Source organism: Brachypodium distachyon, chromosome 3 (assembly GCF_000005505.3).
Source record: "Brachypodium distachyon strain Bd21 chromosome 3, Brachypodium_distachyon_v3.0, whole genome shotgun sequence".
NCBI lineage: Eukaryota > Viridiplantae > Streptophyta > Magnoliopsida > Poales > Poaceae > Brachypodium > Brachypodium distachyon.
In genome coordinates this window covers 36,508,445-36,575,742 of record NC_016133.3, presented here as the reverse complement: position 1 = coordinate 36,575,742, position 67,298 = coordinate 36,508,445, and the positions used below count along the sequence as shown (strand labels likewise).

At 46.6% G+C, this 67,298-nt stretch overlaps 10 protein-coding genes across 16 annotated transcripts in view; 4 read left to right on the top strand and 6 right to left on the bottom strand.

The window, feature by feature from the left end:
• Window positions 1-76, bottom strand: part of LOC104584196 (VQ motif-containing protein 8, chloroplastic) — a 1,097-nt gene extending 1,021 nt beyond the window's left edge. The window contains exon 1 of the mRNA XM_024462149.1: window positions 1-76. This exon is cut by the window's left edge and continues 1,021 nt beyond it. Within this exon, the coding sequence (XP_024317917.1) occupies window positions 1-60 (60 nt within the window). The 5' untranslated portion in view covers window positions 61-76.
• Window positions 77-15,723: 15,647 nt separating this feature from the next.
• On the top strand, window positions 15,724-17,966 carry LOC104583701. The gene is made up of 3 exons (XM_010236751.3): window positions 15,724-16,016; window positions 16,317-16,438; window positions 17,201-17,966. Exons 1-3 carry the CDS (start codon window positions 15,811-15,813, stop codon window positions 17,581-17,583), a joined length of 711 nt encoding a protein of 236 aa, XP_010235053.1. The 5' UTR covers window positions 15,724-15,810; the 3' UTR covers window positions 17,584-17,966.
• Window positions 17,967-19,256: 1,290 nt separating this feature from the next.
• On the bottom strand, window positions 19,257-25,264 carry LOC100840138 (homeobox-leucine zipper protein ROC3). Of its 2 annotated transcripts, XM_010236750.3 has the most exons (11): window positions 25,031-25,264; window positions 24,548-24,724; window positions 24,182-24,441; window positions 23,748-24,057; window positions 22,968-23,576; window positions 22,765-22,872; window positions 22,445-22,675; window positions 22,121-22,295; window positions 21,368-21,636; window positions 21,151-21,246; window positions 19,257-20,363 (listed from the first exon to the last, which is right to left on the bottom strand). In XM_010236750.3, the coding sequence occupies exons 2-11, from the start codon at window positions 24,710-24,712 to the stop codon at window positions 19,920-19,922; spliced, it is 2,667 nt and encodes an 888-aa protein (XP_010235052.1). In that variant the 5' UTR covers window positions 24,713-24,724; window positions 25,031-25,264; the 3' UTR covers window positions 19,257-19,919. The 2 variants fall into 2 exon arrangements, with proteins under 2 accessions (XP_010235052.1, XP_024318297.1); XM_024462529.1 differs by lacking the exon at window positions 25,031-25,264 and having other exon boundaries at window positions 24,548-24,978.
• A 2,128-nt stretch (window positions 25,265-27,392) lies between these two features.
• On the top strand, window positions 27,393-29,633 carry LOC100840444 (probable plastid-lipid-associated protein 3, chloroplastic). The gene is made up of 3 exons (XM_010236749.3): window positions 27,393-28,015; window positions 28,421-28,616; window positions 29,118-29,633. The coding sequence occupies exons 1-3, from the start codon at window positions 27,471-27,473 to the stop codon at window positions 29,430-29,432; spliced, it is 1,056 nt and encodes a 351-aa protein (XP_010235051.1). The 5' UTR covers window positions 27,393-27,470; the 3' UTR covers window positions 29,433-29,633.
• Window positions 29,634-29,888: 255 nt separating this feature from the next.
• LOC100825524 lies at window positions 29,889-40,566 on the bottom strand. 6 transcript variants are annotated; one of them, XM_014901427.2, is made up of 19 exons: window positions 40,161-40,562; window positions 39,879-40,053; window positions 39,292-39,600; window positions 39,105-39,194; window positions 38,153-38,599; window positions 37,967-38,074; window positions 37,586-37,716; window positions 37,381-37,513; window positions 36,940-37,303; window positions 36,331-36,803; window positions 36,033-36,212; window positions 35,795-35,953; window positions 35,429-35,503; window positions 34,590-34,734; window positions 33,835-34,028; window positions 33,073-33,285; window positions 31,096-31,894; window positions 30,723-30,794; window positions 29,889-30,360 (listed from the first exon to the last, which is right to left on the bottom strand). In XM_014901427.2, exons 1-17 carry the CDS (start codon window positions 40,355-40,357, stop codon window positions 31,256-31,258), a joined length of 4,032 nt encoding a protein of 1,343 aa, XP_014756913.1. In that variant the 5' UTR covers window positions 40,358-40,562; the 3' UTR covers window positions 29,889-30,360; window positions 30,723-30,794; window positions 31,096-31,255. The 6 variants fall into 6 exon arrangements, with proteins under 6 accessions (XP_014756913.1, XP_024318296.1, XP_010235050.2 ...); XM_024462528.1 differs by lacking the exon at window positions 30,723-30,794 and having other exon boundaries at window positions 38,153-38,552; window positions 39,105-39,187; window positions 40,161-40,563; XM_010236748.3 differs by lacking the exon at window positions 30,723-30,794.
• Window positions 40,567-44,613: 4,047 nt separating this feature from the next.
• Window positions 44,614-46,097, bottom strand: LOC100825219 (probable calcium-binding protein CML11). The gene has a single exon (XM_003572081.4). It carries the CDS (start codon window positions 45,886-45,888, stop codon window positions 45,298-45,300), a length of 591 nt encoding a protein of 196 aa, XP_003572129.3. The 5' UTR covers window positions 45,889-46,097; the 3' UTR covers window positions 44,614-45,297.
• Window positions 46,098-47,621: 1,524 nt separating this feature from the next.
• On the top strand, window positions 47,622-48,661 carry LOC100824920. The gene is made up of 3 exons (XM_010236745.3): window positions 47,622-47,942; window positions 48,039-48,086; window positions 48,177-48,661. The coding sequence occupies exons 1-3, from the start codon at window positions 47,735-47,737 to the stop codon at window positions 48,266-48,268; spliced, it is 348 nt and encodes a 115-aa protein (XP_010235047.1). The 5' UTR covers window positions 47,622-47,734; the 3' UTR covers window positions 48,269-48,661.
• Window positions 48,662-51,277: 2,616 nt separating this feature from the next.
• On the bottom strand, window positions 51,278-52,266 carry LOC100839840 (protein SAMBA). The gene is made up of 3 exons (XM_003574344.4): window positions 52,086-52,266; window positions 51,886-51,996; window positions 51,278-51,719 (listed from the first exon to the last, which is right to left on the bottom strand). Exons 1-3 carry the CDS (start codon window positions 52,207-52,209, stop codon window positions 51,646-51,648), a joined length of 309 nt encoding a protein of 102 aa, XP_003574392.1. The 5' UTR covers window positions 52,210-52,266; the 3' UTR covers window positions 51,278-51,645.
• Window positions 52,267-52,344: 78 nt separating this feature from the next.
• On the top strand, window positions 52,345-54,330 carry LOC100839536 (NADH dehydrogenase [ubiquinone] 1 beta subcomplex subunit 10-B). The gene is made up of 3 exons (XM_003574343.4): window positions 52,345-52,753; window positions 52,846-52,913; window positions 54,005-54,330. The coding sequence occupies exons 1-2, from the start codon at window positions 52,468-52,470 to the stop codon at window positions 52,875-52,877; spliced, it is 318 nt and encodes a 105-aa protein (XP_003574391.1). The 5' UTR covers window positions 52,345-52,467; the 3' UTR covers window positions 52,878-52,913; window positions 54,005-54,330.
• A 1,731-nt stretch (window positions 54,331-56,061) lies between these two features.
• Window positions 56,062-57,663, bottom strand: LOC100824610 (inositol-tetrakisphosphate 1-kinase 1). The gene has a single exon (XM_010236744.3). The coding sequence runs from the start codon at window positions 57,583-57,585 to the stop codon at window positions 56,539-56,541; it is 1,047 nt and encodes a 348-aa protein (XP_010235046.1). The 5' UTR covers window positions 57,586-57,663; the 3' UTR covers window positions 56,062-56,538.
• Between the last annotated feature and the right edge of the window lie 9,635 nt (window positions 57,664-67,298).

Sequence of the window (67,298 nt, the reverse complement as noted above, 5' to 3'; positions counted from 1 at the left end):
GTGGGAGTCCCGGTGGACCTTCTTGGCCGGAGCAGCCCGCCGGGGCGACGTGGGGCTCATCGATCTGCCCGGGGGCAGTTTTGTTAGGTACGTAGCGAGCGAGTGGTCGCGCGGGCGCGGTGGGGGCATAAATAGGCCGAGCCGAGGACTGGCGTCCGCGCGTACACGTCGGGATATTTCGGTTGTTCATTTTGGTGCGGATCGATCTGCAGCAATCCCATGCCCGCGCGCCACGGGCCACCGTGTCCATGAACGGCCGTGAGCACTCTCAAGGCCAGGAAGGGGAGACACCCATCCAGTAACTAACTAACGTTTTTTTCGCTCAAAAACTGACTGGACCGACACGTACAGATGTAGTGCTATTATCAAACTTTTATCCTTTTCTGTTAGCGGAATATCAAACTTTTATCTAACCAGTTCTTTTTTTCTTTTTGAGACGGTTAATGGGCCTGAACACGATCTCCGTGGGCCGTGAGCGCGTATCGTGCGCACCTGGGCTTTCATGGGCCCAACCTCACGGATCGGACTTGTATTCCGTGTCGAATCCGGGAAACCCAGCCACCAGACGACGGCCACTCTGGATATAAATAACGAGTCGCGTTTCCGGTCCTGTCATGTAATCTTCATCTGTCGATAGCTCGGGTAATTTCGAGAGAGTAAATTAAAAAAAACCACCGCACATTAGAGATTAGGGTTTCAATTCGGTATCAGTCTACATTTTTTTACTAAAACCATCAGATTGCGCTAAGTGTTCGGTTGCTAGCGGATAACTTCAAAACTGACGAGACAGGCCACCTGTCCGGCCGACATGGCTTGCCAGCGTGGACTCATTTTCTCTTTTCACTCTGTGCGTTCTTTCCCTTCTCCCCAATTCATGTCGCCGCGACGCCGCCCCCTTCTTTGGGTCCGTCGAGAGGGCTGCGAGCTCTCCATCCCACCCGAAAGATTGAGCTCGGCGGCTGCAGCATACACAATTGATGGGGATCGGCCTCATGGTCTCCACCCACCATCCTCGAGCTCGATGAGCAGCCGCCGCCAGCGCAAGATCGAATGGCGTTGGGGAAGACGAGGCGCTAGAGGGAGCTCTGGGATCCGCCAGCACAAGATCGAATGTTTGCGATTGCAATTTGCAATCCGGCTGGCAATTTAGCATTGATTGATTTGATTGATGCCTAGCTCCTCTGGCAACCAAATCTACGGAGCAGCTGCGTGAGTTTGCTCTCAAAGGGCGCCCAGATGAAATCCACGAAGATGCCGCGTGGTTGCCGCTGTGGCGGCGGAACAGCTCCGGATCCGCGGCCGACTCGAGGAGGCGACGCAGCAGCGCGGGCACGAGTAGCCGCGCAAGCGAGTCCCTGGCCACCATGACCCAGGAGCCGTTGAGCAGGAGCGAGGCGTCGTCCCGCGACAGCCGTGCGAAGCCGCAGGTGGCCGCGAGCGAGGGCGGCCGCGACCAGGTCCGACCCCATCGGCGTCGGTCCAGGACACGCGGTGCAGGAAGATGATGGTGGCGTGCGCGCGCAGAGGCGACAACGCGCGCGAGACCAGAGGGGAGAGACGACTCGGTGAAGTCAACTAGCTTACCAACTGACGTGGCGGCAGCTAGGAACGACATGTGGGCCCGTCTCGTCAGTTTCGGGGTTATTCGCTAGCAACCGAACGCTTAACGAAATCCGGTGGTTTTTAGTAAAAAAAATGTAGACGATACCGAATTGAAACCCTAATGTGGTGGGTTTTTTAATCTACTCAATTTCGATACGAAGGACAGAGAGATGAGGTCCATGGCGGCGGAAGGCATCTACCGAGAGCACCCGCAGATCCTGGTGGCCGTACATTCCGAGCTAGCCAGTTCTCTCCGCTCGATGAACGACCGGGACCGTGAACGCCTTCTTCCAGCTGGACCACGCGGACCGCGCCGAGGCCCGCGCCGCCGCCATCGCCGTCGACCTTGCCGAGGACGCGGCCGACTTCCATCGCGGCGTCGCCCTCTTCGCCGGCTACGAAGAGGATCAGGCGCTCGCCGAGACGATGAGGGGCCAGGCCGCGTGGTCGGACGCCAACCGCGCGGAGGCGGAGGAGGTCGCCGCCGACGCGCGGAGCGCTGCGGGATAGGTACCGGAGGATAATCGCCACCGCGGAGACGGCGGACATAATTACCCTGGCCGCGCTGGAGTACATCGCGCACGTGTCCGAGGGAGCGGACGACGGCGGGCGGCTGAACCCTTCCTCCCCGGAGGAGGCCGCGCGGCCCGAGGCCGTCGACGCGGCCGCGAGGGATCACCTGGGCCTGGGCCGCTTCGCGGAGGAGTTCGTTAGGCGGACCCAAAGGCTCAGGCGAGCCGCGGAGGCGTTGGGCTTGGACGGCTTGCAGGAGGAGAAGGAAATGGCGGAGGCGTTGAGGGAGCGCGCGCGGCGTCGATGGAGGCGCGGTGCGCGGACCGGAGGCGCTGGTGGCGAAGATGATGTCTTGATTGTCTTCGGTGTACTGGAGGCTGCAGAGGATTCTTCGCCGTCCAGGGCAAGATAGCTGGGCACAACAAGCGTCCACGGCCACAATACCTGCTGCCAAATAATATCTCCTGATTTTTATTTCAAATCCTGATTAAGGATGTTGTGAAACCCCAGGTTTCTAAAACTCAAATTACATATTTCTAACACCATATATCACAAAAATAATACAAAGTCTTTATTACAAACAAGTATTTCAAAAATTTCAAAGAAGTCATTTTCAATTTTACATTTCAGCCCTTGGACAATTTCTTAGCAGCCAAGAAATCCTTTTGTGGGCCCAAGTGCATGGATGCCATTTGTCACTTTGTGCTTGCCATTTGGCACATTCCAGCACATACGTGTGCGCCATGCATCCATTTTCTCCAACACCTGTCATCATGGTACACAGTACAATATGCCCTATAAATAGGGAGTACTTTTTTCTATTGTGACCTTTTCACCACCTTTCCACCGAACACTTTCCTTCACCTGGCTCCATTGCTGCTGCATGCTGTTGTGTGCTGCTGCTTCTTCATGTTGTGTGCTACTGCTGTGTATTGAAGGTAAAATATAAGGTCACTTTAATTTGCCTTTGCATGCTCTTGAATGAAATTGTTGGCACATTACTGTGGATTAAAATGCATGTCTGAGTAGTACATTAAGTGATTAGGAGTAAAACACAATGCTTAAGAGAAAATAATACCCTCACCCTGCTACTGTTTAGAACTAGATCACATAATCACTTTGCTAGATTAATCACTATTTTGTTTGCTCTTGTGTGCATCTGCTTGTTCATTAGAATTTAGCACTTAGATACATGGCAGTACATTGTTAGGATCTATTTCACCCTAGTTTATCAGCATCTTTTTGTTCTCATGCACATGGTGTTGAGTTACTAAATCAAATCCTCTGCATGTTAACATGTATTATCTTTTTCAAAAACGAATAGAACATAGTCAGCTCAAGTAAATCAAGCAACACTCACATATTAATTTTCCTTAATTGACCACCTAATACTGCAAGCAACCACGAAGAGTAGAACTTGCTGTCAAGGAGAGAGAGGGACTTAACTTGTCTGTTAGGAGAACTTAGCAGTAGGCCGCGCACGCCGGACCGCCGGTCCCAACGCCGGCGAGCTGGGGAGGAGGAAGTGTAGCCCCAGCTTCGCCGTCGCCGGTGACGGCGCCTTGAAGCCATCGCACCTCCTTGTTGGTATTGTAGCTTAGCGTGTAGACGACCAGTAGGTGGAGGAGCACCGTGGTAGCAGGGAGACGACATGGTGGACCTCGCCGGAGCCGAGGTAGACGGCGCCGGCCATGGCAGCCCAAGAAATGGGTTTACAAATTTGGGACGAGTAGATGTCGACTGGTAGAAATTAAGTTGGGGATCTAGTAGAGGAAGGAGAGAAGAACCCGGAGCTGGCCTCGTAGTCGACAGACATGGCCGGAGTAGGGAGATCGAACTGGTGGCGGCGTACTGCGCTCGCTCGGGAGAGAACGGGGAAAGAGAGGCAGGGAACGAGAGAAAAAAATGAGGAGGAGGAGAATAGATGCGGTCAATGAAGTTTGTCTGCGCAGTGCTTTATTTATTTTTTATTTTTTTTCTTTTGCCTTCACAAATCGATGACACGCTGGGTGGATTAGTACTACTTGCTGCTGGTTTCTTCTCTCACACACACATGTTTATTCCTCTCATCTGTTTGGCTTAGATATAGAATAGGAAAACTAGTGTAAGTTGTTGCACGTATGTTTTTTATTTTTATTTTCCCTTATTACTTTGTTGGTTAGAAACTGTTGTTAAACATGTGTATGAATTAAATATTAGGAGTTGACTCCAGACAAGTAGGATACCCGGACGGTATTTCTGAGTTGACCGGAGCGGTACCAGGCAAGTCGCATCCCTTGAACATGTCTTCGAAAATGATTTATGAAACTCGGCTTATTTCGAAATTCTTGCATGCCACCCAAAAATAAGATTTATAAATAAATATGTAAGTGGATCCGGTGGATCCACTAGTATGGTCAGTATTAGGTGGCCGACCCGGACAGGGTTACGGCTTAAGTGTAATTCAGTGGGTAGGGAGCTCAGGGTTCGGAGCAACCCGGATAGGGTTGGTGGAAAGTCAGAGCTCTTCTACATAGGGAAACCATATAAGGACAAACCAACTGGCGCTTACTTCAAAAGCGGCGCAGACCGTACTGACCATAGACCTGGAATGGGACAGGCTGAGCCGAACCACGCCAAGTAGCTGCCTCTGCCCGGGTGAGAAGGTGACCGTACCCGGGTAGGTGCAGACACCCTAGGACGGGACCTACCGGTCAGGGGTCTCGACCCGCGGGCCTACGTAAGGCAAGGTGGCGAAGCAGAGGTAGTGTACGGGCTGGTTCTGGTTTCTTGGTCTAGTCGTGTGCATATGATTAGTGCGCCGACGAGGATTGACCAAGTGATGCTATGGGAAAAGTAGTACACCTCTTATCGAAGTTATATTTTATATCACTCCTAGCTTCCGGGTTTGGAAGCGTGTCTTGTGGGTTTTCCTCTAACATAGGATGTAAGATCCCACGTCGATCGGCCGCCCGTAGATTTTTCAAATAAAATATGGTTTTCAACAAAACACTAAAAGAAATAACTTATTTTTGAATATAATTATTTTTGGTCTGACGGCTTGATGGTCGTCTAGGTTAGCTCATGCATAATGATTTCCGGCGACTTGCGGGGTACGTATTTTCATACGTACTCAGCCGTGCTTCATATGTTGTTTTCAGAACCAATGATAATGGTGAGCCCCGACGAGGTAGAGGCCGGTACTTATGATGAGTCCGGTCCTTACTATGAATATGCTGAAGTGGAGTATGAGTATGAGGATGCCGCTGGCGAAGATGATGTTGCGTAGACCACCGGGAAGGTAGTTGAAGATGGCCTAATAATGTCTAGATTAGAGGCACCTCTTGCCGTAGTGAGACTTGGAGACACTTTGAGTATCCTTGTAATAAGACACCGTCTGCGAACGGTGAAGGTTTCTATTGTACATGGTACTGTTTTCCTCAAGTTGATCTTGGCGCAACTCTGTACGTGATGATTCTTCCGTTACGCTGACGTTGTCAGAGGTAACGGGGCGTCACAGAAAAGTTGGTATCAGAGCGCGCTCGAGGAAGCAGACATGTACTTAAGTAGAGACTGTCGGAGCCTTAAGGAAGAATAATTTCCCTTCTCATCTAAATAACTAAAAGTTTTCTCGTCTTGAACTAATTTGACTATTCTTAAAAAATTTAAAAAAATTTAAAAAAAATCCGACGTTTGTTCTGTAGCAAGTGCACGTCCTGACCGACCTGACCAAAGTAATTAGTAAATAAAATAAGGATTATATATTAGTGCTGGACCAGAACGTATGGCAAACAAATAAAGTGAACAAGCATGCGTGATGAATAGATTTGTGCTACTTAGAGTATAGTGTACTGCATGGTATTGATCGCTTGCTACCTAGGTCCAATACTGTACCTTTTTGCATCTCTTAATTGCTTGCTTACTGTTTTGGAATAGACGGACTAAAAATGTATTGAATAATTAACTGAATTTTTATCTAACCAACGTAGGATGAAGGGTACAGTGCCGGGTACGGGTTTTGAGTACGGGGTTTTGCTCGCTACTTGGTTCAGCTTTTTTACAGTTTGTGTATTCGTCTTGCACCGTACTACACTGTGGTTCAGGACCCTTGTGACGGTGAGTACTTAGTCACTCTGCATCTTCCTCCCGAGGAGGGGCTGGTAGGTGTCGTTCCGCCGGTCTACAGTGTTGCGCGTTACGACTTCGTGTCGACACTCCAGGGAGCAGCACGAGATGCTGGTTTGCACGTCTTCCACGCGTACCACGCTGCACTAGCTCGGATTGGCGTGGGAGAGTGGCCCCACTGCCTAGAGGAGTCTGGGAGTTCGTCTACAGCCCCACCGCCCACCTTCGTGCCCCCGCAGCTCGTGTCCACCTCCATGTTGCCTCCACTTCCACCACTTGTCCCCACGTTCGTACCACCACCACCACCTCCGAGTGCTCTTCCTCCTCTGTACCCGACAGTTCCACCCAGTACTTCAGACTTCTCAGCTCCACCCAGGGTACTTAGAGGTTCTTCCTCTCGAGCCGTGTCGCGTCCACCTACACCCTACAGACGCCCACCTTCACCTCAGAGTTCAGTACGAGAGTTGTTGAGCCAGCTTGACACCCTACAACAGCGTTGCTCCCGCCTTGAGCGGGAGAACCGGACTTGACTGCAGCGTTGAGGGACTACACCCACCCGGGTATGGCCCTCAACCCACTTGTGGTTGAGAGCTCTCCTTCTGTCACTCCAGGCCGTGTTGGGTACTCGATTGACCAGCAGTCCCTTGCCACTGACGAGCCGTCCTCACAAGTCGGCGCTACTCTGAGTTCCACCACAGCTCCACCACTCCTAGACCCCACTCCTCGCACACCACTGGGTTCTCCACCTGTCATCCCTGCTCCACCGTCTCCCGACTACACCCCTGCTTCCCCCGAGTACACACCCACTTCTCCCGACTACACACCCGCCTCTCCCGACTACAATCCAGGTCTTGCAGACGCCGTCCTCACTTACTCCGACTTAGCCGAGCTTGACACTAGTCTTGTGTCCTCTCAGTTCACCCCTTCAGACTTCCTTCGTGTCCCTTCCGACATCACTCCCTCAGAGCACCCCCTTAGCTCTGTTCCCGACTCCACCGCTCACGAGTCCGACGCTGCAGCACCGAGATCTCCGCCACCCGCACCGAGTGTGTTCCAGTCTGCACCGACTACCGGCCTCGACCCCGACTTACTCTTCACCCATTGTGCGAGTCCCCTTGTTAGGGAGGACTGACTTACTAGCATAGCTAGACGTGTGTATATACCCTCTGGCAAGGGTGTAGCAGCATACTAGCTAGACTGTTACTCCTCCCAGATTTGACGCCACTACTTACTAGATGCTTACGCAGGCACGTACAGGCTGTCCTTTTGTTTATCTACCTGTGGAAAGGTCTTGTAGCCGTACAGCCGTAGTTAGATAGGTCAGATCCGACGGACAGATAGGTCGGCAGGTATACTTTTGTTCCGGGTACACGTGTAGATAAACGTGATAAACTGTTGATTACAATATGGAGTTAGGCATGGTGCTGCTACCTTATTTTGCGATATATCAGATGGATGTATGGATGATATTATGGATGATGGACTGATATGCTACTAGTTTATTACCACCTCGTATGATGCATGTATATCTATCACCTGCTTTTATATTTTTATGTATCATCCACCTGTGTATATGTATGTGCTGATGCCCCACCATGCTACTTCCAGTTCAACGATTCATGTGATGTATATTGCCTGATCTCTTGTAAGTATCGTTATTACTTTATCCTCTATTCACATTCATCTTTTGTATGCCCTGTAACTGTATGTCTGTATGATGGTCTTGTATATGTGTGCATATGCTACTAAGTGTTAAGCGACAAATGCATGTCTCAGGTTTTAATTGGATTTTATTTATTTCTTCGATCGACCGCTGTAATTACCATAATATAGCTAGTGCGTATATCTCTAAATAGAAAAAGTGCTTGTCTGCTTTGTGCCATGCACGCACCACACAAAAATAAATAAATGCATGTGTCAATTAAAAATTTCTTCCCTCGTAGCCGACCATTAACCTGAGCCCTTTTCTAGCAGATTGGTAGCCATGGAACCCGGTAACGAACCACGAGAGAGAGTTGTAAACCAGACCGGGACAGAGTCCGAGTTACCAACAAACGATGGGGGTATAGGAACTAGTGCGATGTTACCTGCAGCCCCACCATTCCCTCCGCATGTTCCGGGATCGAATCAATTTGCTCAAATGCTTCGGTGGATGGAGCAGTCTCGTCGAGACTCTCTAGAGCAACAAAAAAAGTTCTTGGAAAACCTATTTGGTACCATTAGGAATCAGATGACTGGAAATACAGGCCGAGGGATCTCAATTGGAGAATTTCAAAAGACCAGACCACCAACATTTTCAACCACTGCTGACCCATTAGAAGCAGACGATTGGTTAGTGGATATAGAGCAGAAACTTATGACTGTGGGCTGCACAGACCAAGAGAAGGTCCGTTATGCTTCCCATCAGTTATTTGGTCCTGCCGCCACATGGTGGAAAAATGTGCAAAATATTGTGTCAGCCGACCACGTGTTTACTTGGGATGAATTTAAGAGGAGGTTTCGAGAAACCTATATCCCAGAAAGTTTAATGAGCATTAAAAGAAAGGAATTTTTGAACCTTAAGCAAGGACAGAAGACCGTCGCGGATTATTTAAGCCAGTTCAACTCTTTATCCCGCTATGCACCAGAGGACACTAATACAGAGGCTAAGAAGGTGTACCAGTTCATCGAAGGACTTAACCCATCCATACAAGTAATCTTAGCCTCTGTAAAGGTGACTGAGTTCCAAGGTCTAGTTGATCGGGCCCTCCTTATTGAGAGTCGGCAAACAGCCACGGGAGAAGAAGAGCGGAGAAAGAAAGCTAGGATGGACCCAAGGTTCATGAAAGGAGGCGACAACCGCCCTACAGGCCCGACACGGAATCCCATAAGGGGACAAAACCAGCCTGCCTTCCGCCAACTCCCTAGACTGGTTATTCGATCCCCTAGGCCCCCTATAAAATGCCATATCTGCAATGGACCACACATGGCCCGGGACTGTCCAAAAGCCAGCATCGTATGTTTTGGATGTGGACAAAAGGGTCACTACAAGAACCAATGCCCAAACAAAGGCCAACAACAGTCTGGCACGAGTGGTGTTGCCCAGGCTCAATCTCAACCCCAACGCCAGGCTAACGCAACACAAGTTCATGGGACTAGAGCCGTAGCAGGCCGTGGACGTGGTCGTGGAGGACTAGCACGTGGACCAGTTCTTGTGACGCACCTTGATGCCGCACAAGTGGAGTCAGCCATCGATGTGATCACGGGTAACCTACTGATCCCTCCTGCTGTAGGCCTAGTACTTTTTGATCCCGGGGCAACACATTCTTTTAGCTCACGGCAATTTGTCGAGACACATGGCTTGGAACAAACCGCCCTAACCAGACCAATAGAAGTCAACTCCCCTAGAGGCCTAATAATCGTGGAACGTGTCTGTCACAACCGTTCCATATTAATAGAAAGAATAACCTTTAAAGGCAGCTTGTGCGTGGTTGGTCTGAAAGGATTAGATGTTATACTTGGGATGGACTGGTTAGCGAGACATGGGGCAAAGATGGATTGTGAAGGAAAGTCCATATCCTTAAGAGGCCCAGATAATAAAAGGGTGACCCTCACGAGTAGAAGAAATAGCCCACAATTGGACCAAAGTTTAGTAGCTGCCTTGCACGCAAAGGAAGCTAAGGACGTCCCTATAGTTCAAGAATTCACGGATGTCTTTACAGAAGAGTTGCCTGGGATGCCACCAGACAGGGAAATAGAGTTCACTATTGATCTCGTCCCCGGAACGGCACCCATAGCTAAGTGACCCTATCGTATGTCTGTCAAAGAATTAGAGGAATTAAAGAAACAATTGGATGAATTGGAAGAAAAAGATTTTATCCGACCCAGTGTGTCACCTTGGGCAGCGCCGGTCCTATTTGTAAAGAAAAAGGATGGAAGTATGAGATTGTGTGTGGACTATCGAGGCCTGAATGAGGTAACCATTAAGAATAAATATCCGTTGCCTCGGAAGATGATATATTTGACCAATTAAAGGGAGCTTGCGTATTCTCAAAAATAGATCTCCGATCAGGATACCACCAACTAAAAATAAGTAAGGAAGATATACCCAAGACCGCTTTTTTAACTCGGTACGGACACCATGAATTCACGGTTGTTCCTTTCGGGCTTACAAATGCACCTGCAGCCTTTATGAATCTAATGAACTTAGTCCTGATGCCCTATCTGGATAAGTATGTGGTCGTATTTATTGATGATATTCTAATATACTCTCGGAGCACCGAGGAACATGCTGAGCACCTCCGAGCAGTGCTACAGACCTTAAGAGAAAGACAACTCTACGGCAAGTTCAAAAAGTGTGAATTTTGGCTAGAAGAAGTCTCCTTTTTAGGACACATTATATCTAGAAAAGGAGTAGCTGTCGACCCTGCTAAAGTGGAAGCAATGTTGGCCTAGAAATCACCAACCAACGTAACGGAAATTCGTAGCTTTCTCGGACTAGCTGGATATTACCAAAGGTTTATAGAAGGTTTTTCCCAGAAAGCTGTCCCTATGACCAAACTGCTAAGAAAGGACACACCTTTTGTATGGAGTGATGCATGTGAGCACAGTTTCCAAGAATTAAAGAAACGAGTCACCACTGCACCCATACTAGCTTTACCCGAGCCAGGCAAGGAATTCACCGTATTTTGTGATGCCTCTCGAGTTGGCCTAGGATGTGTGCTTATGCAAGATGGGAGAGTTGTAACTTACACCTCTCGACAGCTAAAGCCGCATGAACAGAACTACCCCACACACGACTTGGAATTAGCGACCGTGGTTTTTGCACTAAAGGTGTGGCGGCATTATCTTTATGGAAGTCGTTGTGAGTTGTACACAGACCATAAGAGTCTCAAATATATTTTTACCCAAAAGGAGCTCAATTTGAGACAAAAACGGTGGTTAGAACTTATCAAGGACTATGACCTTGGAATTAACAACCACCCTGGAAAGGCTAATGTGGTTGCAGATGCCCTTAGCCGAAAAACCTCATGTAACCACATGGAAATTCCAACCTTTGGAAAACACCTGATACAGGAGCTAGAAAGTATGGGAATTGAAATCATACACAAACCAGTGGAACATATGTTGGCCGCATTAACATTAAGACCCAATTTATTGGACCAAATAAAGGAAAATCAAGCCACGGATGAGTTTATTTGTGAAGAGAAACGCAGAATACAAGAAGGTGAGCCATCACAATTCCGAATAGCTGAAGATGGATCTCTTTGGCGTAAAACCAGAATATGCGTGCCAAACCTCGAGGATATTAAGCAAATAATTTTACGAGAGGCACATGCCACCCCATACACCATACACCCAGGTAGCACAAAAATGTATCGTGATGTGAAAGGTACATTCTGGTGGAGAAATATGAAAAAGGAAATAGCTCAATATGGGGATGAGTGTGACACTTGCAAAAGGGTCAAAGCAGAGCACCAAAAACCGCCAGGGTTGTTGCAACCTCTTCCAATTCCAGAGTGGAAATGGGAAGAAATACACATGAACTTTATCACCGGGCTACCTAGGACAGCAAAGAAAGAGGAAACAATATGGGTTATAGTGGATCGACTCACAAAATCTGCGCATTTTATTCCTTTAGTCCTAGGATCTTCCAGAGAGAAATTGGCAGAGCTCTATATTCATAGAATAGTCACTCTGCATGGGACACCATCTAGAATTGTGACTGACCGTGGGTCTATGTTCACGTCCAAGTTCTGGGGAAAATTGCAAGAAGCATTAGTAACTAAGTTGGACTTTAGCACCGCATACCATCCACAAACTAGTGGTCAGGTTGAGCGAGTAAACCAAATAATAGAAGACATGCTGAGGTCATGTGTGTTGGATTTTGGCGACTCGTGGAGCAAACACTTGCCACTAGCAGAGTTCGCGTACAACAACAGTTACCAAGTTAGTATTGGTTTGTCCCCATTTGAGGCCTTGTATGGTAGGAGATGTCGTACCCCAATATGTTGGGTAGGAGCCGGAGAGAGAAAGCTCCTAGCACCAGACCTTGTTCGAGAGACAGAGGAAAAAGTTCGCATAATTAGGGAACGACTGAAAGCTGCCCAAAGCAGACAAAAGAGTTATGCGGACAAAGGACGCCGAGACCTACAGTACCAACCCGGAGACTGTGTACCTAAAGGTCTCGCCAATGAGAGGTTTCAAACGCTTTGGGATACAAGGAAAACTAAGTCCACGATATATCGGACCATATCGAGTCTTAAGGAGAAGAGGACCTGTTGCCTACCAATTGGAATTGCCAGCGCATTTGCATGGGATTCATGATGTATTTCATATTTCTCAACTCCGCAAAAGCATAAAACCACCAAGAGAAAGGGTCATCGAACAAGGATTAACTCTTCGAAAGGATCTAACCTACGAAGAGCATCCAAGCCGAATCTTGGCAACCGACGAAAAGAAATGACGAAATAGAAAAATTAGGTTCTGCAAAGTGCAATGGGGAGATCATCTGGAGCGAGAAGCGACTTGGGAAAAAGAGGAAGACCTATGCAAGAAATATCCACACCTTTTTGAGGTTCGACCCTAAATTTTGAGGACGGAATTTCTTTTAAGGGGGGAAGGATGTGAAACCCCAGGTTTCTTAAACTCAAATTACATATTTCTAACACCATATATCACAAAAATAATACAAAGTCTTTATTACAAACAAGTATTTCAAAACATTTAAAGAAGTCATTTTCAATTTTACATTTCAGCCCTTGGACAATTTCTTAGCAGCCAAGAAATCCTTTTGTGGGCCCAAGTGCATGGATGCCATTTGTCACTTAGCAGCCAACAAACAATGCTTAAGAGAAAATTTCTTAGCAGCCAACAAACAATGCTTAAGAGAAAATAATACCCTCACCCTGCTACTGTTTAGAACTAGATCACATAATCACTTTGCTAGATTAATCACTATTTTGTTTGCTCTTGTGTGCATCTGCTTGTTCACTAGAATTTAGCAGTTAGATACATGGCAGTACATTGTTAGGATATATTTCACCCTAGTTTATCAGCATCTTTTTGTTCTCATGCACATGGTGTTGAGTTACTAAATCAAATCCTCTGTTAACTGTTAACAAGTATTATCTTTTTCAAAAACGAACAGAACATAGTCAGCTCAAGTAAATCAAGCAACACTCACATATTAATTTTTCTTAATTGACCACCTAATACTGCAAGCAACCACGAAGAGTAGAACTTGCTGTCAAGGAGAGAGAGGGACTTAACTTGTCTGTTAGGAAAACTTAGCAGTAGGCCGGTCCAAACGCCGGCGAGCTGGGGAGGAGGAAGTGTAGCCCCAGCTTCGCCGTCGCCGGTGACGGCGCCTTGACGCCATCGCACCTCCTTGTTGGTATTGTAGCTCAGCGTGTAGACGACCAGTAGGTGGAGGAGCACCGTGGTAGCAGGGAGAGAACGTGGTGGACCTCGCCGGAGCCGAGGTAGACGGCACTGGCCATGGCAGCCCAAGAAATGGGTTTACAAATTTGGGACGAGTAGATGTCGACTGGTAGAAATTAAACTTAGCAGTAGGGAGATCGAACTGGTGGCGGCGTACTGCGCTCGCTCGGGAGAGAATAGGGAAAGAGAGGCAGGAAACGAGAGAAAAAAAGGAGGAGGAGGAGAATAGATGCGGTCGGTGAAGTTTGTCTGTGCTTTATTTTTCTTTTTTTTCTTTTGCCTTCACAAATCGATGACACACTGGGTGGATTAGTACTACTTGCTGCTGGTTTCTGCTCACACACACACATACACACACATGTTTATTTCTCTCATCTGTTTGGCTTAGATATAGAATAGGAAAACTAGTGTAAGTTGTTGCACGTATGCTTTTTATTTTTATTTTCCCTTATTACTTTGTTGGTTAGAAACTTTTGTTAAACATGTGTATGAATTAAATATTAGGAGTTGACTCCGGACAAGTAGGATACCCGGACAGTATTTCTGAGTTGACCGGAGCGGTACCAGGCAAGTCGCATCCCTTGAACATGTGATACCATCATCTAGCATGTCATCATGGCATTTTCGGAGAAAAAAAATCATCGAATGGGATTATATTAGTTCTCGTTTTTGCGAGGATGCTTGTGTCGGACATCTCAATCGACTTACTAGTGATGTTGGTTAAGATCTAAGCGTCATTCCAATTCCCTCATCTCCCATGCGCTGCCGTTGTGGTCAACAAGTTGACTTATCTCTTACTATAAAACAATCATCTTCTCTGTAGCAAAACCAAAAACTACAACAGGTCTCAGCAGCCAAGACAACTTTATTAATCAGGACGGCAGTTCGTCAACACCTCTAGAAAGACGCTTGGGCTGATGGTGGTCGCCTCCATGGACTTCGGGCCGCAGCCTTTTGTTAGGCTATTACTAGTGACAGATGGTTTCTCGACCTCCCAACTCATCTTGCCGATGTCGAGCTCTCTCCATTCTTTGTCCTTTTCTATATGGTGTCACAGATTCAGTTGTCCGAGGGATCTAGGACTTCATTTCATAGAAGCTTTTAAGCAGTTGTTCTGAAGGTGCAGGCTCTGGAGAGATGCAACTTTTTTTGCATGGCTTTTAATCCAACAACACATCCCAACTGTCGATCTGCTTGAGAAGAAGAGCATTTCAAATGACAAATGGTGCCCCTTGTGTTTGCGTGCCTTGGAGGGTGCCATGCATCTCCTTGAGAAGAAGAGCATTTCAAAAGACAAAGGGTGGATGACGCTAAGAGAATTCATACCAAAGTGTCGGCGAGGGATGCTGCCTCCTTGTTTCTATCATCTCTTTGGACTATCTGAAATGAGAGGAATTGCATGATCTTCAATCTCAAACAGAACCCGCAAACGGTTGTTTTTCACCTAATCAGGTCCAAAGCGGATAGGCGCTCGTCCTTGGACCGGCAATGTTCCATGATGTGTCTTTGTAATCATGTTTTTCCTCATTTATTTTCCTCTGTCCTGTCTGTTTTGTTTGTTTTGGTTTTGCTATTGAGAAATCGCATGTTTTTTACTTAGAGATCAGTGGACGTGTTTGGCCGTTAGATCCAAACGTCGGTTGAGGTCTCATTGAAGATCTTTGCATCACTGTTTCTGAATAATGGTTAGCTCCAAGAAAAAGGTCATCGCCATCCAAACATCGGTTGAGGTCTCGTTGAAGATCTTTGCATCACTGTTTCTAAATATTTTAGAGAACTGTGACGGGGATGGATGAGCACACATTGTGTCTGCGTTTTGCACGGTTGCCTTCTAGTCCCTCCGTCCCATATTATGTACCTAGATGATTTTTGAATATAGATACATCCATATTTAGATAAAATTAAGTAACTTAATATGAGACGGAAGGAGTAGGAGTAATCAAAATTGTAGGAGAGACTGATGACACTGACACCTGACCGTACGAACAATGGCGGACACACGGAGGGCCACACAGAGGCAGACCGCAGAGTCGACGCGGCCAATCTGGGGGTAAACCTAACGGCCGGCCGCAGCTAACAAACTCCCTCCCGCCATCTCCACCCCCACCCCTCCTCTTCTTCTTCTTCCCGCAGCGCCTCTCCCCTCTTCCTCTGACCGCTCCTATATATATGTTCCCCATCACCACCGCAAGACTTCCCGATCGAGAGAGAACCAGAGCGCAGGCAGACGCAGAGAGATCGCCTTTCAGAGAGCGCTCAGCGGGGATGATCAGCAGCAGCATGTCGCCGGCCGGGAGCAGGAGGAGGGAGCACAGGAGCGGGGGCGGCCGGTTCAGGGCGGAGATCGAGATGGACAGAGGGGTCTCTCTCCCCAGGCGAGTCCCTTCCTCTCGATTCTTCTCCGTCTTCTTTCTTCTTGGATCCTCTCTTCAATGTGTTCCTCCCTCCCTTGCTCTGTTCTTTCCGCCGATCGTTGCTCTATTCTTGCGGTCGCCGCCATTGTTGCTTGCGCCCCTCTGCTCTTTCTGCTCCACGCTCTCTTCTTTCTCATCTAGTCTTCTTCTTCTTCCTCCCTGATTTCTCTGCTCAGTCAAGGATTTCTTGCTTTCTTGGTCGCTGATTCCCCGATTGGGTTAGATTCTTGGTGTTTGATCCGCGAATTGAAATGAATGCAGGAGCCCGGAGCAGGGGTTCGCCGCCGCCGTGAGAGAGCCGCTGGTGAGGCTGAAGCGGCCCAAGTACGACTTCGAGATGTGGGATTGGGGCTACTTCTCATGGCCGCACGACCGTCTCGACGGTAACCTCCCTAGCTCGTCTTCTTCCTCCCATCGATCATCGTGAACTGGTTGCTCGTTACTGAATCTGGACGGAATTCTTTTAGAAAGATGAATCTGGACGGAATTTAGGCTAGGTTAATCCCCCGCGCCCTTCTTTTGCCTTCAGGACTAACTGAATTGCGAGTTGGTTACTGAATCTGGACGGAAAACTTGACTAGGTTAATCAATCCATAGGAACCGCCGTACCAGAGAGCGGAACGTTATTGTATGCCTGCATCTGTAAATTCTGATGGGACCGTGCATGTTTAATTGTTCATCTCTAGGAATGTTCAATAATGCTGTAACAGTATTGTTCCTGACAAGAAACTGAATTCCTTGTATCTGCAGTCGTTCAACGAATCAGGATAGAAAATTTGGTGCAGTTATTACATAGGAGTACATCTGCAGAGTTCCATGAGAATTTCGTAGCTAGGATTTATTTGGTTCTTCAGTAATCTTCGTTTTGATCAGTAATGCTGTTGCAACACAAATTTCAAATAAGAAACGTGAAACATGGTTAAAATACAGTCAGGAATCTGATTTTTCTTTGTATCTGCAAATGCGTTTGCAGTAGCCTGTTTATGTTTGCAATATGGTACTACAAAGGTCAAAGGGTGTCGCTGAAAGTCTGAAGCTAGATGGAACAGTACATCGTGATTTCTGTTGATTCTTCAGTAGCTTTCGATTTCAACACACATCTTCCCTTTTGCTGACAAGAAACCTGAACCATGATCAAAATCCAGCCAACCTGGAGATGAGGGACAGCGACCCGAGGGCGACATTCGAGGCGGACCGCAAGGTGATCGACGGCTTCCTGAGCCGGAGCACGCTGCAGATAGAGGCCAGCGAGGGCTTCCGGAGCCGGAGCACGCTGAAGCGAGAGTCCAGCAATGACTTCCAGAACCGGAGCACAGTGCAGCCAGAGTCCGGCGACAACTTCCGGAGCCAGAGCACACTGCAGCTAGAGTCTAGCAATGGCTTCCGGAGCCAGAGCACACCGAAGCTAGAGATCGACGACGGCATGCCCTTTGGAGGCGGTGCGCTGCGGCGTTGGGGGTGCGCCGAGTCCAACCCCTTCCTGCTGGGGCGTGGCGAGGCGCTCCTGCAAGGCCCATGTGCATACTAGCATATCGCCAGTCCCTGCTGTAACGCACCCGCGCTTGTATATACCCTTGTTTGCAAATTGCAATGCACCGATAGTTCAATAGATCATAGGATGAATGATGCATCTGGCTCTGGCATCAGCATGCTGATCAGGATACAGTAGGACTAGCATCCCAGTCAGTCCAGAACTTGTGAGAGAAGATATTTTTGGTTCAGAACTGTGAGATAGACACTTTCTGTATAGTGGAGATTTGTAAATGCTCATGTAAACTCTCCAGGAGGAAAATTTTGGTTCATAACTGTGAGATAGACACTTTCTGTAGAGATTTGTACATGCTCATGTAAACTCTCCAGAATTCACTGGCTCTTCCGAATAAAGCTTTCTCCATAGTAGTATACTAAGCATATATAATTGTCATTTAGATATGCATATATATTTGCATTTTGACTTGCCATTCGATTCCTAGTTTTTGCTCTCTTGGTGTTTTGTCACTTGAGAAAGACAAGAAGAAGAAACAGCCAGAGCTCTGAGCTTGAGTGTTCTGCTTCCTTATTTACCATGTCATGACAAACAATCGCTCCAGAATGTAATGAGGATATTTTACAGTTGGCTTCTTTCTTTGAATTTGATGGCCAGCTTCACATTTAATTTGGGCAAGCTGTCCGTATGGTAAGCAGGAGCCAGAGCCAATGGCAGGGAGCGGCGCAGGGCAGTGGCAATGGCATGGCATGCAACGCCTGACCTGATGAATCATGATCCATGAAATGTCACCTGACCTCACCCCACTGTGCCAGGCACAGGGTCCTCCATCCATTGACTCAACCGACAGAAGTCATCAGCCTCAGCAATTCAGCATGCCAACAGGGCACATGGAGAAGATAGATTGAGAGCTCTAAAACTCCCTCATTTCAAGGGCTTCTTATTCTTCTTCTACTTGCCTTGCCACTGATAACACAAACACACACCACCACCAGTTGTCTCCCTCGACAGCACACCACATATCAAAATACATGGCCCAGGAGGACCATTTATTTAAGACAGGATGATTAAACACATGCATGCAAGGACACCTCCAACCATTCTGCTGTCACTGTCAGGACTCCAAAACCTAGTTGAAGATAGGGAGACCCCTTCCTGATCCAGCTAGAGGACCAAGCATGCAACCACATTGCATACATGGCACACACAAGTCAAGGAATCAAACACATCCAGTATGGGCATAGGTAGAATAGAGCTATCTATAGATACTAGACAGGGAGATCTATGGCATGGTATGCAGAGTTCTTTGGAAGAAAAAAAAGAGAAAGAAGAACCTTTCGATGTGGTCCCTTTTCATAGTATTTGTGAGAGGCATCCCCCCAACTACCCAACAGACACAGCATCTCCATGTGTAGGAGTATAGTACAGGGGGAAATTAATAAGCAGCAGCAGCTGAAGCTTGAACAGCACAGCATTGCCTTGCAGCCCAAAAATTGGTCCTCTTCCACAGTTGTAGGTTGTCAGAAATTTTCAAGCAATGGAGGAGGCTAGTGCACCATGACAAGGGATCCAATGCAATACTACAATGCAGCAGAAAGGCAGGGCATTCAAGGCCTGGCACAGATTGGGTTGACACAAAAAACAAAAGGCAGCATCCACATTCACTGCCATCCAACAACCAGAGAGAGAGAGAGAGAGAGATTTGCAAATTGAAATGTACTAGCAAAAAAATTGAGTGAGAAATTAACACGGTAATAGTAAAACATAAGCCAAAGGTTTACAGAAAAGGCAAAGGCAGCGCAGAGAGGAAACAAGTCAATTCCCGAACCAAGACCCTCCTTTGCTAGTGGGAAGGGTCACAAATGGTTCGCTCTTGACTCCTCCTCTCTTTCCTTTATCTTCTCTCCTACAATCTGCTTAATAAGTCTTCAACAAGTCTACCACAAAGCACACGCTCAAACTAAGTATTCTCATTATTACAAAATCAAAGAAAAGATACCAGAGCTAACCTTCACAGTCTGACTTTTGAGCAAGGGAACAGAGAGGGGGAGCAGCAAGAACTAGATGGACCAAAATGCCTGGGCTGATTCAGTTGGTTGGTGCAAGTGAGAGCTTGACAAGACCCTTCCAAATTGGAGATTACCTTCCCAAAATGATCAAAATGCCCCCAGTGCTTACTTGTGGGTATTTTTGTCATTTTGAGAGGCACATGGCGGGAAGAGAGGAGTTTCGAAGTTGAACATGTTAGGGTTGGGTTCTTGTCAAATCCTCCCTTGCCGCTGAGCTAACAGACACGATTGAGATGTTAGCAGGTAGCGAAATTATTGGACTTGGCATTTTGTTCTTGCTCCCCTCTGTTCCCACCCAGTCTTTCTTGCTTACTGATCGGAACCTGCAGACACCGGCTCAGACCGGCTCGCTCCGGCACCTTTAAGTGCTGTTGTAATCTGGTGAATGGTGTTGCAGATATGGCTGTTGATTGCAGTGACACTCGAGAGGTTAAGCTTAGCCGACGGTACGGCGCTGGCTAGCACCTGCATGCCGACGGTGAGGAGGCAGCCATTGGCGGGCTCATCTGCGTTACCTGGAGTACTTTCACCGTCGCCTGTGTTTGCTCTAGTTGCTGAAGGTGAAGGGTTGGTGGCTGGGAAGATTGCAAAGCCCAGGGGGAGGAGAGGGATGTAGGAAGGGTCCTCGCCGCTCATTGTCACCTGGATGGCATCAACATCCACGGTGGCAAACACTACAAGGCTTCCACCATCAGGGTGGGTGCTGGTCTCCTGCAGCAGGAGCTCCACATTTTGTGATGAGTTGCTTGCAGCCTGTGTGTAGGGGTTGCAAAAATGTTAGTGTCAAACATTTTACTGAGATGTCAGCCTGGGATAAATGGTAATCTAAATTTAGTTGCAATCACAAGAAAAAAGAAAATCAAACTCTCTTCGACGAATTATACATGTACTTCCATATTTACAGGGATGTCAAAGGAGCTAGATGGCACAATAAGATTAAAACATGGAAAGGCAGTAAACGAAGCTAAGTTATTAGACATAAATTTGTACGCCTTATTTGCAGCTGAAATTTGTTGGTATTGATAGCACAGGAACGAATATACTTCAGTAGGAAATTGCAGTGATGCATGTGCCAGCCTCAGCCTAGACCACTCCAATCTCATTTAATGTGGCATCTTGATCAGCCAGAATTAATTTCTTGTCCTTGGTATTGGTCGTAAACAGTAAGTGTTTTGAAGAACTATTAAAATGAACATGGTTCTTCACCAGGCAGAAGTTACTGCAGTAAGTCAGTAGCACTGAGCTATTTAAAACGTCTGCTTCATTTTTGGCATGTTTACTGTATATTTTCGTGTTAAACATACAATACATTATTATTTAACTTCCAATAAAATCCGAGTCATTGGTATTTAAGAGCTGACAAATTGTGATTATACTCTTTCAGCATAAGTACTCATAAGTTATAGGTGCCAATGAAACTGAATTAGTGTGATTATGCTGTTGGAGCAAATTAAATATGTGGTACATGGCTCAAAACAAGAGAAAAACTAGTAAGGGACTCCAGCATTCAGAAGTTGCAATGACTGGAAAGAGTACTTACATTTATGCGAAGAAGAGAAATGCAGTTCCTCGGGTGAGATCCATTTGCAATATGTGCCACCTCTTGAAGAGAGCTTCCGTTTGACATAATCTCGAGCTGCAAAAGCACAACTTCTGTTAGGAAACCGATGAATTAAGCTAAAAAATAGAAGAACATAACTAAAACTAACAGGGATAACAGCATTTGAGCAGATATTAGATATACAGATCAGTGCTACCTGACAACGCTGTTGCTCGTCTGCAAGAAGTTCAAACACCTGCTGATGGCTGAAAGGAAGCCAGCTTGTCGACACCGCTGTGAGGATGACACCACTAGGCTGCCCAGGCTCAGTGTTCTTCCTTGTTGTGACCCTGATTGTGTCCTCCGTAGAATCAGATAGCGCCGTCCAAGATTGGCTCCCGGATGCACTGATGTTAGCACAGAAGGCGGTGATCATCCGCTGTGACAGCCTCATCATATTTGTCCTCGCCTCAGGGGTGCGAATCACTGGGAATCAGGAAATCAAGACAAGCAAAGAGAACAGAATGGTTAAGACTCTTGTCAGGATGGATGAATGTCGACTTAAAATTTTTTTGCTGGAAAAGAAGTGCAGTGCATGGCAAGTATAACAGGTTTAAATCACAACCCATCGATTAAAAATTTGGCACCAGAATTCCAGGATATATGATGATAAATGGCGTGTGGTTGAAAAGAAGCGACTATGCTGTCTATGCACTGGGCCTCTGAGGCAAATGGTCAAACACTTGGCAGGCAGGCAGGCAGGCAGGCAGGTATGGGCTGAGCACACGCAAAGAAATTCATGGCGAAATCGAACGTATTAGACATGGCAAGGCCTGGCATCATCCAATTCGCATTCATGCGCCGCAGCACGCGCAGGATGAGCAAGATGATGAGAACTGAGCAGAAGAAATTGCAGCACACATGCGTACATGAAACTGAGAAGGCAGAGCGATGCTTATATCATCATTACCTCCTTGGTCGGCGATGTTGCGGGCGAGCTCGCTGGCAAGGCGCTCGCACTGGCGCTGGAGGACGGCGACCCAGCGGGTCGCCCCAAAGGCGGCGCCGCCGGCCACATGGTCCTTGAACACCGGCTGCAGCGGCTTCTCATCCCCGACCACCTCCATGTGCTCCACCCACACAACCTGCATCCATCCATCAATCCACGTGTCGACCATCAATTTATGCCACGTAAGCCATTGCAACATGCAATGCCACGTAAGCCATGCAGCTGAACATGCAAACGCCACGTCACCCATGCAACGCAACATGCATTGGCTGGAGAGTCGCGTACCCTAGAGTAGCCATTGGGCGCGTCCTGGATGATGCAGCCGGACGGGCGGCGCCGGCACCGGACCACCGCGCTGGTCTGCTGCTGCTGCTGGAGAAGGTCGTCCTGGAAGCCGTCGGCGGGGAAGTCGACGATGGACCAGCTGCCCTCGTCGGCGTTGTGCACGCAGTAGCGGAAGAAGACCACCTCCCTCGCCGGCACCAGAGGAGACAGGAACTGCACCTCCGCTTGCATCTGCCATGACATGCAATGTTGTTCACTTTAGATTCGATCAACGAAAACAATACAGATTAATTAGAATTTTTAAAGGAATATATGGTTACCAGGATGAGGGATCCACTGGCGAGATGGCCGGAGGCAGCTCCATTGTGTATCACCTGAATGGTCCTTGCCTTGGACACGATCGAAGGGAACAGCTCCATCCACTTGTTCTGCACCCCCAATTAATGTGAAATTGTGAATCGATCAAAGTTGATCAATCGACGTGGAAAGCAAAACGCAAGCAATATATGAATGAAGTTCTCACGGCGTCGAGGAAAGCGTCGACGAGGGTGATGCTGTTCATGATGACGACGGCGCCGTCGCGAGTCCCCTCGGTCCTCAACGCCGCGGAGGCGGCGGCGAGGTCACCCTGCTGCTGCTGTTTGTTGCCAGCGTCGACGACAGGCCAGCTGAAGACCCTGGCGTGCTCAGCGGCATCCATGACCTCCCCAGAGGCGCCAGCCACGCGGCGCGCCCAGAGCGGGTCCCCGGCGCGGCACATCCTGGCGAGGTGTTCGGCGGCCGTGGCGGCCAGGTCCAGCACCAGCTGCCTGTCCTGCTCCTGGACCACCACGGGCGCCATGTACGACGACACCGCGGAGACCCCGGGGTGTTGGTGGCCGTGGTCGGCCATCTGCAGCTGCGGCACGGAGGTCATGAGGTGGTGGTCGGCCATGGCGCCGCCGCCGTGCTGCTGGTGGTCGGCGAAGTGGCGCGAGTAGACGCTCATGTCGAGGTCGAGCTGCTGCGGCGGCATCAGCATCGGCGCGGACATCGCCGACATGCACCCCAGCAGCGACGACATGCCGCCGCCCGGCTGCTGCTGCTGCCGCCCGCCGCCGTACCTCGTGGCGATGCTCGCCAGGCGGTCCAGCTGCAAGCACCACATCAAGTACACACAACAACAACAACAACATTAGCACAGGTAAAAGCCAACAACAACTTGGAGGAGTAGTAGTACATTACACCAAACCCCATCTGGCTAGGGTTTATGTATGCGACCGACGCAAAAACAAGAGAATGACGAAGGAGTCTCAGGACCGACCTCGTCTTTGAGCCTGGCGTTCTCGACGCGGAGAGTCTGCTCCTCGTAGGGGACGTCGGCGAGGACGGCGCCTGGGTGGCCGCAGGTGGGGCAGACGACGTTGCGGAGCGCGGCCTGGAGGCGGAAGTTGTCCGTCTTGAGGGACTCGTTCTCGGCGCGGAGGATGACGTTGTCCGCCCTGTCCTGCTGCGCCTTCATCTGCGTGCGCCGGTTCTGGAACCAGAACTTGACCTGCCGAGGCTTCAGCCCCAGCTCCTGGCTCAGCTTCAGGCGCTGCTTGTCGTCCGGGTGCGGGCACTCCTTGAACAACCTGATCCACAAGCATATCCGTATATATATGTCGTCAGATCAGATCAGACCCATATTCATATATTCATCAGGTAATGCAATGCACTGATATGGAGTATATGAAAGGAAATGGGTTAAGTTCTTACGCCTCCATCTGCTGGATCTGGTGCGCCGTGTGCCGGTGGTAACGCTTCTTCTTACCGCCGTTCGCTGCGTTGTTGCCGTTGTTGGCTGCTCCTGTTGACGCCATGTTTGGCTCGTTGTGGTGCGGCTTGTGGTCGTCGTCGTCGAAGGCGAGGAGGCCGTCCAGGTGCGCGCTGCCGGAGCCGCCGCTGAGCTCGGCCATGTCCATCTCGGTCAGGTCCATGTCGTCGTCCTTGCCCATGCTCATCACGCCTTCCTCCTTCTGCACCCAAACAAACCATGGACACACACAGATTGATTAAAAACTTAATCAGCAAGGAAGCAACCAAAACGAGGTAGGAGTATGCATGAACAGAAGTTGGACTTACGGGGATCAAGGTGGTGGAGAAGTGGTGGTGGTGGAAGGGCGCCATGCCCATGTTGAAGCCGCCAGGGTTGGGCTGCATGAGCGGGGAGGCGAAGAGCGCGTCGGCGGAGGAGGAGCCCCCCGCCATGGCCGCCATGGACGACAGAACCTGGCAGTCCCCAAACATCTCCGTTGATTCCTGGATCGATAGAAGCACACAACAGCAAAACCTAATTAATTAACCTCCGGGCGGGCGCTTCCTTCACCCTGAGAAGGCAAAACAAGGCGAGGAGGACGAAGCAAGCATGGTAGAGAGAGGGTGTGGTGGTACAGGGAGGAAGGGGAAGAAGATTTAGGGAGGGGTGTAGTAAAGGGAAAGATTTGGAGGAGGAGAGGAGGCCGGAGACTGGGGTAGGTGAAAGAAAAGAGCAAAAGCTTTGGAGAGAGAGAGAGAGAGAGAGAGGGGCAAGGCAAGGAAGGAGAAGTAAATGGCGAGAGTAAATACCCTTGTCGGTTGTTCTGTGCCTCGCCTGCGCTCCTGTCTCCGCCGGCAGCCGCCCCTTTCGCTTCCTCCCTCCTATCCGCAGTTCGACGGACGGAGACGGAGAAGAAAGGCCGAGATCGGCAACCCCTGCTCCTAATCCTCGCAGCACGAGGAAGCGGAAGGCGAGTGGAGTGTGTGTGGAGCAGCAGCAGACGGGGAAGAGAGAGCGACTCCTCTGATCTGGCTTTGACCTCCTATGAAGGAGGAGGAAGGGAAGGAGGAGGCGTTTGCGGTTTGGTCTTTCTGGATGGATTTCTCGGTCGCTGACACCGCTGCCCCGCCGTTGAATCCGCGTTCGCTCGGGCCCCACCTGGTGGTGACCCCCGCACGCCCGCCCTCGCGGGCCTCGTGGAGCCGCCTGCCCCGTGGGGACCGCAAGCCAGGCGAGCGGTGAATGGGGAAAAAAAAAGAGAGGCAGGGGGTAAAGTGAAAGAGGTGAGGCAGTAAATGCGGGGTAATTAGGGAGCGGATTACAGCACCCGGGGGGGTGAGGCAGTAAATGCGGGCCTTAACTCGCTCCGCCAACAGTAACGGGCCGTTGAACCCGCTAACTTTTCCGGCCACGTGTCGGTCCGGCTTGACCCGAGGCTCGCTCGCTCGCTCTCCGCTGGCTGGGCGTGCGTTTTCGGTTCGTGCTGGACGGGCAGAGCCAGAGAGACTGAGAGAGGTAGAAGTCAACACGTTTCCTTTTCCGTTCCCGCGCTAGCTATAGCCTGTGCGTATGTGCGCTCCAGCCAAGGAAGACGCTCCTTGTGTCTCCCCGTCCGTCCGATGAAGCTTGCGAGATCCAGACCGTCCGTCCGTCGCTGTAGAGGCTGGCCGCGTTACGGCGTCTCGGGCCATGTGTTGTCGGAGCCCGGCCAGTACGTACGTGACATGCATGGTGTCGATCTTCGTACGATACAGCTGTTTACTGTAACGTACAGTGCGAGAGATGTTTGCGAAAAAAGAAAAGAAAAGTTTTCGGTGGATCGATATATGGACGAGAGTAAATGCTCGATCGACGGATCGGATCTTCTCTCTCTCCCTCCCAAGGCGCGCGCTGCTGCTGCAGGATCGCCGTATCTTCTCCTTCATCGTGCGATCGAGAAATTCCAGATCGCCGTATCACGCGGCGTTAATCGTCCGTATTCTGTTTCCCTTTTTCTTTCGTCGTGATAAAACATGGAAAGAATTAAAACGTGGTGCTAGCCAGTTTCTCATTCTGGACGTGTAAATCGTCCCGTTTAATCCCGTGTATTCTTTTTCGTCTGTGCATATAAGCCATGTAAGCATGACTTCTTACTAGTTCTTCTTATAAATAGAGAATTGCTTCTAGTAATATGCAATGACCCCAATGCCCCTGGTAGTATATATGTATGCGCGGCAAAGGACTGGGCATGGAACAGCAAGCATATGCACGCAAGACATGCGAGAAATAAGCAATCTAGGAGTCGTTTGATCGACGTGCATATATAGGATGGGACGGGATGGAAAATGAATAAATGGCAGCTAGCTGGGCCGGGACGGCGGCAGGACAATGCTGATCTCCAATGAATGCCCGCAATGTTGACACACAGTGACACTAGAGGAGGAGGAGCAAAGGTTTTTTTAGCTAGACCCTTGGTTCACTGTTGTTCGGTACGTACACATTCACCTTTATTGAACTGCAAAACACATTTACTCCAGGCATGTGAGTGAGAGCTTCGTAGTTTGCAGTACAAATCGCTTCTCCGGTCCGGCTTTACCTACCAGACAGCAGACAGTCACAACCAACTTCTTCTTCTCCATGGGAGTAAGGGCTACCGCAAGTAAATCGAGCAAGAAAAGCAACGTAAGAGCGAGAATAATAAGGTGACGCAGGCACTCTAGGGATTTAAATATTGTATTTTTGTTTGGTTGGAGGAAAGAGAAAAGAAGAGAAAAGAGAAGTGGGCTATTATCTAATAGCCAGCTGCAGCACGTGCTCCTAGACACTTTATGTGTAGTCCTCCTCATAACAAAATGATACATTCTTATAGCCATCTTATTATACATGCTAGCTATATGTTAGATAAAAATGACATGACAGAAGTTTATAGTAGCAACAGGCTAAACTATTAATCTTGCTCTAATTAACCGCAAATGGATAACTGGAGACATTCTTTACTTTCTCTAGGGAAACATTTGCATTTGCAGGGCTCGAGTTGTTTGGGCCGTCGATGCCTGCGGGCCCTACGTGGCAGCCCGACTACGCAGCAACCCGTGACGTCCAAATACAAGGCCAGGCCTTTTACACGACAGATAGAAGGCCCGTTAATGCTGCGAAAGAAAAAAGGTGCCTCTTCTTTTCGCTGTCCACTCCTCTTCCTCCTCCTCCTCCCCGCCCGCACGGCGCCACACGCGCAACAAGCCAAGAGCGTCGACAATCACTCGTTCGACCATGGCTCCCCTCTTCGCCACCACCCACGCGGCCCTCCTGCCCATCTCCCCCGGCACCGCCTCCCCCGCCGCGCTCCTCCGCGCCGGCCGCCTCAGGATCAGGCCCGCGCCGCGCCGCCGCGTCATCCGTGCCGCTGCATCCGGGAAACCCGATCCCACGGTCGACGACGACGAGTGGGGAAGCGAGAACCCCGCCTCCGAACCGAGCCCCGTCGTCGCCGACGAGTGGGGCGAGCCGGGGGTGGCCGAGCCCGAGCAGCCCTCCGGCGCCGACGCTCCTACCAACGACGACGAGTGGGGTGGGGAGCCCACGCCCACGCCGCCCACTCCGGTTCCGGCTACTGCTGCGGAGGGGGAGGATAAGGATGAGGGGCGGGAGGACCTGAAGCGGTGCTTGGTGGACACGGTGTACGACTCCGGCCTGGGCCTCAAGGCGTCCTCGGAGGTCAGAGGGGAGGTCGTGGAGCTCGTTGCCCAGCTCGAGGCGGCAAATCCCACGCCGGCGCCCGTCCAGGCACCGGACCTCGACGGAAACTGGATCCTTCTGTGAGCTTTTATCTCATTTCTTGGCTTCGTGCTGTCAATTACTTCGATCGTCACTTCGTGTGGCATCCCAGTATTAGTGTACGAAGTACATCATTGCTTCGTGTTAGTAGTAGATTGGGCTGATTGATGATTGCAGTTGCCCTTCTTCTGACCAAAGGGTGTTACTGTTGTAACTTGCATTTGATGGTGAAATGGGGTGTAGTGAACCAGTGGTCCAAGCCCAAGGGAGGTCTGTTTCTAGCTTAGCTGGGCGTACAATATCCACTTAGTGCTAGTATTACTTTGCCAAAGTAACTGTTCAAATGATCCCTCTTACAATTCTCAATACTGGCCATCTTCAATCATCGCAGTAAGTGAATTCAGTCAATTATACCTACTTAGTTCTGTATGGTCTTCAACTCGCAGGTATACAGCATACTCAGAGCTCTTACCTATTCTACTGGCTGGGGCAACACCATTCTCCAAAGTTGAGAAGATATCTCAAGAAATTGACTCGAGAAGCATGACCATAGTTAACGCCTCTACTATTTCGACCCCATTTGCTTCATTTTCATTCAGTGCAACTGCTTCCTTCGAGGTTCAAAGTTCGTCAAGGATAGAGGTACAAACTTGCCTGTCATGAATGTTATGCTCTCTTTGGTTGCTGCATTGGTTATTCAGCTTTCCAGACATGTCGTCTGCAACGGTTAAGTTGCCTCTTCGATATTTTGAAGCACCATGCTGCATCATTAGATTTTTTTAGTGCAGAGATCCATGTTTAAATTACATTAACAGTTGCATCTACCTACTATTTAAAAAATGCAATGTAAGTTGGCAACATAGGAGTGGCCCCTTTCTGTTCGATGATCAACAACGCGTCATACAACGGATTGACAAAATGTAATCACACATAGCCTACAAGCCTCTACAATTAAACAGATGTATTTGATATTTTTATTGCTGTCTTGCCTTTTCTTTCTTGAGTGTGCCAACTGACTGTTTATAAATCATGGTGTATAGATGCTTAAGGTGTACATTATGATTGTTCAATCCGCGAACTCTGCATTTAACATGTAAACCTTACACGGGCCAAGCTGACATGTTGATTATCATATTCATGAAGGTCCAATTTAAAGAGGGAAGCTTCCAGCCTCCGGAGATATCATCATCTGTAAAACTACCTGCACAAATCGCCATATTTGGGCAGAAGATCAGCTTGGGGCCAGTCCAGCAGCTGCTGAACCCTCTTCAGCAAGCCTTTGCTGGCATCGCAGGGTCCATCTCTGGGCAGCCACCCCTCAAGGTACCAATTCCGGGCAACAACAGGGCTAAGTCCTGGCTTTTGACAACCTACCTGGACAAAGACCTGAGGATATCGAGAGGCGATGGAGGCGGCTTGTTTGTTCTTGCCAAAGAGGGGAGCCCTTTACTAGATTAACTGTACATATGTAACAGACGCCATTATTCATATATAGGAGGCTCAAAAACACTGCTACAAGGCAAAATTCTTCACCTCTCATGATACACATTTTTCTGACGGTTTTGCAGAGTCCCAGTCACACCAGTACTGAATCAATTAGCCTTTTATTGGACCTATCTCCATACACTCTTTTATAAATATATAGTTTGGTTTGTTTTATCATAGGTACATTTTGATCCACATTGCTCACGCAACTAATGAAATAGGTGGCACCAAGGCAATGAGCATATTAAAACCAAATGTCAAATAATCCAGATGTATTGTTGGGGAAAACAAAAAGAACTGGGCTGCGCACCAAAGCACTTTGTTTGGAATTTGAATTCTCACATGAATCTCCTTCCACAAACTCAAGAGAGCTAATTAACATGGTTGGTCGACTATTTCTTATTAAAACTTGCTAAATTTACATCTCCATAAAATAAATGAGGCGCTTGCTCACACTTTAAATCGAAACAAAACTGAGAATTTGACAGCAACATCATGTTTCTTGAAAAAATTTAAGCCCGCAGATGTAACAAACTCCAACAACAACAACAACTAAGCCTTTTGTCCCAAGCAAGTTGGGGTAGGCTAGATATGAAACCCAAACAGAAATTTGTGGAAACAAATTCCAACAGAACACCCTAAAATAAATTTAAGCCTAACATCATCTTTTCACCCAAAAAAACTGTAGACTACATAATTACAGAAGCATTTCTCCCTGTGACTAGAGCTGTGGGCAAAAATGCAGTTGCCTTCTACAGTAGTCATGCTACAACAACTCCAAGTCGCAAGTGGTTGCGCCCTCGAAGATATACTGATGGCAGACAGCATCCCATATAATTAACTTATAACAAAATTGTTGTCTCCTTACAGCAAGAAATTTTCCCTGTAGCTCCAGTTCGCCCTTCACCATGATGTAAGCATATAGGTTAATAACTTAATATGATCATCACGTACAGATGCAATGGCACAATCAAATACTCCCTCCATCCAACAAAGGATGTCTCAACTTTGACTAAATTTGAATGCATCTATACATTATGTTATGTCTAGATACATCCAATTTTGACAAACTTGAGACATCTTTTGTTGGACGGAGTGAGTATACCAAGAATGAAGCTGTAAAGATATCATTAAAAATGGCCATTCATTTAGGTTAATAGCGATGATTTAATTATTAAGAAAGCATACCATCTTCGCCTTAATTAACTTGCTGTTGAGAAAATGTTAATTTTCTCATGCGCATGCTTGCAACTATTGACTAACCTTTGTGGGATAAGGTAAAAATAATGTGGAAATGGGCTATATATATCCTCTTCCTCTAAAATTGATGCATTGCTGTTTAGTCATAAACGATGTATTAGTAGCAGTAGTAATTAGTAAACTAACAAGGTGTTTCCAAGTTGATAAAAAGATATTGCTAACGCATTAATCCGCAACTTCAAATTCAAGTAAAGCACATCGTTAAATATATTCTAGGTCTCAGACTGTTTTCATAAAAAAGAAAACAGTGTGAGTGCTAGCCTTTGTAATTACGTTCTCTTGTTCATGGATGAGCTTCTCAAATTTCATTGTCTAACACATAAATTATGATTAGCATGCAATAACAGAGGAAGAAAGGAAATGGGTCGAAATTTACCCTTTCAGTGTTGAAAAGATGTTTCATAATTGACCTCAGTGAGATACAATGTCTCTGAGAGCGGCGAGGCATGGACGATATGCTAGAGATGGATTCAACTATAAATATGCTAATAGCAGATCCACAAGTCCATGATCCAACTAGTGTAGTTTACCGGGTATCATTTTAAGACAGTATCCTCCATCCTTTCGAACACCTCATGTACGGATGAAGGATCTATATCAGATTTAACACCCTCACCACCATACTGCATAAAGAGGTACTCTCTTGAAGACATTGGAGGGGGCAAAAGATCACATAGCTCCACCAGATCTTGGATAGGTGGCAAGGGCATATCCCTTTGGTTGAGTGAATAATACACATCTGCCAGAAGAAGCCACACGAGGTCAGAATCCATACAGGCAAGTCCTGTCAATGCCCTTACAGCAGCTTCTCGCAAACCAATCAAACCACTATAAGCAATCCCCACCACAAGGCCACAGATCTTCTTTAACACACTTTCCAACGCAATAGCACTTCTTTTGTTGGAAGATATGTCAGCAATCATGTCCAGGACTGCGACCTGAATCTTTTGGCTGGAGATCTCTGCCATAGGTTCCTCTGAGGTAAGTGAGGTATTCCTATATGGTAAAATAATTGCTTTCTCATCCGTCAATGACAGTGTTTTTCGTCGGAATGGAGATAACGCCAACAACCTCCAAATAATATATCCATCCTTATAAAACCGCCGCACAAAAAAATCACCACCACATATCTGGATGGTTCTACCTAAGACTTCTGTGCATCTTCTGACAATGGGCTGCAGAAACCTTATTCGAGTAAGAACAGATATCATACAGAACTTGCTACAGTAAGACTGGAAATAGAGAAATAGTTAGCTGCAACTTAACTAGTCTATCAACTCATATTCAATGCCAGTATCAAGAGTTAATTTAAAATCCAAGTAGGTCGTTGCAAATTCCAGATCCAATACAGAAAATTGTGTACTAGGTCTACTTAACCAGAGGAATTTCATGCTCTGGTCAGTTGGGGAGCATATATTCCATAACTACAACATTATAGATGAATCTAGCCTTTAACAATGAGAAGGTGAGTATTGGGCTAAGTTACGAGGGTGTAACTGCAACGTCATTCATCAAACTGGAGTAATTTTGGGCATGAATGTCATTCATGTACATCAAGAATCAACAAAGATCATCTGGAGCACAGACAGAGAACTTGTGCACATGTTCTTTTCTGAATATAATTGTGGTCACTGGTCAGTTTATTACTCCCTCCGATCCTAAATTGTTGTCGAAATATTACATGTATCTAGACGCTTTTTAAGAATAGATACATCCATATTTGGGCAAATTTGAGTCAAGAATTTAGGATCAGAGGGAGTACTTCATAATTCTCATAGAGGAGCGGAGATATAGAGGCAATGGATCAACCTACGGCAGGTCATTAAACAAGATATTAAGAGTTGAGGTTACAGGACAAGGGCAAGCAAACATGTGTCACAGGCTAAATGGCTAATGGAAATATAAAAATTGGCATGTGTATTTAAGTTTGATCATATTCACACATATATCTGGATTCCAAAGTAACTATAGCTGTCCTTGGATCCAAGAACGCAAATAGCAAATGAAAATGCTGAACTTAGATATGACACAGGCCCTACATCTGATTCTGGTCGAAAGAACATGTGGCTCATTGAATGGATGATGTCAAATGCTCTTGTGTATGAAAAGCCTTACACCTGACTACATGATAGTGAGCAATGAGGTATTACCGTTAATGGATGATGTAATTAAGGAAGCTAAAAAGTAAATGTTTCTACGTAAGCATTTGTACTAGAAAACAAGTAAACCAAGAGAACAATAATTTACAGTGCATAAAAGTAAGATGTGAAGAAACTGCACCACTGAGATCTTGTTCTTAAGACAGATAACAATAATTTACAGTGCATAAAAGTAAGATGTGAAGAAACTGCACCACTGAGATCTTGTTCTTAAGACAGATAACCAAGTATGGCCATAGTTTGTTCATGGCTGGGAGTAGTCTATTCTCGTCAACATCTTCAGCAGCGTCCATATCATCAAGAGGTTCATCCAAGGACAAAATCTGGAGCGCCTCCTGAATAACATCTTTCCCTTGATTTTCACACTTATAAGCCTCCTCAACCTTGGCAATAGATACAACAGCATCCTGCAGATGGCAGAGAATAATTTTACTGTGACAATAGAAGGTCAGGGAAAACTTCGTTATCCGGACGAAACAAAAGAAATCTTCAACCAACTGTTGTTTGCCAATGAATGTATTTTTTTTTACTTTCGTTCAATAATATCTTAGAGCTATGCTGCCAGTAAAATAAGGGAGCAAGTCTGCAAAAACTGTTAAATGGAATGCCTAGTTCTATTGATAATGAAAAGAAATAAAAAGTCAAATCTGACGTACAAGTGCAGAACCTCATTACATTAAACCTCCTCCCTGGTTGTATACTGTATAAATTTGCCATTCCTTGAGATAAATAATGGACAACAGATAGCTCAAGTTATGGTACCAGATAAAACATAAGTATTCAGAATGCCGTTTCAAAAGATGCCAAAAGCTATTGCCAGGCAAAATGGTCAGCAAAACAGGTGAAACAAAAAAAAGTATATATAGCCCAGCAAGTGAAATATCCTATTAAATGGAACCTACACCTACACTCATTGCAATGCAGTGCCATAATTAGAACAAAGAAATAAAAAATACCTCCACAATGTCAAGGGCCACAAGGCAAACTGCTTCCTTGGTCGAGGAGAGAAGTGGGGTGGAAGCAGATAAGCAGGACCCAACAAGAGATCCAACTATTCTCCTATATCTTCTCATATCACTTAGCTTGCAAAGTAAATCTTCCCAATATTCCAATCTCCAAAAGTCAGGTTGAGCATCAGCATCCATTGTTTCTGATGCAATCACAAAAACAGGTTATGGCACAGGAATTACGTGACAAAGTAACCATCTAAACCAGTTTTTTTTTCTGGGGAAGACACTATTGAGTCAGTATGTATTGCATGGGGTGATTAGGATTCAGGAGAACAGGAGATTCCAGCATCATCAAGAAGAAAAATAATTGGAACATGCATAAGATTGGAGTCAGCGGAAAGCCCTAGTAGACAAAATTCAGTAACATCATGTCTAGCTGTCCATGTAACTGATATAAGCATGGATAAGGACACTAGAAATCAATGCGACTGGAACTGCATAAACCAAATGAGGAAGTCAAAAGGTGTCACTGTCATGTGGTTGTATTTCTCGGTTACATGCATTCTTATACCTAGAAGATACTCCTAGTTAATTCTGTGAAAGATACAAGCAACAAATTAATATGATAGTATACTAAGACCAACATTTACTTAGCATGATTTGACATTACTTCCGTAATCTATTACTGCAATGAACTGTAATCCAAAGTAGCTGATGTAGAAGATGTCGGAAAGAAAAATTGGGTCCTGTCAAGCTATTACCAGTCATTACACCGGTTTCTCTTATCTTATCTTTCAAATTTTGGATTGCTTGGCCTTCTGATCTGACCTTCACACAAAATGATTGCACCTCATCTGGTAAACTAGCAGATTCACGTCTGCATGCCTTCGAGATCTCAGAAACTGCCTAAGAAAGAAAGGAAGAAAGAGTTTGCTCAGGCAACATGTATTAGTATACAAGCAAAACATGACAAAAGAAAGATATTAAAAACAAGTATACAGGTGGTAAGGATCTGTTTGCATACACCAATGAGCACAACAATAATACAAGAGAATCAGAGAAAAATGAACCTTTGGGCTTTAATTTGTATGGAATTTCGTTGAAAAAATGTACACTTCACAAATTCAATTAAATGTGTGTGTGTGTTTCACTCAGGAGAAAAAACAACCTTAATAGCATACCGTGTTCCAACTTACACTATCTATGTACTGTTATTTCCATGCTCTGACTCACAGATTCAATCAACTTTGATAACACAAACCATAGCAAGCCTATTAAACCATTACCCATGATACGAGAAGGATTGAAAACTAGGTCTGTTCATCGACGGGTTGGGTCAAACCTGTGCAAACCATGCCAGTTCCAAAAGGACATTATCAACTGCACACACTGCACAGTTTGAACGGGTTCTATAAACCGCTGAATGGACAGCTGTAATAGAAACTACAATGCTTTGCCAGTTCCACAGGATAGTTAAAATGGTAAACCAAAACCCCAGCCAAAACCGCATACATGAGAAGAAAATACAAATACCCCTTTAATACAACAATCAAGCAGCCATCACACGATATCAGAAACTTGCAATTGATTATCATAATACCTTCAGAAAAGGAACAGTTAGATGTGGGTGATCATGCCTACCAAGAACCTCCAGCTCTGAAGAAACTGCCCTCATCTGTAAGAATATGTATTGTAATGCAAATTAACACATGAAATTTGCTTCATTCTAAAATAAATATATTAAAGGTCCCTTTCCTCCCCTATGAAGAATCAGAACAGGAATGTACTCCCAAAAAAAAAATGCCCCAACGTCGATTAAGCAATAAAGTGCCAATTGATTTGACTAATTAGCAACCACATATGCTTTCCAAGGCAGTCTTCTTGTAGGAAGAGTACAGCAGCACTTTGCCATGTAAAAAACAAAACAAAGAAAGAATGGGAAAGCTTTGTAACCTCTTAATCATACCGGTTCTTCCAAAAATGGCAAGATGTCACGAGAAGCACCAATATAACAGAGCATGGACGCAAGAATATCAGGAACATGGGGATTGAGGTCTAGGTGGCGCAATTGTCTGCAAAGAGAGTCAATGATGTAATCTGCATTCGCCACAACAAATTGGCCAACCTGTATAGGAAGAAGAACATAAATGGAAATTCCAATGATGATTGTAAAAGAATCTTGCATTAATAAGGCAACCAATTACCGTAGAGTAACCACCAGTAGCTGCAAGTGTTCTTAAGACAGCATCTGACGTGATTCTAATCTGCGCACTTGAGCTGATAAGTTTCCGGAGCAGAAGATAGAGTGAAGAGTGCATAAACCCACTACGTGCAAAATCTTGACCAAGAACTATACCAAATACTCCAATGCCATCAAGCATTACCTGATGAAGAAGACCAAAGCTTGAAATTAAGCAGATAAAATACAGTCTAAAACGGAACAAGCAAAAAAAAAAAGAAATTTAAAAACACAGTTGAAGAATTGCAGTGATGCATAATTACTTGTTGCAGTGCGGTGGTATCATGGAATAAATGTAATGGAGGATTAAGTTCTGCTTGGCACAACTCAGAGTTCTGTTCTGTCGGAAGATCCCATATTTCTGGAGACATATACTCATGTAGAATACTGCCAATACAGTGGATAATGTGGTCTTTAGTGCCCATTTGCTCACTTATCTTCCAAACTTCTCTGGTATTAGTAACTCCGCTATGTAACCTTACTACTTGGGTTGAACTCTTGTTGAATAATTGTAAGCATATACTGAGAGACTGATCTGACAAGCCATATATGAGCTCATTGAGCATGCAAACAGCAGAGCTTGCCTGCCGCAGTATTTGCCCAGAATCACTTTTCATGCACCACCTCTGCACACCATATTTGTGAGTGTCTTTGGCGCGCAGCTCAGTACTCAACCTCCGGAATTGATTGAGTAGAATATCAACAAAAACAGATAAAGATGCACTGGTTTCTTGCCCTAGCATCATGACAAGCAACAAAACATGACGAGTCAACATTCTAGTGTAATAAACTGCATCGCCCATAGAAGGTCAGAGGCGGGACAGCTCCTAAATCATAAGTATGGCAAGCATTCAAAGTAGTTGACACATTACCTGAAACTGTTGATAGACCAACAAGCCTAACCATTCCAGCAAGAGAAAAGTATAGCTTCTGGCTACTTGAATGAACAAACCATGGAGGTACATGGGGTAGCTCATATTCAACTGTACCATGTATTGCATTTGGCAAATCATCATTTTTTATAACAGATATTTGTGGGGCTATGGATGAAGATGCGGCATACTGAGAACTATAAGTTGTATCTTTCAGATAGATGCCACTCTTTAACTCAGCAATCGAATACAGATACCCAACAGATAGTGGTTTTGATGCAATCAGCTTGTCCATGGAACCAGAAAACTGTGAGCTATGGCTAACGCATAAACCCAAATGATCAAAGAAGCGAGCAGCAGCAACCTGGCAGTGCAATCAAAATAGAGTCAAAAATCAACTGAAGAGCCATTCATCTAAAGAAAGGAATGTAAGGAACTTACAGGAGAGCAATGAAGGTGATTTATCAGAAACTGAGGGCCGGCATAAAAAGTGAGCGCCAACAGTCTCCTAGCATGCGAAAGCGCACTGATCTCCTCGCTTCCAAGTAACACTTGCGGTAACTTTTCAAGCAACCTGTTTTAAATGCCAAAAAGTTGAGAACTTTGCTCCCACCATAAACTGTGTTTCTAAAAAGAGAACACAAACCTGGTAAACATATCAGAAACCTCATTTTCTGATAGAAAACCCTGACCTTGCATGAAAAGATAATCAAGAGAATCTTGTGCAGCCTCAGACACAGTTGCCGCATCATCACATGCTAGAACACATAAGCATTCCTGCCATTATGTTTGTGATGAAGTTAAAAATAAATAGAGTTTGCTTTCAAGTATAGTTCAAATGCAGACCATGCCAAAGATTTTGTGTTTTCTGGAGTGGCTTGGCCAAATGCATGGTGAATGAATTTCAAAAGATGAAGACATGCTGCATATTGATGAAGAAATTGTAGAACATGTGAGCATAACTATAGACCAAACGTTTTCATATGCCTTTCAGAAGTGACAGAAACATTAGACTTTACAAACTTACCAATAATAACATCTTGCTTCTCATTAATGTGCAGCTGCAACTAGACAAAAGCCCCCTTACACCGTGAACCACCGACCTCCTTACTTTCTCAGATGGATGGATAGAAAGCTGCAAGGATAATACAGTATTAAACTGGGTGGCACCCAATTAATAAGCAAAGCGCGGAGGGGGTGGGGGTGAACGTACATGCGGAAATGTGGCTGAAAACAATTTATCAATATTTGCAGCTGTTTCCTCAAGCCATTGTCTTGTACGTTTCACATGCAGTGCTCTTCTATCAGCAGAGTTATTAGTGACATTAGAGATGTTATCTTCTTTAGTTTCACCATTGTCTATCTGTTTAGATAACTTTTTGGTTGGCAGTTGGCGAAGCTTCTGCAATACATGGTCAGTTGAACCATTGCTACCAGAATACTGAGCAGAATTATTGTCACGGGGCATATCAAGAACGCTGGAATTTTCTTTGTCACTGAAGACTATCATCAAAGCCTCAGTCAATCCCAGAATGGCTTGCTCAATGCTTGAAGCACTCCCAGCAGCACCACTAATCATAGTCTTAGATGTGTAGAGAAGCTTTCCAAGACGGCTGACGATACCAGGAAGGAAAAAGGCGAGTGCGTCAGCAGAACCTACCTAAACAAGACAGACAACTTCACTAAATTATTCATACGATTAGAAAAAAAAAACTCTCAAGCAGGAGCCAGGCTCACAAAAACATAAGACCACTGAACCATGCTTCTATGCCAAGAGGAACAGTGCCCATAGGAAAGATACATACATGCGAAACACAAAGGGGACGCTGATTCTTACTGTTGCACTCTGATGAAGTTGGGCGTTTAAATCATCCCCATAATTAGGTAGTTCAAACACAATATATCCCATTCAGTTTTGTCTGAAATGAGTGAAGTCATTAACCTGACTACCATGCCAATGCCCCAGCTAACCAAATAGCATTGCTCTGGTTCTTGTACCTTTATCATTCATGACATAATGTTTTGTCACAGGGATTTTGGGGGGACAAATACGAGCAAGGCAGAATGCTAGTCAATTAATAAATTATTAAGCATTTATAGCTGAACACATCATAAGCATCTCATCTAGCAAACCACTCATGTGATGCATATATAGAACATCTCACCTTGGCAATAAGAACGCGCAACGCAAGCAATGATTCCTTCCTAACATCTGTACTGCCACGGTGACCTCTCGATGCCTCAAGTTCTGATGACTTCCATGTGAAAACGAACCAAATTAGAGCCAAGTCTTAATAACACATGATTACATCCAAAAGATCGTGTGCATAAATAACAGAACAACTAATATACCTGAAGAAGAAGTGAAAGCCAGTGTCCCACAGCAGCTGAAGCATTTTGGGACCGGAGGAATGCAAGCAAGCACTCCTCTGGTTGTGCAGAGTGCTTTGGGCGAACCACGCTACCAACTTCCAAACTTACAGAGGCTGGGGTCATGGGCAATACAGTTGCTTGCTTACACAAACATGACTTATCTGAGCATGACTGTAATTGCAGAAGCATGGCTCTGAAGCATCTTATGATGCCTAGCCGGAACTCCTCTGAAGCCTCCGAAGGTGAAAGCATTGCCCCGGAAGTCAACTTTTTCAGCAATGCAACCATCTAGCACAGCAAACAAAACCATATAACATAGTATGTAAATAATTTGGTGGAGTCAACAACAAAAAAGAACCAACATGATTTGCCTATATATGCTAAAAGAGTGAAAATGCTGTGTTCTGTATGGTCCATAGTTTTTTGCAAAGCAGCTTCCAAATCAAACGGGATGCTGCGCGATCGACAGGTTTTGGTAAGCAGCTACTGAACAGGTTCTAGTTAGGATTCAAGAGACTAGACTACACTACACTGCTGAATTATCATCAGTTAGGAAAATTAATCACCTGGTTGACTGAGGTGAGGCGGCACTTGGAGAGGAGCACCTCAAGGCAGGCGAGCCCGCCTTCAGCTATGGCATCAGAGATGTCTAGCTCCCCGACAACCTGCCCTGCTGCCTTGCCTTCATTCCTGCACTGCACCGCCGCATCCAGTAGCATGAACAATGGAAACGCCGTATAGCTAGAGAAAAGCACAAGGCACCAAAATTAGATCACAAACAAAGGAAACACAGCAAAAAAAAAAAAGGGGGGGGGGGGGGGGGGGGGGCGTAGGAGTGGTATACATACTCAAAGCAGAGTTGCAAGGCGGGGGCAGGGGCGGAGCGGAGGAAGGCGGCCATGGCGCGGAGGGATGAGGCGGCGGCGGCGGTGTTGGAGGTGGGGCCGCGGCTGCGGAGGACGTCGAGGAGGGCAACGGTGTGCGGCCTGAGCTGGGCGAAGACGGCGGCTAGGGTTTCGTCGGAGGTGGCCGCCGCGGCCTCCATCTCCGCGGACGTCGACGTTCAAGGAACGCTTGCCTGATCGATGCAGCAGCGAGAGGTGAACTGGGGCGCTTCCAGTCGCTTCTCTAGAGAGATGGAGAGGGAGACGCAAGGGTTTAAGGCTGGTGCGAGACGTCGTCGTGAGATTTCTGGAAGCAGAGAGGAAGGCGACCAACCAAGACGAACAGCTGAATTTTGCTCAAATTGCCCGTAAAAACAAATTTGCTCAACCTTCACATTTTTGTTGCACAAGGTTCATCGAGAAACGTTTGGCCCTTTTTCATGGAGAAGTAATTCTAAATACTTTAGCCTCTATTTGTTTGGCTTTCTACTTCAGCTTTTGGTGCGACGGTGATCTAACTTAAGGGCCCGTTTGGATAGTGGCCCAGTCCACCACGCAAGCGTTTTGGCTCGCCAACGAATTGGCGGACGTTTTCGCCGCCTCTTTCTCGCCAGCGCGTTGGCTCAAAACTGAACTGACGTGGGCGGATTTCTAGGGACGTGGGATTGGCTCGCCCAATTGCATGTAATGAACCAAACAATATTCCTGAAAACGTCGGCGTGCCAACTATTGACGAGGCGAACATCGGCGCTAAAGCAAACAACCCTTGAGATACCATGGCTCTCTTTTTCTTCATTAAATAGGATGCCACATCAAATTTTTGCTTAGGTGGCATATTAAGATACGGTACATGGTGGAGCATTGGGACTGGCCTTACTGCAGTTGAGCACAGCTTTTGGTTTTATGGTTCAGTTTCGATCATTTTGAACGAGCATAAAACCACAACTTAGGCCTATTTGATGCCCATTCCGACCGATTATATTTACTTATTAGGCTGATTCAACAAAAAAACATCATGTTGACAAATCTGAGGGGCCTAAGATATGTACTTTTCGAAAAAAAAAGTACAAAACCATGGGTTCAATGATGAAAACTCACTTGAAATTTAAAGTAATGAAATTATCACTTTATTAAAAAAATCAAAGGATTTCATAAAATTGTGCTGTCTTTTGAACTGTAGGTTGTCCTACATGCCACATAAGGATTAGGTTGTCCCGTATAACCATCTTTAAGCATGAAACCGAGCTAAGGAGCCATATTTGGTTATAGTTTTGAAATAGGTTTAACCTCCAAAGTAGTCACGATAGGATCAAACCGAGAAGTACTTACATGATGGGAGAGGGAGGAGGGATACAATAATTCAGTTGATCAAAGATTATACATACATGCATGATGCATGCATACATCCATACATACAACATATAAACTGCCTAGTTTTGTGGAGGTTTCGGTAATTTTGTTGAAACACAAACACTTCCATGAAATCTACTCCAAAACATACTTTGTAGGGATGGGAATTTGCAAGATATAGTCATCATGCAAGACGAATGATTATATGATTTAAATGGCATTATAGACTTGCTTTGTGGTTGCTGAATTACATAGTGTTGATCTTAATTTTGTGAACAAGTGTATTATCGTAATTCATTACAATGCAAAACCGAACCTTGACATTAGTATAAAAAAATATCGCAATTCTTAAGTTGCTTTTACATATAATTAAATTAGTTGGACGCCAGGGAATAATGTGCTGTTACATATCTCTATGATCTAAAGGGCGAAAGATTGAGGCCTTGTTTTTGCCTCCACGTGTTCTTATCTCCACCGTTCTCTCTTCTGATCTCTGTCGTTCATCGTTATTTTTTTCTTTGCCGGATTTGTTCCTCTGGTTGATCTCGAGTTCTCGACCCGTCCCTCTTCTAGCGCCGCCGCCGCCGTTGTCTGCTTCCCATCAATCCGGCTCTCTCCGGCCAACTTGCCGCCCGCGCGCCGGGCCTGCTGCTGCTCGCACGCCGCCGGCCGCCGAGTGCGCCGCCCGTCGCCGGCCGCTCCTGCTTGCCTGCCGCTGCCTCGCACGCCGCCGCCTTCTCGCCCGCTGCCACCCGCTGCTCGCCGGAGGGAGAAGGGAAAGAGAAGAGAGGAGGAAGAAGGGAGGGAGGCACAGGAGGACGCGCGCGACCTCCGCTGCTGCAGTCTGGCGCCGCCACGCGACTGCTGGCTCCGGGTCGCTGCTGCTCCGCCCCGCCTGCTCCACTGGCCCTAGCTCACCGTTGCTGCCCGCCGCTGGTCGCTGCTCGCGTGCGTGGAGAGGGCGCTCAGATCGCAAGCAGAGAGAGAGAGAGAGAGAGGCATCCATGGCGGTCTGCTTCTGTAGTCACGCGCAGGAGATAAAGACAGGAGGGGGAGGAAGTTGCGTGGATTACAGAGGAGAGAGAGGAGAAAAAAAAGGAGAGAAAGTGAACAGAGACAGTCAGATCTGGGGCTCGATCTCGCCACATCATCGATCTGTGGCGTGGTCACAATCATCTTTGCCGGCAAAGATGATTTCGTCATTACCTCCGGCGAGGACAATTTTTTTTTGCGTGTACACGTTTCATAAGATTTGTCCTGTTTTAATTTTTGTGTATTGACTTGGATTTTTATACTAGGCTTATACACACATAACATGTCACCATGCAAAAAATTGTAAATGTTTGGTAAAGTTTTAGTATTATTTTTTTCCCTATTAAACGGCTCTAGAAAATGATACGGAGTAAGTAATTATTCTTTCATGTAAGGTGTTGATTTTAATTCACATTACTCATTTTTAAAGCTAATTGAAACCACATTTGTTGTTGTTCTCGACAACAATTAGAGTAACGGGTGCCAAAACTTGGTGGCACAAGTACGAGTATAAAAGTAAGACGTGTACGCCGGCCTTATAGCGAAGTTCGCCGTACACTTGTACAAGTTGGCATGTCGATATTTTTTGAATAGGTTCGCTTCACCCTGCGGGTGCGACTTAGTCATATGTTAGGAGATGCTTCGAGGAGGTCGTTAGCCAAAGCGTTCGGGTCGATCGAGACTCCCCGAATCACTTAGCGAGAGGTCGAAAGGGGCCGCCTCGTACTTGGGCCGAACGAGGCTTCCCAAGTAGCGTGGTCGAGATACCCTTAAGACTCTAACCCGATTTCCTCTCCTTCAGGCTCGGGCTGAACGAGGCTTCCCGAGATCCCGAAATTAGAGCTCCTCTCAAAGAGACTTTCTAGCCCTCCCCCCTTGAGTTTATTCAAGTGAGAGTGAATGGTACATGCCTTCATGGGGGGGGTATTTATAGCTTAGGGTCCATGACAAAAGACCATGACTACCCTTGGGAGAGAGAGAAAAGTGAGGGCAAAATGATAAAAGTAGCTTCTTGGTCCATAACTTTTGTGTGCACCATGTGGGAAAAGTGGGGCTTGGTCCATGGTCCATCATGGACGAAGGCCCCCCTCCTCACACCTTTCTTGCCCCCTATTCTAACTCATTTGACCCTTTGACCATGACATGAGAGGCTTGACTTGTCTTCCTTTACCACGTAGGATTGACCGTACCACGTGGGCATCTTGACTCATACTTGGAAAATGTTGACCCAGTCGTCGCCACGTAGGATTTACGACCCGACCCATATAGGGGTTTTTATTTTACTACAACAACTAAAAAACTAGACAAATTATTTCGAAACTTGGTCCAGGACTTGAATTTGGAGGTTCATTTTTCAGTCAAATGAATAGCACCCAGTGGACCCAGCTCCAACTCATGTCGCTTTCAGCGTACATATTGAACCTCAAATGGTAGTATCTTTGATATGTTTGCCTAACCTGAAGACACTGGACCTGAACACCCTAACACAAGCGAGTACTGAAAAATTGAAAAATATTGTATTTCCCTGTTTCATGATTATGCTCTTTAGTGTAATGGCGTGCTTCGATTGTGTCGAAAATGTATTTATGGAAACATTACATTGATACAAAACGAGTACAGGATCCTGTTCTGATTCTTAACTTTCAATATAGCATTCATGACCTGCATCCAACTATCTGAGTAATGACCGTTGTTCGTTGGCTCGCTGATATGCATTCGCTCACATATACTAATTGTTCATTTTCTTATTTGTCCACTCCATCTCGACAGCAACTATCCAAAATTTTAGAAGTAAGCACAAGACTGACCAGTACCAGCAATGAGTAGTTCTAGAGAAAAAAATGCACATAAATAGTGACGCCGTGACGCCGCGGCTGTATCCCATCTAGCCCAAATTAGTTGGGGACACATTCGGGACAGACAATTAATTTAAAATGAGTATGTACCAACAGACAGCTATTTGCACATGTCACACTCGGGACACATTCAACTTTCATTTGCATCATACGACGAGGCAGATTCTCAATCCAAGAGCTATACCCTCAGGCAGAATTAGTGAAAGGTAACAATGCAACATTTGTTGAGCACAGGAATACTCCAGCAGCTTAAAACAAAATCTGCAATTAAGGAATGGTTGCCGGCCATGCACTTAATTTATCTGTTACGACAAGGTAGACGGCAACACGAAAATGGTATCCTTTGTCATGGATGCGCTGCACGTCAGGACGATCGATCGTCTCTTCGTCCTTGGACAACATGAACGGAGAAAACAAGTTAACGAACAAAAAAACATATTAATGGTCAACGATTCCCCCAATTATGTTGATGACTCTTGATCTTTGTTCCTGTGTGGGGATTGGGCAACATGGATCGTTCCCTGACAGCGTCGAATTAAGCATGCAATGCCAATGAAGAAGCAAACACTGATGGACATGAAAAACAATAATCAACAAACACAATGATCGATCATGCATTGCATGGATAATTCCTGCCTAGACTAAAGCTTGCCATTGCCGTTGCCATGTAATCTGTTTGTCATTCAGAAGACAAGGATGGCTCATCTGAACAACACACCTGCAGGGCATCCTAAATATCATCTGATTACTGAGAGAAGGACACGATCGATCGACAAGCATGGAAATCATCATGTACCGCTTACAGATCGACAAACCGAGTAGCCGATCGATGATGCATTGGACCGAATCCACAGGGGGTCGGCTCAGGAGAAGACGTTGTCGAAGGCGGCGGCGGTGATGGCGCGGGAGAACTCGTGGAAGTCGATCCGGCCGTCGCCGTCGGTGTCGGCCTCCTCGATCATCCCGGTGAGTTCCTTAGCGGTGAGCGCGTGGCCGAGCCTGGCCATGGAGTGCGCGAGCTCGGCGGCGGTGATGAAGCCGTTGCCGTCGCGGTCGAAGATCTCGAAGAGCCTGCGGAGCTGGTCCTCGGAGTAACGGGAGCGGTCGTCGAGGAGCTCGGGCGCGACGAGGGCGACGAACTCGGAGAACTCGACGAGGCCGTTGGAGTTGAGGTCGGCGCGCTGGATGAGGGCGTCGAGCTCGTCGGCGCTGGGCTTGAGGCCGAGCGAGCGGAGGAGGGAGCCCAGCTCCAGCTGCGTCAGGCTGCCGTCCTTGTTGCGGTCGAAGGACCGGAAGATCTGCCGAAGCTCCGACAGCTGGTCCGCGTCCTCCTCCTCCAGCGACGACTGCGGCGGCGGCGCCTGCTCCCGCCGCCGCTGCTGCTGCTGATCCGTGGCGGTCGGGGTCTCCGGCGGCGGGTCTTCTCCGACGGTGATCGCGGGTGCCTCGCTCATGGCGCGTGGGATCAACCGGGAGGCTGGGGAGGAAGAGGAACGCGGAGATCGGGCGTTGTGGGTTGTTGGGGTGGGGTAATTTTTGGGTGGTGCGCGCGGAGAAGGCGGGGCATGAAGGTTGCGTCCCCAGGATGGCGGATTAACCGGGCCGGGAAGACGAACTCGGATGATTTTATGGTACTACCGGAGGAAGGTACTCTGGCCTGGTCACGATGAGTTGGTCGCCATTTCGTGAGAAGAGTATCTCGGTTTTCAATCAAATCAATCAAACATTTGAATATTCGGGATCTGAAAACATCTGTCGACGGTCTTTTTCTCTAAAAATAGTTTTCTCACACTACTCGTGCCTCGACTCCTATTCCAATTGACATTTTTTGCTTTTGCTTGATAGAAAAAAACTTCTCTACGTGGATGACCACAACATGTCGCCAATAACTTCCATCAATAGAGTTATCCATCTCTACGTGTTACCTTGTCTATCCCAACAATTAAGGTTGTCTACCACCGTCTTGATTATTTATGTACTGGATCCGGATGATTACGACATATCCGACTCCCCCCAAACCTAGTGAGATCTTCTAACTTTGTCATTTTCGGGATGTCTCGTTGCCATCATAACCTATGGTCACCGCGTACCATGTCCATTTTTCTTGATGATCCCAACATGTCCCGCCTAAACCATCATTAACGAGGCATATACGAGTTTGTATGCCTCTCTCATCTTTTTGTTGCCTTGTTGTCTATCCTAACCAATTGCCATTATCACCTTGACATCCTTTTGTTGCCTTTTTGTCTATCCTAACCAATTGCCACTATCACCTTGACATGTATGTAGATGATCACAACTAGTTCCACACAAACCCTCATCGATGAGACTATCTATCTCTACTATTTTCGTGTTGTCTTGTTGTCATCATAACTAACAACCATAGTCACCATGGCAATCGACCACAAGCTGTCCCACCTGAACCACCGTGAACGAGATCACTCGCCTCTGTCATTTTCAGGCTACTTGTTGTTCATCCTAACCAATAACCATCACTACCGTGACATTTTTTATGTAGATGATCGCAACCCTGACCATTTTATGTAGATGATCGCAGCTTAATCCACACAATCCCCTTTCAATGAGATTGCATGATGTCGTTTCCGTGTTATCTTTTTGTCCGTCCTAACTAGCGGCTAACCATCACCACCCCCGCCGTCTCTTTAGATGGTCACAAACTTGCGCCATCCAAATCTGTCCATCACTAGTGGCCTGCCTCAGCTTTGCCCCAACTTATCTTTGTGCTGTCTTGTTATTCACCCTAACTAACATCCTTGCGATCCTGACCATCTTTGTGGATGATCACAACTATATCAACGAGGTCTCGTGCCTCACCCTTCCAGTTGCCATTTTTGCGTCGAACCGGTCGAAATCATAACTCTGACCTCTCACAAGGTTTTGCACACTCTCCACTCTATGCTATTCTCAACTCCATGCGCAATTTCACATCACAATTAGGACGAGTTTGTGCATCGTCGATGAGAAAGGCGAAGAAGTTCGCTAGTTTCATCTCGGAGCATCGAGTACTGAATTTTAAATTTAAACTTCTTTTGGCAGTGTGCTGTAGAAGCAAATTCGAATGCAGAATCTGTGCGTGTGTAAACGGGAAAACCACGCTGGCGTTTCCGTAGTAAAACATCTCATCGCATTCTCTGCAGGCAACGCAGATAAATACGCCCACGTACCGCGCTTCCCTTCCGCGTTAGACCCCCAGAGGCCCCCCAGACCAGACCTCTTTCCGCGCCTCGCAGCAACAGAACAAAGAAAAAAAAAATCTCCTCCTCCTCCGCCGCCGCCGCAATGCAGCGCCTCTCCATCGGATCGCCGGGCGCGAGCAGGCCCCGCCTGGACGCCGCGGCGGAGGAGGAGGACGAGAAGGCGGCGGGGAAGGCGGGCAGGGCGGCGCTGGCCCCGGACAAGTCCATCCACCTCGTGCCCCTCCTCACGCTCCTCTGCCTCCTCGTGCTCTTCCTCTTTTCCCACGACCCGGCCTCCTCCGCCATCGCCGGTAACTAACTAACTAAACCCCTTCGTTCCCCTGCCTCCCCGTCGCCGGTCCGTGCTCCTTCTCGGTTCTCACCTGCCGGTTTGCGCGTCCGTGCAGATTCGCCGCCCGTCCTGGCCGTCGCCGCCCGCTCCCTCGAGGCCACAGGTACGTACTCCTAGGCGATAAGACTCGCGGCACCACCCAACAGTCTCCGTCCTCATCTGCGTCCCATTTTCTCACGTGTTGTTCCTGCAGCGGACACGATGGCGTCGGTCGCTCGCGGCGGTGCGTTGAAAGCGGACCCGGTTCTGCGCCGGGGACGAAGGCTGGGCGCGACGCCGCGGTGACGGCGACGGGCGCGGTATTGGGGGGAACGGGAAAGGCTAAGGTTGGCCCACGGCGACGCCAGGGAAGCATCTAGCCGTTGAAAGACGACGACGCATATCTCTATCCCTTCCCTTTCTCCCGTCCCCTCCCTGAAGCCGCGTGCGTTGCGTTGCTAGAAAGTTGAATGGCCGCGAGTGTTCGTCTTCCTGTAGCCTCTAGAATTGGATTATGGATTGGATTGGATTAGGTCACCCAATTCAACCATTGCAAATCACCATCACGTGTTCATATTCCACTGTCGTTTGAATTTTTTCTTGTTTAGCTGCTATTGATTGATTCTGTAATATTTTTCCACCACGACTACTGCTGTTGTTACTGACGAAGATGGATAGATAGAGTTCAGTTTCAGGTCAGATTATTTTCTTTCTTTTCATGGCGATGAATGGATGAATGCATGTGCTGGTTCCAGCTCTCGGCCTGGGTACTTGTCAGGCTGACGCAGGTGATCACGAGAAATTTTATTGCGACAGCATTCTGGCCACCGGTACACATTCACGTTGCTGCTGCTAGCCTCTGCTACTGCAACCAGGCTTGCCTGGTTTTGGATGCAGTAGCCCGTCAACACGCCTCAGTTTGACTCAATAGTTCTGCCATCCATGTATGCATAAACTTGAAACGCCCATCAGATACCTACGTGCTATTATCACTCAACAAATGTGCAAAACGGCAACGTGTAACGAAATCCATCCAACACCAACGTTGGATAGGTCTTGCACGGTGTAGGCTACACGACGCACACATACACAGACGCAACGTGAAAAATTCCAGGTCATGGCTACAGCCAGTTTGCTCTGCAAACAGTTTTACCGTTCGCAGATCGAGCATGGCCAGTAACAGATACAGTACAAGAGAGATAGTATTAAGTGGCATCTGTCGGTGCCGGCGAACACAGGCAATTCCAGCAGGAGCAACAGCACCAGATCCACCATAGATGGGACAGCAGCAGCATCCACCGACAAGGAGCTTTAACACACAAATGCTGGCTCAGGTAGAAAACAACGTACTTCCAGACATACAAAATGGTTCACTCTGAGAACTGCTTCACTACCACATAATCTGGATTCTGGAAGACCTGAACCTTAGTACCATAGTAATAGCATATACTCCCTCCGTCCCAAAAATGTCCCAAAAATAAGTGACGTGAAATTGTATAGATTCTTATACAAATCCACGTCACTTAATTTGGCACGGAGGGAGTACTCAACATCATCACATTAGTCTCTGCCTTAATTCAGCCGTTCAATTAGAGATTGTATGAATTCTGCAGAGAAAATTGGTCCCACCAAATGATTCCCAGTTGCCATAAAAATAGCATGATAATTAAAAAAAGGATATACATCATCACTCGTCACTCCTGACTCATTCCAACTTACAGTAGAACTCAGGGATTCCCTTCTCCACTTGAGGCAGATAGCTAACAAAGATGCCTAAAAAAAGCTTGCAATGAAAAAGAACAGCATACTAGAATACAGCCCAGAATAATGGAGCACCTAATGCAAAACAGCCACAAGATAGTTATGCAACCAAGCAAATACCTGCTAATGTTACAGTAGCAGGAAATGCCAAACGAGTGCCCGTTTACTTAAAAAAACAGTCAGTAGTGGAAGTAAACAAGAAACAATTACTCAACAGCAAGCCATGATATAAAAAAAATATCCATATGAACGTTTAGTTAGTTAACTATATGTCATAGCTCGAAGATTTGGGATTTGCTCACTTAGAAGCATAGAGCATGCATAACCTAACACAAATGAAGTGCACAAATATGCCAGATTGGGGAAGGGCAGAAGGCCCGTCACAATGTCAAAGGCGTGGTGCCTAACTGAATATATTTTCATGCGCAGCTATAGGTTGTAAAACCAACAGGAATATTTAGCATCTCTTTTCTGAATAAATTACAACTTCATGATTATAGCCAATCGTTTTAGATACACCCTGATTTGTTCTTCAACAAAGAAGTTCACCTGAAAGAACATTGCGTATGTACCATATCATTAGACTGAAATTACCAGAGTACAACTTATCTAACAATTTTAGTAAAGGCTGTTATCGTCTTCAGTTCCCAAGCACTTGACTAATGATTACATATGAATAAATGATGACAGACACATTCACAAAGCCACTTTAAGTTCAGTTGAAGCATCATTCTTTTAGGGGTATATGCCACTGCCACTGAACATCATCACTAGAAAAAGAAGAAGGGAGAAGATTGGCGCAAAACCAAGTTCTTTTGTGAGCACTAGCAGAAGAGTTATTTTCTAAAGTTTAAGTTCAAATAATTACACCCCTGTAAGAAAATTCTAGTAGGTCTGTACATTCTTATATCATGCTTGGCAATCTATTACCCAGGTAATGGTATCCTTCCCCTTCCATTCCTAAGTTGTGGGCTATAAAACAAGTACATATATTGGTATTTTAGAATAACACTGCAAGTCTATATTCAACATGGCACAAAGACAAAACAGAGGCAGATGGACAAGGAAAAGACAGAGGTTGCCACAGGTCACTGGCCATTATAAATATATTTGGGAGAATTTTTTTTTCAAGAATACGGTATAGTGCTATATCATAACGGCAGAAGTATTGCTTGGTAAGTTAACTTTCAAGAGTAGAGATCCGCCTATGTTCTTTAGTTGGGTTGCTTAGTTCTACTGCAGCCATGATGCACAGCCCCGACAAAAGAGTAGGATGTTGGTCTTTCAGGTTCAAGGCCAGCTCAGAGGTGTTCAGCCGTTCAGGCAATACTGTTTTCTTCTATGACCTTCTCGTGTCAGTAAAGGAGGTAGGAATGACGAAGGAGTAAGAAATTCAAGTCACTTACTGAGTGCATAATCGGAAGCCACTAATCAGGCATTCATCAGATCACAAACAGCTATTGAACAATGCCATACATAAAGTATGAACAAACTGAATGACAAAATGTATTTTGTATCATTTTGAGTGCCAGGCTCTTGCATTCTAGGGGAAAGTGCCACTGTTAATCTATATGATGTATTGCTGGTCAAGACTCTCAATACCAAAGATAGTGAAAAGTGTATGTGTTCTTAACTCATATTTTTTATATCTACACCTACAAAAGAGATATATTTTATCTCGAAATGTATGAAAAAACTAATTGATAGATTTGCAAGGATTTGGTGGAAAAGGAACAAGTCATGAACAACACCATCATACTTGGGCCACTTAAACATCCTAGCATGTAATCGAAAAAGATTAAGCAGGATGCAGCTACAAGTGACTGAAATCACATCACAGCCCATGTAAGCAGAGACTGGCTAGAAATCCAGATATAAATCACGATGGAGTCCTCGAAAAATCACATCACAGCCTGTAATCCCTAGCAGTTCCTTGTCTTCTTGGATGCTTGATCCAGCTCCACAATTTTCCCCTGTTGTTTGGGCAGGTAAGCACCTGAAAAGCATATGCCAGGCCAGAAACGAACAGAAGCTCTTGTTATTGTATTATTACATACAACCAGAAATTCTAAGCAGGGAACAAAAAAACCCTAAATCATCCCTAAGCTCTTGTGCCCATTCTGCATCCGAGTTAGATTTATCGTGTTGCTATCTGCTGTTACCTGGTCTGGAGACGAGGTTGATGCGGGTTCGCGGCGCGGCGAACATCCAGCTGTCGTCGTCGAGCGACTTGACCTCCTTGCGCAGCGCCTCTATTACCTCCGACCTGAGCTCTGCAGGGGAAACAACCAAACAGCCACTACTTAACTGGGTCGGAGAGGAAAAGGTCCTAGGGCTGCTTGCAAGGGGGGGAGGGACCTACCGGCCATGGCCTCATCCTTGCGGTAGAGCGCATCGATGGAATCGGCGACGTCGTCGGCAGCGGTGGTCGCGGTCCCGCCTCCCGCGCTCGCGGCCGACACGGTCGACCTCGCCGGAGAACTCATCGGAGGTCCGCCTTGTTTCAAACGCACCGTGTCCTCCGTGGTCAATGTAATGTATGGATTGTGCTCAGTGGGCCGTATTACTGGGCTATCTTAATGGGCCGAGCTGCTACTGCAAGTGAGAACTGAGAGGCCATCTGTTCGTCTCGTCTCCTGGCCCCAATCCCCACCACCGCGACGAGACCCGTCACCCAACCCAGGCAAGGCGAAGAGAGGAGAGGTCTGAGGCCGCGGCGGCGGAGAAGTAAGAGGCGATCGGAGATGGTGCGGAAGGCGAAGGTTGAGTTCGACGAGAGGCCGCCGGATGACTTCGACCCGAAGAACCCGTACGGGGACCCGGTGGCGATGCTGGAGTACAGGGAGCACCTGGTGCGGGAGAAGTGGATCCAGATCGAGACCGCCAAGATCATCCGCGACCGCCTCCGCTGGTGCTACCGGATCGAGGGCGTCAACCACCACCAGAAGTGCCGCCACCTCGTCGACCAGTACCTCGAGTCCACCCGCGGCGTCGGATGGGGCAAGGACCACCGCCCGGCCGACCTGCACGGTACCGTCCCATCCGAATCCTCCTCTCTTGTACCTCCGGTTTTGTTTGCTTCACTGGTTGATATGGTTAGTTGGTTGTTTGGTGGTGTACAGAGCCCAAGAAGGTGGTCGAGGCCGAGGAGTAGCACGGCTGCTTCTGCTGATGTTCCTGGAATGGAGAGGTCAGGCTGCTTCTTGTTCTGCTTACAGTGCCAAATTATTCAGTATGTGCACTATGCGGCTTACAACTAAATGCTAATGTTTTATCTCGGATGTTTATTATGCCATGCTAGTTGACCTAAGTATGAGAGGGTGTTAGAAGAATTTAGTACACACACTTCAGCTTTGTAACTGAGACGAGATTATCATGTTTAGATACTTGAGACTTTTAAATGTTGTCGTAGAACACCAAAAATTAGCACGAGTATTTGAAGCATTTGGTTTATGAGTGTTTTGATTCGGAGATCTCTCTCATAATTCGTAGAGAGCCCACCTAATCTAGAACATGGTTACTGGACAATTGTTCTTTCCAACCTGTGTTCAAACTATTATTTCCGGATGTCATGAAACAGGGATGAGGGAGTATTTATTCCAAAACTTCCCAAAGAAGTATCCCTCATTCAAATGCACACTTAACCTCTCAAGGTATACCCCCAGAACAAACCTGGGTAAGAAAAAGGAGATAGCATGTGCCAAACTGGTAGCATGGTTTTCCTTATGCGACACAGCGACACCTCACTCCTCAGTATGGTTGCTCCCTACATCTTTCCTTGACTAAACCTATGATGTATGAATCAAGACTGTCATGAAGTGTGATTTTCTTCACAATTTTTGCATTTTTAGTGATTGGACATTATCATTTATAGATGTTTTTGGTGACTCTTTAGATCGATCTAAGAGGATGTGCCTGTTTTTTTCCTGAGAATATCGTCTTCCACTATTCAACCTCTATAATATTCTCATGACAGGAATTAGTAAATATTATGAAGTCTCACTTCTGCATATAAGTGTAAGCATTTTGCAATTGTTGTTTATTGTATTTATTACTCCGTTACTTCATATAACTTTTTCTTGGCATCTCTCACCATACTTTTGAAATTTGCCCATTGCTATCTATGCTGATTGTTCTACCATATCTATTGGTAATTAATCATTTGTGGTCTTCTTCCTCGAAAATGCATTCTAACAAACTAGTATTCCGGTTTCCCTGCTCTATTGGAATAAACAAACAGTCTGATGTATATAACTATGTCCCTTCTATTTTCGTGTGCAGGTGATCTTTCCATTGGAATTGGAAGTAGTAACTTGAACTGCTCAGCTCTGTTTTTTACCTCTGATGGTGCTGATAAACCTTTAATAAATGATGTCCAAGGAAACATTGCTGTCTTTGTCTGTAATTTTCTGTCACTTCGAAGATTTGAGCAAAGCATTGCCTGGACTTTTTCCTGTCTTGTTTTCAATTTCATTAATACAGATGGTGATTAGTTGAAATTCCCCTTGCATGTCAATTTACAAGGGTACAAAAGATGGCCCTTGCTGTAATGTACAATTTTCCTTTTACGGTTTATTTATGTGCTGCTTAATTGTGATTTTCTTCAATGACACAGCCTCATTTGCATTACTGAATGTTACTGAGTTCAGACTCATTTAGTTATGATCTTTGCTAGGTCTGAACTCTAGCCGGGGTAACAATTTAAATCTGCATCCAAAGTACTCCTTCCGATCCTAAATTGTTGTCGAAATATCATGTATCTAAACGCTTTTTAAGAATACATGCATCGCATGAAGCAAAAGCAGGTTCCATTCGCGGGGCCAACCAAACAGGCTGCTAAGAAGCAGACCGCATAAGTTCCATGCGTACAATTACAGCCCCACTGCACAACAGCATAACGTGACATTGTGGTCTTGCCTTCAAAATGGAAATACCTTCTTCAGTGGAACCCATGCATTGAGGTTCTTCGTTCCAACATCGATGCTTGCCTTCAAAACTGGAATACTTCCTCAGTGGAACCCATGCATTGAGGTTCTTTGTTCAAGCATCGATGCATGTTGAAGCAATGCTACTGACCGTCCATCAAATAAAGGCCTACTTGCCCAGAAGAATACATAATCCACTTCCGGAAATTACTTCCATATTCAATTATTCATCACAGACCTGGAACTTGAAATAACAAACCTCACAGGAAAAACAACACAAGCAGGGGAGCGGAAAACAAAGTTCAGTAAAATGCAATATATTTCCGGTCACCCATTGCTTGCAGAATAAAAGAACCATGATCAATCCACGGTAACTGGTACTGATTTTGTTAACACAAGCAGGTTCTAATATTTGGAACCTTAACTTCTGTTCTCATGTCATTTGTGCTCAAAAGTGACTACAAAAATAGAACATAAAATGTACCCAGCTGTACAATGCAACCACGCACACCACCACTGCAACAAGAGCAGCTGTTAATCATCCAATGAGATCACCAAACAGAACAACTAAGTAACCGGAAAGAAACACAACTCAGCTCCAAACTAGAGATGAAAAACTATATTGCACAGGAAAAGGATTCTTGTGTGGTCTTTCGCTAATACCATACTCGATGACAGCCCATCAGCGACACAAATCACAATAATTTCAGGTATTCCTGAAGATAATAATTAAAACAGTGTCTTATTTTCCGACACTAAATGCACTAACAGGGTAGGGTGAACGAGACATGTAGTTCCTCTGTTTCTTTCTATAAGACGTTTTGGCAAGCCAAATTGACTTGCCAAAACATCTTACAAAAGGGAACGGAAGCAGGAATAGCCTCACAAGGCAATGCGAATGATAGATTCTGGGTGCTTTTACAACTGAATTAGATAAAGACAACTGAACTAGCCCTTGCCTACTGTTTTCCCATGAAGAAAACATAACTGCTCCATCCTGATTTTGCTACAAAGAGAACATGAAACATAGAGCTTGACCTTTATATAAATGAACGATGATTATGTCAATCTATTGACGTTGCACGGTGTGTAGGTTAAAACTGAAATACACCAGACTTCAAACATTTCACCTTATGAAGGAATAGGGGGCAGCTTGTCCTTAGAAAACTTCTGACACCATATATAACAACTTAACAAGGAATGGCCCAACATTGATATGCCAACATTTAACACTTCGAATTATAATGATTAGCACGAAATCTTGTTCTACAAACATATCAGATGAAGAATCTGGTACATGGCATTGTGGTTCATGTCTATTCAATTCTGTGGTCACAGGTATAAAAAACTGTTTCGACGATAGAAGCGGCACCATAAACAGAAGAGCCTCAACTTTGCAAACAAATACTAAAATGTCCGACAACTGTATCATCCGTTTCCATTCAAGGTGACAGTTCCTAAAAAAGAAAAGAAAAAAGGTGACAACATTCTCAGTTGAAAACAAATTCATTGCAGTACCACTAAGATTGGATTGTCATTCATCCGATATTCAAGAACAAAAGGTTTCCAGCATATCCAGAGCAAATTTTCTACAAACTTTGTGTTCATTCTCCCACTTCTGTTCCAACTAAACTGGATGAAGCAAATTACGAAGAACAGAAAGATACCTAAACAACTGGTATGAAAGGATCCAGGAGAAAGGATTTACACCGCAGGGCCTCTGCGAGCTGCAGGTTGAAACCCAAGTAAATCCAGGATCCTGTTAATCCCTATCTCCCCATCCTAATTGGTCACTCGTTATTTCCCTCAAGAATTGCAACTAGCCTGCCACCTCGCATTCCTCCAAGAACTGCAAGTTTGTGACCATGCCATCCCATCCCAATTTCCATCTCATTTCACAATGGTGTGATTGCTCTCTTCCTCCTGCTTCTCCTTGAGGGCCACGTCGTCCTTGTGGACCATCTCCCAGAAGAAGTCAGTGAGGACAGTCTCGTAGCCCGGCATCTTTGCGTAACCAGGGAAGTAGTTGATGTCAATGACGAGATACCGGTGCCCAGCACGGGTATCACGGATCATGTCGAAGTTGAAGAGCTGCAGGCCCAGCGCCCGGCGGAGACCACCGGCAATCTCATTGACGAAATCTGTGGGCGGCATGACGGCGTCCTCAAGCCGCACGTCATCGTAGTACTCCTGGGCGGTGCGCTGGGTAGGGAGATTGGATACCTGCGAGAAGGAGACAGTGCCCTCGTTGGCGGTGTCCTCGAGGATCTCCTTGGAGACGTCGGGGAGGCTGCGGCGCTTGACGCAGGTGACGTGTCCGCCGACGACGTAGACCTTGAAGATGACGCCGCCGTGGTTGACGAACTCCTGCAGGACGAGCGGCGGGCGGAGCTTGCGGAGCCCCTCGCGGTGGTAGACGAGGGACATCTTGTGTGACTTGGCGGTGCCGTCGGCGACAAGCGGCTTTGCGATGAGCGGGAAGCGGAGGGCGGCGAGGAGGCCCGAGTCGGCGAGCGCGGCGCCGTCGTAGACGACGACCTGGCTGGGGATGCCGAAGGTGTCGTGGTCCCCGCTGCAGTCGTTGAGGAGCGGGACGTCGAGCTCGGAGACGACCTGGAGCATGGAGATGCGGTTGTGGAGGCGGTCGATGGCGTGGGGCGGGTCGACGACGGGGACGGAGGGGTGGAGGGCAGAGAAGGCCTGGAGCTGGGCGCGCCAGTCGTGGCCGTAGAGCTTGTGGATGATGAGGTCGAAGGGGCCCTGCTCCGCGAGCGGCCGCGCCTCGTCGACGGGGACTAGGTCTATGTCGCGCGAAGAGGCGCGCGAGAGGAGGGAGGGCTGGATGAAGCTCTGCTGCTTCTTGGGCGCGAGCGCGTAGCCGACGACGTAGCGGCGGGAGGTGTCGGCGGAGGAGGGCTCGGCGGCGGCGGCGGCCATTGATTGGGGTTGGGAATCGGGGATTTGGATGGGAGGATAAAGGTGGGCGAGGGCTGTGATGCCCTCCCTTTTGTAATCGAGTCTCTCAGAAAGAATCCCCTCTCCTTCTTCTCTTCTCCGTGGACCAGGTCTACGTACCTGGAGTAGTTAAACATCGTACCATATGCTAAACCTCCCTCGACCATCTGATTTTATTTTATTTTTAATTTTTTGAGAAAACACAGTACAGACGCGTATGCACGCACACTCACCCCTATGAGCACACACGCGCACACCCTCACAACGCGGTTAGTTTATGTAATAAATTCAGAAAAATGCAAGGACCCATGTCAAATCGGAGACTTGAACCTGGGTGGGCTAGTTTCACCACAAGGAACCAACCACCTGAGTTACGCATCTGATTTTATTTTTAGATGGGGATTAGCCACTGTTTTTTTTAAGAAACATAATACAAACAGAGACGTTCAGAAACACGCGCGTACACTCACCCATAAGCATAAGGTAAACTATCGCTTGAGTATTTTGGGCCTTAGGTAAAGTATGCCACGTTGGGGAGGGAAAAGAAGCTCGTGACGGGCTATTTGCTTCTCTTTTCGGCCCATCCCGCGCGATTTCCCCATAGCGCGCGATGCTTTGCACGTTCTTTTTTCTATTGGGCTCCCATCTCCTTTCCCCTCTCGCTGTCTCCACCCTCCACCCTGCCACAACCGCGCCACCCTCCCCCTTGGCCGTACCCCGCGCTGCCCCACCCACGCCGTTGTCCTCCTCTGGCCGTCCCCGCGCCGCGACGCCTGTTGTAACCTGGCCGCCCCGCCATATCCTCGCTGCCCCGCTCTGCCCAGTGCTGCCGTGCACTTTCCCTACGAGGATGCAGTCACGGTGACCGTGTCTGGAGCGATTCGCCGTGGAACCACAGCAGCAGAGGGGTCCATGCCGCCCCTGGACTACGGTGGCTGCTTCTTGACCACCCCCTGGTGGTTAGCACGAGGGGGAACTGTGATTTCTAGTAGTGAGAACTTGAACTTGGGTCAGCTGGTTCGACTGGTTCCACCACAAGAAAACAGACCACCTGAGGTAGCCTTTCACGGATTAGCCATTGCTTGGCTTCTTCGTAACTTAAGACAACTACGTAATTCATATGTAGAGAAACAAGGTGGCTGATTTTGTTAGGAGAGACAAATTATATCCCTGTTAGGAGAGACTAAAAAGACCGGGAACAAACTACTCCCACTTTTTTTTGTGATGAGAACAAAGACATTTGAAAGTATCCGCTCTGAACTCGGGCTTTGTCAAACGAATATACCGTTACGTCAAAGAAGATCCAAAAGACCAAACCTACACAGGTAACCTCAAAGATTTCATGCTCCACTCACCTTAAAAGTTTAAAACGTTGCATAGATTTGTATAATGTGATCTGGAATCATTGTTTTTCTCCTTGGTCATTAGGAAAAAAAATACAAAGGCATGTGATGATTTGTTTGATCTTGAGAGCTAAGCAAAACTATGCACAAGTAGACTTAGATAAAGTGTTAGAATCTTTTCTATGTTAAGGCCTAGTGGTACCAGCATCCAATTTATGCTAATTCAAAAAGGTTCTCCATCACAAATATATATTCCCTATCACAAGTAGATTTTCTAACGGGAGTAGACCAGACCCACCAAGGCCACCAGCTCCGTCTGCACACACAAGAATGGATTTTGCAACTTATAACCATTTGCCATTGTCAGGTTTAGACCCCTCGCAGGTTTCTCAACGTTGTGTCCTTGATGATGTCGCTGAGTTACATCGAGACTGATCCTCTTGATCAGCTCCGAGTGGAAGGCTGGTGCAATGCACCTCGTCTACCTGAGTTGCTGACGGATCCACCAGCAGCAGAGCGTGAATACTGAATAGAGAGAGAGCAGATGGGTGCGTGACAGACGAGACGAGAACGCGTGATGAGGCCGTTGCGAGATGCCGGACGCGCCTGGTGACACGTTGCGCACGCGCGCCTCTAGGTCCACGTCATTGTTGACTTTGTCTACTATCCCGCCTCGCTGATGGCACCCGTCCAGATGGACGTGGAGGGACAGGATGATAGGAACGAGGACACGCGGGCAGCTAGTTCAGCGTGAGCACGTGCTCGTGGGCCCCACCGTGGCCCACAGGAATCTTTTCTTTCGCGAGTAGGCCCACATGAATCTGAGCCGCCGATTCCACACGAGGACCACGTAGACGAGTAAAAAAAGAGTTATCAGACTGTCAAAAGACTACAGTAGTTGGAGTAACGGAACTTATGCTGACGTTGTAGTAAAAATCAGGAGACGGGAATCATCACATTGTGAAAGCGACGGCCAGAACGAATATTCCATCCAGGGGTCTGTGTAGAGAAAATTACTTAAAACCATCACAATTTAGACACATATTTAGAAAAATCACTTTTTTTAGTTTTTTATCAAATTACCATCACTTTCTTGGTCACTTGTATTCCGCGCACTGATTTCGCTGTTGATCTCATTTTGACAGAAAACCTGACAAGGGGCCCCACATGTCAGGTCTATCGTGGCGCCACGTTGGACAACGCTCGTCCTTTCTCCTTCTCCCTTGCTTCCCTTCTTCTCTCCCTCATTTTCTCCTCAGCCGAGCCGCCTCCTGCTCCCACTCCGGCGAGCTCGTCGAGCTCGAGCCACCGTCTCCCCCGCTCAAGATCCGCGCCCCTAAGCCTTCCGCGTAGACCAGTGCCGTCGAGCTCGAGTTCGACCTGCTCAAGGAGGTGGACGCGCTGCGCAGAGGCACACAGAGACGTCGACGGCAGCGGCCGCGTGTGGTGCATGTGCACTTTTTGGACGGCGGTGACCCCTACGAGCAGCAGTTGCGGCGTGCGGCAGTGCGTGCGGGAGATCTCCCGATGGGTGAGCAGGGCAGAGATGAGGGGGGGAGAAGAAAGAGGAAGACGAACCTGCAGGCTGGGGGTGCTCCAAGGCGTGCGGCTGTGAGGGTCGGGGGAGTTGACCAGTGCCAGCGGCGGCGCTTGTGGCATCGGCACGGAGCCCGCCTCCGCCTCCACGGGCCTCGCACCGTCACCAACCTCCCCCGATCCCAACCCCTCCCCTTCTTATCCTGGCGAGCACAGCGCTCGAGACGGGCTTCCATGCCGTCGTCGACGACGAGCGGGACGAGGAGGAGCCCTGCTACTCCATGCGCCACTTGACACAGCTCTGCGTCCCGCCGCCGGTGACCATCTGCAGAACAAGCAACAACAAGTGACGGCTCGGGGAGATTCCACTTGCAGGCGGCGGCGACGAGCACCTGCGCGACAGGGGTGAGCAGGGAGCCGCCGGGACGCGGGCTCGGGAGAGCATGGCTTCGCACTCGAGCCGACTGAAGCGACCGCCCCCCGGGTAGGGTTCGATCTCTGTGTTTACAGTGCTAGTCCCTAGATCGACTCGCTAGCACACACAGTTTCAAGATGTAATATCAAGATACAAAGGTCAAAAGTATATTACATCGCATTGATCCAGAATTTTAATAGTACCTTACATATTGCATAACCTCATGGGTTAGTTCAAAAGAAAATAAAATCTTCAGCGGAAGGCAGAAGATATAGGAGTCCCATAACAACTTCACAGTCGAAACATGTTGGAATGTAAACTCGCAACCCTAACAATTCGTACCTCACTCTTCACCTGGTTCACCTGCAACATTTAAACGTTGCAGCCACTAGGGGGTCAATACATTGAATGTATTGGCAAGTTCACCAAAGGGTTATAACAAACCTAACAAGTATATGCAGTATTTGGCAAGGTGGAGTTCAGGCTTTGCGTGGAAGGAGAACATAATTTACCCTACTACAATTGAGTGTTACAATAATGTTAAACTATTGGACACCGGGTAGACACACCGATGCTCCTATTAAGCTATGGACATTGAGTAGACACATCAATACTCATATCCCAAGTTTAAACCATAAGTTTTATTTAAGAAATTGGAATGAGTGAGACCTTCCTTACAGCTCCCAAATCTAGTTGCTCAAAATGTCCGTAACCGGGGGCACGGCTAGGTACTTAGTTTGACACTCTCGAGAGGTTGTACACTTTACCCACAAGAAATCGACGTGTTAATCCCTTGCTGTCCTCAGGGTAGAGTAGCAACGGCATCGATTACAAGAATTTTCAGAACATAATCCCCCAGACCACCTGAGGGACGCACTCCCACCTACACAGCTACATACCGATGTCACCTCGGATCCGGGTTCATATTTCTTACTCCATCAAGCCAGAAACCATTTAACATGTGGTTGTACTGGAAGCTACTAAACAGGAAAACTAGTCCAGTCTCTGGTTACCCCAGGTGGCATTCCACATTTGCGACGCAGGCGCTCCCCGAATCCACGGAGAGACGACTCAGAGGGACCCATAGAAAAGACCTAATGCCGCATGACATCTCAAAGACGAAACAAAGCCGCCCACCCAGGATGTTTCATTAAAGTTGTTTTAGTCAGGTTCCCAAAATACTTATCAATTATCAGCTTCATGGTATTTGAGGTTCCCTCCCACGTATACTATCATAGCATGGCTAAGCATATATCTACAAACGATGGTTATGGGTGGAGGGGTAATGGCACCACTAGGACAAGCATAGATAGCATAGATACATATAATATCCTAACAATGCAATCTACGACAACACTAGTGCATAAGGATTTAAAATAAAGTATGTAATGAGATTCATGGTCAAAGTGAAACTTGCCTTGGTTAAGATTGATGAAGCCTTCTTCTTAGCGACACACAATCACTACAATCACACTCCGAGTGATCTATCGTGAAGAAACGAATAACAATAATAAACACATAGTTTGATAACTCCAAATAAATCCAAATGAAGAACCAAACGTGATAATCAACGATTATCTTTCATGCTAAAGCGTAGGTTTGGGTTTGAGAAGGATGGGAATGGTTCGAAAGGAGTTATAACTAAGGAAATAATACTATACCCCTTTGTATCCCACATGTTGTATTTATGAAAATATGGACAATGCACATCTCACGATCCAACTAATGTTAATACAAGATATGCAAGAACATGACAAAGCTATGATGCAGACTACGAATTTTAAGTGAACTTGATAGATAGCAAAACATCATGTTAATTGTTGTTCTAGCATGATATGCTACTATTATTTAGTTAATTTAGTTAATGAATTAATTAATTTGAATGCATCAAATTCATCTATGCAATTCTAACATAACTATACATGCTAATTGACTAAGCTACATGAGAGTTAATTTTATTAGCTCTAGTTTATTATCATGCCGAGGCTAACAATGACATAAATCTCATGATGCAATTTATAGGTATGAAAATATATTTACATAAATTATTTTAGTGATACCCAAACCAAGAAAAGATAGATCAAGAACTTAGGGTTTACGATATCAAGATTTTATATGAATCTCCAAGTTGTTGGAACAAATCAGAGAATAGAAAAACTAATCTAAATGAGTTTAAAGACGTGAACATGTTGTGCTCATATCATAAACACGTGATAGATGCAAAGAAAATCTAGATTAGAAGGTTAGACAAAAGGCTAGGATTGAATTGGAATTGAAATAGTGAAGTTCTGTCTGTTAACAGATACGAAGTTCTATGGACCATGGTATGTTGTATAAAAACTTGGAAAGGTCTGTAAATTGGTCCAGAATGTAGAGTTGGATGTAATATTGGTATCACAGAAAGAATCAACTGATTCGGATCCACGGATCAACACATATAGGCTTTCGAAGATAGCTAACCAATGTGACAATGTTAACAGATACGATTTTTGATTGAAGATGCACCTGTGTAGATGAATCCTAAGTTGTTAAACAAGTGCACTAATGTGTAGAACATGAGCTAATTGATGAACTACAGAAGGTTTGGAACCAAACGGATCAATGGAACAATTTATATGAATTTCGAAAGGTGGCTAATCCAGAATCAACAAGCTGTGAATAGCAGTTTCCAACGAAGATGTACTACAGAAGATCATCGAGACGGGGTAAACAAAGTGATCTAATCTATAGATATAAACGTGATCTATCAAAAGAAAAATTAGTTGGCTAGAATTGATCTACATTTTGCAAGATACGGTCTACGGAAATGAGCTACTCAATACTGCTGCGGCTGAGATGCTCACCGAAAGGAAGCTCGCCGGAGTTGAACGGAAATGGTGGAGTAGCAGTCAAAGGAGTCATGGAAGAGGCTAGGGATGTGCACGACATCGAGGCAGACATCGTGACGCGGTCGAAACGGTCGGAGAGGCATCTGGATGGCAACGGGCGGAGCTCCGGGCGTGGCATCGGCATGTCCTCGGGGAAGACACGGCCAACGTCGATGGTTTTTCGCATAACCTTGACAAAGGGGTAGAAAGAGGTCATGAGAGTGCACCGGTGAAAGGAATCGAGAAACGGACCTTCAGAGAGAGCTCATCGGAAACAATGGCGACGGTGACCGGCGGAGGGAGACGTCGAGGTACTAGGATATGCAGTGCTTTAGAGGCGAAGCTTTACATATGGGAACGAGAGAGGGGAGGCAAAGGCTCGATGTGACGCGAATGGGGTCGTCTTTTATAGGCCCAGAAGGGAGATCGGGCGTGGATGTCACCGGCCGGCATTCGAGGCGCGACAGTTGGAAATGGCGATTAAGATAGGAAACGACAAATTGATTGCCTGAATTGACTCAAGGAATTGTAGGGATTGACGAGGAGGTTTCCTTTCGAAGAGAAATGCGTGGGAAGGAAGGAATCGAAGGAGGAAATCACGGTGGCAGATACGTGCGTGCTTCTGTTTCCTTTCGTGCCGGAGGAGGAAGGCTGGGCTTGGCTGGGGCGCTCGGTGGAGATGGGCCAGAGGAGAAAAGGGAGTTCGGCCCAGGAAGGAAAATGAGAAAAGAAAAAAGGGAGGTGGGTTGATCGGCCGGACTGGGCTGGCAACGAGGAAATGTGGGCTTCGGCCCAAGAGTAGATATAGGATTTTCTAGTCCTTTTCTAAATACTAAATTCACAGGAATTCAAATGTGGCATTTGAAAATACCATATGAACTCAAAACAATTCAAGATAATTTTATTAAATCCAAAATAAGTGTTGTGGGCTTAGGAAATATAGTTTCCACCCAAAATATTCTTTTGTAAATACTTTTATATTAAAATAAGTTTTGAATAAACTCCAAGTAAAATCTTCTAATATTTATATTGTTCAATAAATTCCCAAATAGATTTTTAACACTAAATCACGCACCTTGAAACCATAGCAAATGTTTCCAACTATATATTCTTGGGAAAGTCCCATTATTCGCACTCTCAATTATTGATTGTATGTTGGAAAAGCATTTGCACGTGAGGATGTCATATTATCCTCTTCTCGAAAACAAAATGATCATGACAAAATAAAAATCGAGAAAACATAGGTGAATCATTAAATATGTTCCAACCTTATAATCAAGAAAGTCATATTATTCCATCTCTTTAACATTTAAATAAATGTTGGAAAATATTTCTAATCGATTCAAATATCGCAACGATGCTCTCAAATGGTCATGGCATCCAAATTGGAAACTTGGGATGTTAATAAATCCTTCCAAAAGAAAGAATTTATTAAGATGCAAAGAATAATCCGGAGAAAATCATAAGATTCATATGGGTCCAAATAGACTATTTTGAACTTACATAAATGTCCCAACCATGTTCTATAATTTGGATAGTCATATTAATCCACTCTTCTGTTGAATATTCAAACATGGTGTGGAAAAATTTAAATAAGTCCTAAAAATTCAAAATCCTTTGGAATTTCACAACCAAAATATTTCCAAAGCCAATATTTTATTTAAAATAGTTATTTTATTTAACATTCCAAAATGGGAAAATTCTGGGATGTTACACCGGCGATGCGCAGCTCTTGTGCACCGCGGAGAGGCACGGAAGGCTGTGGGGACGGAGATAAGGAGCGGCGGCGTCTTTGCCGGAGACGGAGAAGACGAGTGAGCGGCAGATGCTACGAGCGCGCGTGGTACAGGAGATGGGCACGGATGTTCAGCGATGGATGCGGCGGCTCGAGCTCGCCGGAGTAGGGGCCCGTCGGAGCAGTGGCCGTCGGTCAGAGATGGGACAACGTGGGGATGGGACCATTTTAGGCTCGGGTGTGGTCGGGTTCGGACAGCTCGGACGGGTTGTCCAGCGTGGCGCCACAGTGGCACAGGCATTGTGGGCTCTCTTGTCAGATTTTGCATCAAAACAGTATTAAGTGGCTAATCAGTGCGCAGGAGTATGTTTATGCAGAAAAGTGGTGGTAATTTGATTTTTTTTTAAAAGGTGGTTTCCTAGAAGTAATTTTCTCGTCTCTGTATCACCTCCACCCTTTATTCGATCGAACTGCGCACGGAGCTGGAACGATTCTGCTAGCATGGCGATTCTACTAGTATGGCATCTTCCCCTTATGTATCCTGATTGTATTTGGCCTACACAGGTACTTCCAGAGGTCGCATTAAATTCTAGACTCTCCTCATTTGGCCCAAGTTATATACTGAACTTGGATCCCCTAACTTGAAGTCAGTGACTTTATGGTCACTGAGAGGTGGGGCTGAGTCCACATGTAAGTGACTGTGAAGTCACTTTAAGTCAGGGGATCCCTCTCCCCAACGGACTTGGATTCAAAGTTTCCTTCAGCTTTTTGAAATGGTCCATAGACCTGGGCGAGGTGAGGACTCGGCGGGCAGAGAGGAGAGGAGGGCGTGAGGTAGAAGAAGCTGGACATCAGGGTGGGCGTTCGGTTCCTCAGGTTTTCAATAAATTCGGTTCTTAAAAAACAGGAACCGATCGATTCCTTCCTATTTTGGTAACCGAAAATTCGGTTACCTAGAAGTTCGGTTCGGTTATCAGTTTTAACCGAACAAAACCGAAACCCATAGTACAAAGCAAAAAAAAAACGAAGGAAAAATTGTCGCCGCGACCTGCCCGCCCCTCGTCTGCCTCCGCTCGCCAAGGCGCCATGCCGGCTTTTGCAGCATGTAGGGAGATGGAGGCTGCGGAGGAGTTGATGGGGGGCTGGAGCAGAGGACGGGACGAGTGATGGCGACCAGCAGTTGATGTGGGCCGCTGTAATAGGCATGGCACCGCTGGACGTCAGCAGATCGGCTGATCGGGAGATGAGAGGTTGTGGGACTGGAGATCGATCAAGAGAGGAAGAGGGGAATCGGGGGAGAGGAAGGGCTACAGGTCGCCGCTATTGGCAGCTAGGTTTGGGACTTGGAGTCTTTGTTTTTTTTAGAGAGGAGGAGACGTGGAGTCAGGCGGCTATCACGCGATGGGCGAGAGAATTGGAGTCGTGGTCTCGAGCGGTTGGGCTGGATTAGATGGTTTAGAAGGACAGAAGGTACGGGCTGGGCGGATTTTTATGGGCTTATAACATTATTCGGTTATTTCGGGTACTTCGGTTAACCGAAGCATGTGACCGAACTAACCGGAAAAAGTTTGGTTCTCAGAATTCAAAACCAAAGTTTTGATCGGTTTTTCGGTTTCGGCTTCCGGTTATTCGGGTTTCGGTATCAGTTTCTCGGTTTTTATGCCCACTCCTAGCTGGACAGACGTTTCATCTCGTTCCCAGCAATCTCGAACCAAGGATTTACACCCTGTGTTATCACAGAGAGAAAGTCGCCGGAGGAACGGAAGAACTACAGTACCCCACCGGAGAGACAACGGATA

What these genes read in the sequence shown, in the direction of transcription:
- LOC100839536 (XM_003574343.4), top strand. Translation starts at nt 52,468, where the DNA reads ATGGTGCGGAAGGCGAAGGTTGAGTTCGACGAGAGGCCGCCGGATGAC. An exon ending in CCGCCCGGCCGACCTGCACG is followed by an intron (nt 52,754 to 52,845) that starts GTACCGTCCCAT and finishes GGTGGTGTACAG; the next exon opens with AGCCCAAGAAGGTGGTCGAG.
- LOC100825219 (XM_003572081.4), bottom strand. Translation starts at nt 45,888, where the DNA reads ATGAGCGAGGCACCCGCGATCACCGTCGGAGAAGACCCGCCGCCGGAG.
- LOC100840444 (XM_010236749.3), top strand. Translation starts at nt 27,471, where the DNA reads ATGGCTCCCCTCTTCGCCACCACCCACGCGGCCCTCCTGCCCATCTCC. An exon ending in GACGGAAACTGGATCCTTCT is followed by an intron (nt 28,016 to 28,420) that starts GTGAGCTTTTAT and finishes TTCAACTCGCAG; the next exon opens with GTATACAGCATACTCAGAGC. An exon ending in AAAGTTCGTCAAGGATAGAG is followed by an intron (nt 28,617 to 29,117) that starts GTACAAACTTGC and finishes ATATTCATGAAG; the next exon opens with GTCCAATTTAAAGAGGGAAG.
- LOC100824920 (XM_010236745.3), top strand. Translation starts at nt 47,735, where the DNA reads ATGCAGCGCCTCTCCATCGGATCGCCGGGCGCGAGCAGGCCCCGCCTG. An exon ending in GGCCTCCTCCGCCATCGCCG is followed by an intron (nt 47,943 to 48,038) that starts GTAACTAACTAA and finishes GCGTCCGTGCAG; the next exon opens with ATTCGCCGCCCGTCCTGGCC. An exon ending in CCGCTCCCTCGAGGCCACAG is followed by an intron (nt 48,087 to 48,176) that starts GTACGTACTCCT and finishes TTGTTCCTGCAG; the next exon opens with CGGACACGATGGCGTCGGTC.
- LOC100839840 (XM_003574344.4), bottom strand. Translation starts at nt 52,209, where the DNA reads ATGAGTTCTCCGGCGAGGTCGACCGTGTCGGCCGCGAGCGCGGGAGGC. An exon ending in CAAGGATGAGGCCATGGCCG is followed by an intron (nt 51,997 to 52,085) that starts GTAGGTCCCTCC and finishes TTTCCCCTGCAG; the next exon opens with AGCTCAGGTCGGAGGTAATA. An exon ending in CAACCTCGTCTCCAGACCAG is followed by an intron (nt 51,720 to 51,885) that starts GTAACAGCAGAT and finishes TATGCTTTTCAG; the next exon opens with GTGCTTACCTGCCCAAACAA.
- LOC100840138 (XM_010236750.3), bottom strand. Translation starts at nt 24,712, where the DNA reads ATGTTTGGGGACTGCCAGGTTCTGTCGTCCATGGCGGCCATGGCGGGG. An exon ending in ACGCCAGGCTCAAAGACGAG is followed by an intron (nt 23,577 to 23,747) that starts GTCGGTCCTGAG and finishes TGGTGCTTGCAG; the next exon opens with CTGGACCGCCTGGCGAGCAT. An exon ending in ACGAGCAACAGCGTTGTCAG is followed by an intron (nt 21,247 to 21,367) that starts GTAGCACTGATC and finishes GTGCTTTTGCAG; the next exon opens with CTCGAGATTATGTCAAACGG.
- LOC100824610 (XM_010236744.3), bottom strand. Translation starts at nt 57,585, where the DNA reads ATGGCCGCCGCCGCCGCCGAGCCCTCCTCCGCCGACACCTCCCGCCGC.
- LOC100825524 (XM_014901427.2), bottom strand. Translation starts at nt 40,357, where the DNA reads ATGGAGGCCGCGGCGGCCACCTCCGACGAAACCCTAGCCGCCGTCTTC. An exon ending in GGCTTTCACTTCTTCTTCAG is followed by an intron (nt 39,195 to 39,291) that starts GTATATTAGTTG and finishes TTCACATGGAAG; the next exon opens with TCATCAGAACTTGAGGCATC. An exon ending in TTTCAGCCACATTTCCGCAT is followed by an intron (nt 38,075 to 38,152) that starts GTACGTTCACCC and finishes TTATCCTTGCAG; the next exon opens with CTTTCTATCCATCCATCTGA.
- LOC104583701 (XM_010236751.3), top strand. Translation starts at nt 15,811, where the DNA reads ATGTTCCCCATCACCACCGCAAGACTTCCCGATCGAGAGAGAACCAGA. An exon ending in AGAGGGGTCTCTCTCCCCAG is followed by an intron (nt 16,017 to 16,316) that starts GCGAGTCCCTTC and finishes AAATGAATGCAG; the next exon opens with GAGCCCGGAGCAGGGGTTCG. An exon ending in GCCGCACGACCGTCTCGACG is followed by an intron (nt 16,439 to 17,200) that starts GTAACCTCCCTA and finishes ATCAAAATCCAG; the next exon opens with CCAACCTGGAGATGAGGGAC.